The sequence below is a fragment of the Theropithecus gelada genome, chromosome 7b (assembly GCF_003255815.1).
Source record: "Theropithecus gelada isolate Dixy chromosome 7b, Tgel_1.0, whole genome shotgun sequence".
NCBI classification, from domain to species: Eukaryota; Metazoa; Chordata; class Mammalia; order Primates; family Cercopithecidae; genus Theropithecus; species Theropithecus gelada.
The window spans coordinates 94201341-94273429 of NC_037675.1; the positions used below are offsets into that span (position 1 = coordinate 94201341).

Genomic DNA, 72089 nt, shown 5'->3' on the forward strand with positions numbered 1-72089 from the left:
TTGGTGGGGATGTCAAGTGGGACAACCCATTTGGAAACTGGTTTTGCGTTACAAAGAGAAGTTGAAAATGCACCCTTCTTGAGATGCAGAAATTGTACTCCCAGGCATTTACCCAAGAAAACTCATGCATATGTGCCTCAGGATACATGAATAATCATATTCCCATCAGTATTACTCCAAACCTGGAAACAACCCAAATCTCCATCAGTAATAGAAAGATAGGCCAGGCGTGGTGGCTCATGCCTGGAATCCCAGGGCTTTGGGAGACTGAGGTCGGCAGATCACCTGAGGTCAGGAGTTCGAGACCAGCCTGGCCAACGTGGCGAAATGTGGCAAAAGCCTGTCTCCACTAAAAATACAAAAAATTAGCCAGGTGTGGTGGTGTGCACCTGTAGTCCCAGCTACTCAGGAGGCTGAGGCATGAGAATCGCTTGAACCTGGAAGGCAAGGTTGCAGTGAGCAGAGATCATGCCACTGCACTCCAGCCTGGGAGACAGAGTGAGACTCCCTCTAAAAAAAAAAAAAAGACAAAGCTATAGAATATCTAGCACCCATTTACCTAGCACCAACTTTATCAAGTGATGACATTATGCCATATTTGTTTCTTACCCTTAAAAAATTATAAACGTATTTCTAAAGGCATCTGTCCCTGCTTTCTCCATCCAGAAGTAACTACTATAATAAATTAATGTTTATTATTCCTGTAAATTTTTATACCCTTAACATGCATTTCAATATCTATACAAATTATATAGTATTATTTTATAGGTTTGAAAGTTTTAAATAAATGTTATTATATCATACATGTATTTCTGCAACTTGTTTTCTTAGTAATTATGTTCACTTCTAGCTAATTCTGACCAACTAGGCAAGTGTGTATCAGATACTCTATAAGTCCTGGTGAAAATGTGAACTTGGGTTTGGGAATAGCAGTTGCTCCACTCTGGCTGAGCAGGTGAACTCCCACACTATATACATTGTGTTTTTTGTTTTTAACTTTTTATTACAAAAAACCTCAAATATGTAGTAGCATAGGCAGCACAGTGTAAAGGACCATATGTAATGATCAGCCAAACTCAGTGTTGAACAATGATGAGCAGTCTTGTCTGATTTGTACCCTCGCCAAGTTCCCCCAGTTCAGATAATCTTCTAGCAAATCGCAGACATTACTTGTTTCTTATCTGTAATTGTTGGCCCCAAGATGGCCTCTACAGATCCTCACCTCCTGGTACACATGCCCTCCTGTATTGTACTCCCACAGTGAATTGGGGATGGTCTATGAAACTAGTACAATATGGTAGAAACATTGGTTTCTGACTTCCAAGGCTGAATTATAAAAGACATTGTGGTTTCCTCACTGGTCCCTTGGATTGCTCCCTGTAGGAGATAAGGGGTGCAGAGAGTAAATTTCCAGGCAGTGAGAATAGCAAGGCCAATGTTCCTGAGGGCCAGATGGCTGGAGCATGTGGGTAAAGAGGAGAGCAGTTTAAGATGGAGCTGGAGAGAGAGGCCTTATTTGGACATGGTCTGATCTGTTGCCCATCTATAACTGACTGAAGCTCTGCTGCTGTGATTGGCTGAGACTTCTGTTATAAAAGTATATTCCTAAGTTAGGCTTTCAGTTAGTTTATGTGCCAAGTTAGGTTGCAGTTCCTTACGTAAGAACTCAAGTATAGAGGCGTCCTCAGGCCAAATTTAGTTCAATGTAGCCCTTTAAAGAAATAATTTTGACTGGGTGCACTAGCTCACACCTGTAATCCCAGCACTTTGGGAGGCCAAGGCGGGCGGATCACAAGGTCAGGAGTTCGAGACCAGCCTGGCCAATACGGTGAAACCCCGTCTCTACTAAAAATACAAAAATTAGCTGGGCATGGTGGCAGGAGCCTGTAATCCTAGCTACTCAGGAGGCTGAGGCAGGAGAATCGCTTAAACCCGGGAGGGAGAGGTTGCAGTGAACCAAGATCCCACCACTGTACTCCAGCCTGGGCGACAGAGCTAGACTCCGTCTCAAAAAAAAAAAAAAGAAAGAAAGAAAGAAAGAATTTTATGGCATAAGAAACAATCACCCACATATACCTTATAAGCCACTAACTGAGGCCATGAGAGAGTTGTCCATGACACCATAGCAAGGCACAACATAGTTTGTTTACTCCCACGCTTGTGCTATTTCCAGGACAACATAAAGCACTTTCTCCGCTTAGCCCCACTACCAACATGGGGACATATGGGGGTTGGAGGGCTCTTCAAAGGCATGACAGCTGAGGATAGGGAGAGAGGGGGATCTAAGAGGTTCACCAGGGGCTCAGGGGTGAAGGGATTCATCCCTAGGAGCAGTTTAGCAGCCCAGATAACATGGAAAACACCAGAACTGCCCTGTCACATCTGGGGAACTTCCAAAAAGGTGTGGGAATATGAAATCCCTTTGAGTCATCCAAGGTCACTTCATAAAAATACTACACTCTGTGCTCTATAAAAGAAAGGATACATCAATACTCATGTTGCTTATCAACCTAGATATTATACAACATACATACAAACATAAGGTACATATTTTTAAGTGCTAAGTGCCCTCTGCTGCTGGAAGATAAAAATGCACAAAAAGGCTCACAATTTCATTCTCCAGATCTGTGCAAAGTAGAATCACAGCACCAAGGAGCTGAAAGACACAGGAATCTTCTAGTGTGGGTCACAAAGTCCCTAGGGGAAGCTTGCAGGGTCTAGACAGATACTTTAAATGTGGGGTGTAAGGATTCACAGAGGCAGGGCTGTGAAGACATAGAGAGTACGTTCTATCTCCTGGGATATTCAAAGTTTAAAATAATTTTTTAATGTTATTTACTTTCAAAAATAAGATTCTTTTTTTTTTTTTTTTTTTTTTTTTGAGACGGAGTCTCGCTCTGTCGCCAAGGCTGGAGTGCAGTGGCCGGATCTCAGCTCACTGCAAGCTCCGCCTCCCGGGTTCCCGCCATTCTCCTGCCTCAGCCTCCCGGGTAGCTGGGACTACAGGCGCCCGCCACCTCGCCCGGCTAGTTTTTTGTCTTTTTTGGTAGAGACGGGGTTTCACCGTGTTAGCCAGGCTGGTCTTGATCTCCTGACCTCGTGATCCGCCCGTCTCGGCCTCCCAAAGTGCTGGGATTACAGGCTTGAGCCACCGCACCCGGCCCAAAAATAAGATTCTTATGGTACAAAGTTCAAAGGGTACATACAAAAAAGGATACATTAAAAAATAAACGGGCCGGGCATGGTGGCTCACACCTGTAATCCCAGAACTTTGGGAGGCCAAGGCAGGTGGATCATCTGAGGTCAGGAGTTCAAGACCAGCCTGGCCAATATAGCGAAACCTCATCTCTACTAAAAATACAAAAATTAGCCAGTCATGATGGCTCACTCCTATTGTTCCAGCTATTTGGGAGGCTGAGGCAGGAGAATCACTTGAACCCAGAAGGTGGAGGTTGCAGTGAGCTGAGATCATACCACTGCACTCCATCCTGGGCGACAGAGTGAAATGCCCTCTCAAAAATAAATAAATAAATAAACCTTCCTCTCACTCCTGTTACCTAGCCAAGTCCTCCTCTCTGGATGCAAACAAGGTGTCCTTCAAGACATAGACTCTACCTATAAAAAGTATTTTTACACAAATGATAGTGAAACCACATTTGCAAAATTATGACAGTAAGAAACATCTGACATAGATGATTCCATCTTGCTTCTAACTTCCAAGCTATCCTTGTTTATTCTTGAGCATAGGCCAAGCTGGCTCTCGGAGTAATTTAGTTTATAATTTAACCTTAAAGCAAGGATGATAGTATCCCTTCCGCAAACTACCCCCTCCTTTTCTGGACACTAAAACTACCTTTTAAAAACTAATGAAAGGCTGGCCAGGCGCAGTGGCTAACACCTGTAATCCCAGCACTCTGGGAGGCCGAAGCGGGCGTATCACTTGAGGCCAGAGTTGGAGACTAGCCTGGGCAACCTGGCAAAAACCCACCTCCACTAAATTTAGTCAGGTGTGGCAGTGGGCGCCTGTAGTCCCAGGTACTCAGGAGGTTGATGCAGGAGAATTGTTTGAACCCAGGAGGCAGGGGTTGCAGTGAGCTGAGACTGCACCCCTGCATTCACTTGAGCAACAGAGCGAGACCTTTTCTCAAGAAAGCAAAACAAAACAACAACAATTGAAAAAAAAGCAAAAAAAAAAAAAAAAAACCTAATGAAAGGCCACAAGATTAGTATTATGGGAGGGGCCTACATCTGCTAAGATATAAGTGTAGTTAAACTATAGCCATTGTTCTGGAGGTCACAAGATTAGTAACCTCCTCATTTGCTCCTGTAGACAACACCACTATTGTTAAAATCTGAAATGTTGATGGCATTTTTCAGACCCTGAATTCTGATAGACCAGCTGGTGGTGTTGTAGTCTCACCAACGCACCACAGTGTGGCAATCTCTCTTGTGAGGTATCACCTGGAGTTCTTTACCTCACGTCCAAGATGATTAAGAAGCGCAGACACAAGGGTGAGGTGGGAATGAAAGTTTAATAAGCGAAAGACGAAAGCTGTCCGCCCGCAGAGAGGGAAGCCTGAATGGGTTGCCCACTATGAGGCTGGGGTCCAGGGTTTTTATAAACTGGAAAGGGGAAGGAATGTGCTTAGTCTGTGGGCTGTCTTGGAGAAAGTGATTCAGCTTGGCCCGAGGACCTTGGCCTGGGACCAATCAGGGGCTGAAGTGATGATTCACAGAGGCCAGTCTCACAATCTGAAAAGGAAAGGAAAGTGCCCACCAGAACCCACTGGAGCCCACTGTGTTCATGCCCAAAAAAGGAGAACAAACTTTTTCCCAGGAGCCCACTGATTACAAAAAGGACAAAGGCATTTCTATGTCAGGCCTTGTCCCCTTATCTGAGTGAACTGGAGGTTTGTCCAAGTTTTTATCTGAATGGGCTGGAGGTTCTTCTAACTGTGCAGCCTTAGGCGTGTCTCCAGGCACAACTCCCTGTGCTAGTTCCCTTATTGTTTCTTGCAGCTTGATTTTTTTCCCAGGCTGCTTTTTCTGTTATGTGGGGATGAGGCACTAACCTGTGGGTTGGGGGCTCTCTGGGGACCCTTCCCTTGCTATCTACCTAAGGCAAGCTGGCTAACTCCTCTCAGTGCCACCTGGACCTGTAACCCATACCAAGAAACTGGCTCAACTGGTCTTGTGATCCACCCAGGTAATGACTCAGCACAAGAAGATAGTTTTGACCCTCTATTATTTTATCCCCAACCCAACCAGTTAACATCCTTCATTCCCTAGACCCCAGGCCACCAGGCTATCCTTAAGAAACCCTCACCTCCAAATTTTCAGGGAGACTGATTTCAAGTAATAAGCTCCCATCTTCCACTTGGCTAGCCTTGTGTTAATTAAACTCTTTCTCTACTGCAATACTGCTGTCTCAGTAAATCTGTGCAGTGGGCAGGAAGAACCCATCAGGCAATTACAAAATCACACTATATACACCATTATTTTCCTTTTGTGTTTTTCTCTAATTTAACATATATTCTTAAGATCTTAGAGTTTTTTCATATCCTTGCATAAGAGATCCTGTTTCTTTTTAAAAACAGCCATATAATATTCCACTGGATGAATGTACCAAGAGTTTTAAATCAATGAACATTTAACTTGTTATTTGCTATTATAAGCAACACTGTAATTAATAACTTCATATATGTCATTTTGCATAAGTGTGAGTATATCTGTAGGGTAATTTCCTAAAAGTGGAACTACCTTCTTAAAGGTATGTATTTTTTGAAAATTGTTTTAGGTATAACATGATATATGTAAAGAACTGTCAAGTACAGTGTTGGATGGATTTTTACATATAATCAATACCAATGGTAAGATGTAGAATACTATGAGCACCTCCATCTTGACCACTCCCAGTCAATATCTGCCCTCCCAAAAGATAACTGATACTATAACTTCTTCTTCTCTTTTTTTAAATTTTATTTTTTTGACAGAGGGTCTCACTTCATTACCCAGCCTGGAGTGCAGTGTCGCAATCATGGCTCACTGCAACCTCAAACTCCTGGGCTCAAGCAATCCTCCTCCCTCAACCTCCTGAGTAGCTGTACAGGCAGCACACATCACCATGCCTGGTTAATATTTTTTTTTTTTGTAGAGATGGGGTCTTCCTACGTTGCTCAGGCTGTTCTCGAACTCTCAGGCTCAAGTGATCCTCCAGCCTCAGCCTCCCAAAGTGTTGGGATTACAGGCATCAGCTACCATGCCTGGCCTTATTATGACTTCTGTAACCACTAATTCACTTTGCCTGTTCTTGACCTGCAGAGAAATAGAATTATAGTCTTTTTGGACTGGCTTCTTTTAAGTCAAAATTATGCCTGTGAGTTCCATCTATGGTGTTGTGGTTTCTTGTTTTTCATTGGTATGAAGTACCGTGTTGTACAGCTATACTACAATTTTGTAATCCATTCACCAGTTTATTAGCATTTGGGCTGTTTCCAGTTTGCATTATTATGAATAAAGCTGCTTTGAACATCCTTGTAAATAAATGTCTTTGGGTAGATACCTGCATTCATCTCTCCTGAGCAGAATTACTGACTCATGGGGTAAATCTATGCTAGGTCATACAGTAGGCCTCTGTTTAATTTTAGTAGATATAGCTAATGTTTTCCAAAGTGTTCCTATCACTTACACTCCTCTCAGAAATGTATGCCTGTTCCGGTGGCCCTATGTCCTCATCAGTACCTGGAATTTTCCATCTTTTTACATTTTAGCCATTCTGGTGGGTATGCAAATGTATTTCATTATCATTTTAATTCACATTTCTCTGATGACTAATAATGTTGAACACCTTTTCATGTGCTTTTGGATATTTTCTCTTGCGAAGTGTTTATTAGCTCATTCTTATTAGGTGGATTTTTTAAAAAATTTTGATTTGTAAGAGCGCATTATATTCCAGATATAAGTCCTTTGTCAAATGTATGTGTTGTAAATGCCTTCTCCCAACCTGTGGCTTTCATTTCATTCTTTTAATTTTTATGAACAGAAATTCTTAATTTTGGCCAGACACTGGCACACAACTATAGTCCCAGCATTCTGGGAGGCCAAAGTGGGTGGATTGCTTGAGCTCAGTAGTTCAAGACAAGCCTGGTTAATATGGTGAAACCCTGTCTCTGAAAAAAAAATATTAAAATTAGCCAGGCAAGGTAGCATGTGCCTGTAGTCCTAGCTACTTGGGAGGCTGAGGTGGGAGGATCACTTGAGCCCAGGAGGTTGAGGCTGCAGTGAGCCAAGGTTGCACCACTGCACTCCAGCCTGAGCAACAGAGTGAAATTAAACACTGTGCTGTGACCAAAACAAAACAAACAAAATGAAAGCAATTAATTGAGGCTGCAGACTTGTAATCTCTAATTCTAGTTCAGTATCTCCATTTAATAAATGATGCCTGGGAAGAGAAGCGGTTTGCTCAAGTTCCTATAGCTAGAAACTAGAGAATCACAATTAGAACCAAGGTTTTCCTACTTTCTAGACTAGATATATTCCAGTTGAGTACAGTCTTTTTTCCTGATAATAAAATAGAGGGCAAGAAAGATTAAGTAACTTGAGGGTAATTAACAGTCAAATCAAAACCAGTTAATCTGATTTCTGCCTCTTTTCCATGCTATCTCAATTTACTGAACATTGTTATTCATTCATTATTCAATATGTAGGAGTATCTTCTTGTGCCATGTCCTTTGCTGGGTTCTGTTGAAACAGTCATAGACAGGACAGACACCGTCCCTGCCCTCCCTCATATAATTACAATTGTGTAAATGTTATGAAGAAGTATAGGGTAGAAGAAAGAGTATATCAGTTGTGATGCCAGTTAAGTGGGAGACTCAGAAGGGGAGTCACTCCCAAAAAGAAGCTTATGTTTCCACTGCTGGAGGAGGGAAACACTCTGAGATATTAGTTTAATTGTTTATTAGGTAGCCTCAACTCACTGGGGGCACTGACAGGAAATGGTTTAATTTCTTCCAATAATTCTCAAAGATATTTATATCAATTCCCATTTTTTCCTCTGAGCCATAGTTTCCTTGATGATAGCTTGCTTGCTTCCATAATTTTCAGCCCCTTTTAGTATTTAGAACAGACTCGTTTCAGTATTTAACACTCTGCTCTGTTTAATTTCTTTATGCAGATTTGAATTACCACCTGGTGTCATTTCCTTTCAGGTTGAATGATTTTCTTATTATTTCATATACGGCAAGTCTTATAGGACTAGCCACAACTTCTCTCAGTCTCTGTTTATCTGGGAATGTCTCTATCCAGCCCTCATTTTTGAAGAATAGTTTTGCCGGAAATAGAATCCTTGGTTGACAGTTTTTTTTCCCCTTTAGGATTTTACATATGTTATCCTACTGCCTTCTTCCTTCATTGTTTCTGATATGAAGTCAGCTGTTACTCTTGTTCCTCTATCTTTGATGAGTCATTTTCCTCCTACAGTTTCTAAGATTTTCTTTCTTTCAACAGCTTGACTGTTACATGCCAGGTTGAATGTCTTTGTGTTTGTCCTATTTGAAGATCATTGAGCTTCCTAGATGTACAGATTAATGTTTTCATCAAACTTGGAAAGTTTTTGGCCATTTCTTCCTCAAATATCCCCCCTCCTCCCAATCCTTCTCTCCTGAAATTCCCATTGCATACATATTGGTATATTTGATGATGTCACACAGATCTCTGAGAATCACCTCATTTTTTATTCTTTTTTCTTTATATTGATTGGACAAATTCTATTGATCTATCTTCAAGTTTTCTAATTCTCTCGTCAGCCCACTCAAATTTGCATTGAGCTCCTCTAGTGAAATTTTTTTTTTTTTTTTTTTTTACTTATTGTACTTTTCAATTCTAGAATTCCATTGATTTTTAAAAAATAATCCCTATCTCTTTACTGATATTCCCTATTTTATGAAGCATTGTTGTAATTTTTTTGTTTTTGTTTTTGGTTTGTTTGAGCCTGGGTCTCACTATGTTCCCTAGGCTGGTCTCAAACTCCTGAGTCTAAGCAATCCTCCTGCCTTGGCCTCCCAAAGTGCTGGGATTACAGGTGTGAGCTGCCACAGCTGGCTGTCATATTTTCACTTAGTTTTGTGAACATATTTTTTTTCTCTCTTTTTTTTTTTTAAATAGAGTAGATGCGCTGTGTGAGACTTGATTTCATATTTGAGAAACTTCCTTGAAGTCCTTATATGCTAAATCCAACATCTCACAACATTTATATTGATTTTCACCTCTGTGTATGGTCACATTTTTCTGTTCATTTGCATGTCTACTTTTTTTTAATTGGAAACTGGACAATTTAGATAATATAGCAACTCTCGTGTTTTGATGTGCCCCTCAGAGGGTGTTTTTTGTGTTTTTCTTATACGTTTGTTTTGTGACTTGCCTGGACTAATTCTGCAGAGTTTATCTTCCATAGTGTGTTGACAGTGATGTTTCTCCTCAGTTTTTTGGGGTTTTTTTCCCCTCTTTTATGTTTATTTCTAAGGCTCGTTTTCTAAGGTTTTCGCCAAAGTCAAGATGGCTTAGAATTTAGTCAATGATTGATCAGATGTGGTAATTAGACACCTCAAACCAGTGAGACTTCTACCCTTTCTTGATGGAGCTGTGTCATCTAAATAGGTTGAAGAACATTCAAAACTCAGGCAATTTACAAGACTGCTCTGGCTTTTGTTTTGCTGAGTTTTCTTGTGTCTCCTCTGCATCCTCTGCAAGGCTTCCCTGGCTTTTGTTTTCCTGTGTCTCCTCTGCCACTGTGCAAGGCTTCATGTTCCGCCAGGGTCGAGTAGATGACTGGGGCTTTTGCCAGACTCTCCTGAACTGACACAGCCTTCCAGACCATAAGCGCATTGCCAAAGCCCACCATGCCTATCTGATTCCCTGGCTCTCACTGCTGAACTTCCAGCAGGCTTTCTAATCAGTTGTTTGCTCAACCAGTCTTGCAGCCCAGGTAATTGTGATGTTGGCATTCCCAATCAACCTTTCTCCTTGGCCATGGGGTTTTTCTGGCACCACTCCAAGTCAGCCCCCTCTGGCAGCAAAGCTGCTGGTTTTCACATCTACTCAGCCCTGATAGAACTATTCCCATGGAACTGGAGGAGAGGGATTGGGAATTTCCCCATGGTAACGTGTCACAGACTCACTGTTGTTACCCAAGGTTTAATAGTTTTTTCTTGAATAAATGCTCTTTAATTTATGTTATGCCAGTGGTGGATTTCCAGGAATTTGAAATGGTTGTTTTTCACAATTGTGTCCAATTTCATCGTTTTTGGGGAAGATAATTTGCTGAATTCCTTACTCTGCCATTCTAGAAGTCACAATAAAGCCCCATTTGTTTAAAACTTCATCCTTAAGCTCTACTCAAAGTTCCTCTCCCTGATCTCTGGAGCAGACTAGCCTGGTTGCACTATAGCACTAGAGGCTTCCTTCTTCCCCTTTCTTTTCTAGGCGTTAGTTCTGCTGGTGGCATTAGGGTAGTGAGGAGGCGGAAAGAAAAGGGCAAATTTTCTGACCCATTGGGCAAGGTTGTAGCCTCTCTCTGTTGTGCTGTTTCTCTGGCTAATCCACCCCGGCCCCAACAATGTATGCATGGCAGGCATCTATATGCTGACCTCTTAGGGGGTATATGTGGGAATTCTTGAAACACTCTTTTTTGGGGCCTGCCCGTTGCCATTTTTTGGAATATCTGAATTAAGTCTAAAATCCGCATTCAATAATTCAAATACTCAGGACCCACTATGTACACAGGATCAGGCTAATTTGGCCCTAATGACAAGCCTACAACATAGTCCCTAGTCTTCATCTTTAACTTGAGGAAAGTAAGGCTCAAACAGGTTAAGGGCTGAGCACAGTGGCTCATGCCTGTAATCTCAGCACTTTGAGTGGCTGATCAGGCAGATTACTTGAGGTCAGGAGTTTGAGACTAGCCTGGCCAACATGGTGAAACCCTGTCTCTACTAAAAATACAAAAAATTAGCCGGGCATGGTGGCACACGCCTCTAGTCCCAGCTACTCAAGGGGCTGAGGCAGGAGAAACACTTGAACCCGGAAGGTGGAGGTTGCAGTGAGCCGAGATCGCGCCACTGCACTCCAGGATGGGCGACAGAGCAAGGCTCCATTTCAAAAAACCAACCAAACAAACAAAAAAATCCCCCCAAAAAATGGGTTAAGTAATTTGTCTAAGATTATCAGTCCTAATAAGGAGTCCACATTATTCCAAAGCCTGTGCTCTTGGACTCAAAGTTTTGTCTCCAAATTAAATATTGGGAGTAATTACAGCTCCTGCTTTTCTTCCTCTCAGGTCTAGTCCAATACAGTGGAAGATTGGTTCTTCCTCAACTTCTTTCATTCTCATCCCTTTGACAATTAAAACATTGTTTCTAGAGTCACACTGACCCAAGTTTGAATCCCAGTTGTTCTACCTTTGCTTCTATGTGACCACGGGCAAGTAACTAAATCTCATTGAATCTCAGTGTCTTCATCTGTAAAATAGGATAATATATTAATAGTAGTCTGATTTTATTAGGTAGGCCTGTGTAAGAAACAATCCTAAATCTCAGTGGCTTATAACAGCAAAAGTTGGTATTTCACTCATGTGAAATCTCAGATGTGAGCTGCTTCACATCCCCTTCTTCTAGGACCAAGGCTGAAAGAGCAGCCCTTCTGACACAGACTATTCTCATGAAAGGAAACATTTCTCTGGTTGAAATACGTAATAACTCTTAATGCTTCTGCTCAGAAAGACCTCCTGCTCCTATTTCACTGGCCAAAAGAAGATCATACGATCAAGCCTGACATCAGTGAGGATGGAAAGAATGCTCCTTCTACAGGACGCGCTGCAGTTACATGGCAACAGGCGATGATGTATAATCCTTAACTGGAAAAGCAACTTAATAGTTAGGAACAACAATACCACCTACCAGAGAATAATAGTACCTTCCTTATGAATGTGAGATTAAAATGAGGTGAGGCACATGCAATGCTTAACACAGTATTCTACGCTTAATAAAGTTTGATAAATGTTAGATGCCATTATTATGATTATTACCTCCTGGTGCTGAAAAATTTTCTCTTCACTCTACTGGGCTAAACCTCACCTGAGAGGAAGAAAAGCAGCAGCTGTAATTACTTCCAATATTTAATTTGGAGACAATAAAACTTTGAGTCTACGGGGCACAGGCTTTGGAGTAATGTGGACTCCTTATTAGGACAGATGATCTTAGACAAATTACTTAAACTGTTTGAGCCTTACTTTCCTCAACTCAAAGATGTGAGACTTGGAACTGTATTGTAGGCTTGTCATTAGGGCCAAATTAGCCCAATCCTGTACACATAGTGGGTGCTGAGTCTTTGAACTATTGAATGTGGATTTTAGACTTATTTCAGATAGTCAATGAACTGCATGCATAACATAACCACAGTACTACCTTTTCTATCCTTTGGGTCTCAGCTCAAATATCATCTCCTCAGAGAGACCTTCCCTGACCACCTGATTTAAAGTACCTCCCGTGCTTCCAGTCACTTTTCCCCGTTTTCTTGTCGTTACAGCTCTGGTAACGCCCTGAAATTGTCTTGTCCATTCACTGTCATGTAGTATCTGTCTCTGCCACTAGAAAGTAAGCGCCATGCAATCCGGATCATGGTTTCTTATTTCCACCTTCTGCCGTGGGCCTCTGGCATTTCTCTTCTGTAAAACTTCCGGGAGATGGTGAGTAAAGGGAGAACTCACGTGACCCGCAACGAGACCTAGCCCTTTGTGGGTGTGGCCTTTCACGTTGCGCCGGCCGCGTGCGGGCCGTCCACCGCGGGAGGACAGCAACGTCACACGCACGCAGGCCCTGCGCCGCGCCTCGTCTCGCCACGGGCGGAAAGGGGCATGGCCATGCGTAAGGACCCCGTAGCCACCGGCGCCACCGCCTGAATCGCCTGCAGGTGGCTGTTCTCGGCTCCCTGCCGTGCAGGCATCTCGAAAGCCACTCTGTTTTGGGGTCCTCGCGCCCCTTCCACGTCTCCCGGAAGCGGTAGCACGGCCCCGGCAGGTCCGGGAGAAGGTTTAGTCTGCTCGGGCCCCTCCGGGCCAGCTGCCGAGGGGGCGCGGCCCAGGACGGCGACTAGGCCGTGGTGCAATCTCTCCGGAGTCCTCAGGTGAGGCGGAGGCGAGGGCCCACTGGACGAGACGGGAGTGTTAACGGTCCTAGGAGTGGGGGCGCAGTCCTTTCAGCGGAGACCCTGGTCTCTCCGTCTTCTTTCGGGTGGCGCTCGTCTTCCCTGTGTTAGGGGCAGAGGAGGGTAGCTGGAGAGACCCCATGGGCTTCAGCCGACGTTGTTTACTGCCCTCTGTATTCTTTCTTCCTGACTCCTGTCTGACCTGGCAGTTCTTCCCGCACGGAACGAGATGGGTGGGGAGCGGAGTGGGGGGGTCTCTGCTCGCTTACCTGAGATCCATAGACTGAAGACCCCAGGGCACTACCGACTGGGCCTACACGACTGACCTGCAGCCTCCCTCCCTCTGTGCTGACGCCTGTCCTTCGAAGCAGGCCCTGCCACCGCCCTCTGCGGATCCATCCCCATCCCACGCACTCTCTCTGCCCTTGGGCAGTGCCTGGGGAATTGACGGGTGCCTCTGAAGTCCTTTGTGTCTTTGAGATGTTTGTCAATGGAGCAAGTGCCCAGGGCCCATCTAAGTATTTAATTGGGTAATCAACATTAATTGCAACATTAGTAGCAATTTAATGGTATGTTTTAAAGCCCAATTAATTTTAAAATGAGAGGCAAGATAGAAAGAATTGAGTGTGTTTTGATTTTTTTATTACTTTTTTTGTAGAGACAGGGTCTTGCCACGTTGCCCAGGCTGGTCTCAAACTCTTGGCCTCAAGTGGTCCTCCCCGCTTGGCGTCCCAATGTGTTGGGATTACAGGGTGAGCCACAGTGCCTGGCCTGTATGGTGTTCTGTATGTTACAGAGCATTTCGTCTCCATTTTCATTTGGTTTTTTTATAAACTCCGAAAGACATAGGCATGTAATAGTCACATGTGTAAAGAACAGGTTTAAAGGATGAGTTTCTTCTGGAGGTTTTTTTAGGTTTTGAGCTATATGGTATAGGGAGGCAAAGATTAAAAGGTGGGTTTGGCACTAGGGTGACTTAGACTTGAGTATCTGAGCTGCTATCTAAACTCTGGGATCTTTCTCAACCCTTTCCACGTTTGCTTTTAAAAAAGGATATTGCTGTTTACCTCATAATGTGACTGTGAAAGTTACATATGATGAAAGATACATGTGTACCTGTGTACAGCATCTGTCATATAAAAATTCCACTCAGCAGTATTTATGAGTGCCTACTGTGTGCTAGACTCTGAGAATTCATTGGTGAGCAAAACAGACATAATCTGTATCCAACCACTGCCCCCCTTTCCCCAAGAACAAGAGACGTGTTTAAAAAAAAAAAAAAAAAAACGTAATTATAACACATGAAGGGCTATGAGGCAAAAGAATAGGATATGTACAGATAATGATTGACCTAACTTAGATGGAAAGGAGAACTCTGAAGCAGATGACATTTGAGTAAACACCAAGAACAAGAAAGTTAACCATGAAAGAGTTCTTGGCAAAAGGAACAACGTGCACATTCTAGAAATGGTTGTGGACTTTATTATAGAGCCCTTCTATATCTGTATATTCATCATTACTTTGATGTGTTGTGACACACAGTAAGTATTCAAATATATGTATGGAATGAGTGGTTATGCAGTTTTGCTTTTTATTCTGAACTTAATGTGCACGTGGTAGGTATTGAGTATTTGAATTATTGAGCATGTACTTTAGACAAATTATATGCACACCTAAATTATATGTAATAGTGCCGCAGTTTAACATTAAGATGGCTTTTGTATTTAATGGAAAAGTTTTTTCAAGTTTTAGCACTTTAAAACAAACTTCAGTGAATTTTATTTTTATTTGGTTGTACTGGAATTTTGCCATAGTGGTTATTTGCTAATTTGCTGCTGTAGCAAAGTACCACAGACTAATTGGCTGGGGCAACAGAAATTTATTTTCTCTTGGTTCTGAAGGCTTGAAGTCCAAAATGAAGGTATTGACAGAGTTGGGTTTCTTCTGAGGCCTACTTCTTTTGCTTGCAGATGTCTGCCTTCTCCCTGTGTCCTTTCTGTATGTCTGCTGTGTTGAAATTTCCTCCACTTAGAAGGACATGCCAGTTATATTTGATTAGGGCCCACCCTAATGACTCATTTTAATTATCCCTTTAGAGACCCTATCTCCAAAAACAGTCACATTCTGAGGTCTGGGGGTTAGGACTCAAATAAAGGAATTTGGAGGGATGCAGTTCAGCCCATAAGAGATGCTTTTGCTACATTAAGATTTGACCTTCATTGAAATAGTAATAATAAACACAGTAGTGGTAGTTGTAATAAGGATAATAGCAGCCACTAAAATGAGTGCTTATTATGTGCCAAGCATTTTGCAAAGTGTCTTTTATATATTATTTCATCATAACACCATCCTATAAGGTAAGTACACTTTTCCCCCCGTTTTCTACATAGGATTTCTCAGCCTCATTTAAGTAGTTTGCTCAAGGTTACCTAGCTAGTAAAAGGTAGGGTTAGGATTTCAACCCAGGACTACCTGACTCCAGCGTCTGGTGTTAACCATTTTTCATACTCTGCCATTATGCCACAATGATCATTTTATGTCCTTTTTACAGGTTTGCCAATAGGATTATCCTGCTGCCATCATGTCTTGGTTTGTTGATCTTGCTGGAAAGGCAGAAGATCTTTTAAACCGAGTTGATCAAGGGGCTGCAACAGCTCTCAGTAGGAAAGACAATACCAGCAACATATATAGCAAAAATACTGACTATACTGAGTTTCACCAGCAAAATACAGATTTGACATATCAGACTGGACCTAAAGCTACGTATATTTCATCAGCAGCTGATAACATTCGAAATCAAAAAGCCACCATCTTAGCTGGCACTGCAAATGTGAAAGTAGGATCTCGGACACCAGTAGAGGCCTCTCATCCTGTTGAAAATGCATCTGTTCCTAGGCCTTCATCCCAATTTGTGCGAAGAAAAAAGTCAGAACCTGATGATGAGCTGCTGTTTGATTTTCTTAATAGTTCACAGAAGGAGCCTACCGGGAGGGTGGAAATCAAAAAGGAAAAAGGCAAGACACCTGTCTTTCAGAGTTCTCAGACATCAAGTGTCAGTTCTGTGAACCCCAGTATAACCACCATCAAAACCACTGAAGAAAATTCTTTTGGGAGCCAAACCCACGGTAGTTAATCAGTCCTCTGTTTCTTTTAACCAAATTGAATGTGTCATCATATGATCCAATGGTGTTTCTCATTCACTGTTATGGGATCTGTTTCCACTGCTGTAAGGGCAGACTCTCCGCAAATGTGTGGTGTAAACAAGGGGGACATCATTGACTACTATTAGTCAATAGACAGTTGTAGCAGGGACTTAATGTTGTCTGGAAGGCAACTTTACCCACTCAGCATCTAACAAAGTATTTCATATTTGATTCCCTAAGACATTTTAAGATTAAAAAAAGAAAATTTTGAAATCTGAAAGAAAGCATGTCACTTTGGATCAGGCACTATCCCAGTTGATATCTTTTTGTTACTAGGATTGTAAAAATGACAGGAGACTGTACTTCATGTATTTTCTGGGTTGTGTTTTTTGTGTGTTTTTCCCCCTACATCCTCCACACATAAAACTGAGAGACTGAACTTTGATCCAGGTTGAAGAGTTGAAGGCATTGACCTGGTAGTGAAGCAAGAGCTTAGAATTCTTGTTATCAATTGTTTAATTCCCTGTGAGATTACCTCTACAAGTACACCTTCTTTCCTGTGAAATGAGATTAACACTGTAAATGCGGCTAATTCAGGTACCTACTAAGTGTTTTAAAATATCAATAGGCCAGACGTGGTGGCTCACGCCTGCAATCCCAGCACTTTGGGAGGCCGAGGCGGGTGGATCACGAGGTCAGGAGATCGAGACCATCCTGGCTAACACAGCGAAACCCCATCTCTACTAAAAATACAAAAAATTAGCCGAGCGTGGTGGCGGGCGCCTGTAATCCCAGCTACTCAGGAGGCTGAGGCAGGAGAATGGCTTGAACCCAGGAGGCGGAGCTTGCAGTGAGCCCAGATCGTACCACTGCACTCCAGCGTCGGCCACAGAGCAAGACTCCGTCTCAAAAAAATAAATAAATAAATAAAATAGCAATAGGCTGGGCATGGTGGCTCAAGCCTGTAATCCCAGCACTTTGGAACGCCGAGGCGGGCAGATCACTCGCACCCAGGAATTCGATACCAGCCAGAACAACATAGCAAAACCCTGTCCTGGTTAATGCAAAAATTTACCAGGCACAGTGGCACATGCCTGTAGTCTCAGCTACTTGGGAGGCTGAGACGGGAGAATTGCTTGAGCCCAGGAGGTCGAGGTTGCAGTGAGCTGAGATTGCACCACAACACTCCAGCCTGGGCAACAGAATGAGACCCTGTCTCCAAAGATAAAAAAAGAAAAAAGGCAAGAAACTTGATAGTAGGTTCTTGCAGGGATTCTTTTGTTATTTTGAGACGGTCTTGCTCTATCGCCCAGCCTTAAGTGCCGTGGTGCTATCACAGCTTGCGGTACTCTTGACCTCCCAGGCTCAAGTGATCCTCCTGCCTCAGCCTCCCGAGTAGCTGGAACTATAGGTGCATACCACTGTGCCCAGCTGAGTTTTAAAAATTATTTTTAATAGAGACAGTGTCTCACTGTGTGCTCTGGCTGGTCTTGAGCTCAAATGATCCTCCTGCTTTGGCCTCCCACAGCATTGGGATTATGGGCATGAGCTACCATGGCCTGGCCGTAGGGATTTTTTTTTTTTTTTGAGACAGTCTCACTCTGTTGCCCAGGCTGGAGTACAGTGGCCGGATCTTGGCTCACTGCAAGCTCCAGCTCCCGGGTTCACACCATTCTCCTGCCTCAGCCTTCTGAGTAGCTGGGACTACAGGTGCCCGCCACCACATCTGGCTAATTTTTCCTTGTATTTTTAGTAGAGACGGGGCTTCACTGTGTTAGCCAGGATGCTCTTGGTCTCCTGATCTTGTGATCCGCCTGCCTCGGCCTCCCGAAGTGCTGGGATTGTAGGCGTGAGCCACTGTGCCTGGCCTTTTTTTTTGCTTAAACTTGAGACAGGGTCTTATTGTCACCCAGGCTAGAGTACCCTGGCACAGTCTTAGCTCACTGCAACCTCCACCTCCTGAGTTCGAGCGATTTTCCCACCTCAGCCTCCCAAGTAGCTGGGACTATAGGTGTGCACCACCACCCTTGGCTAATTTTTGTATTTTTTGGTAGAGATGGGGTTTCATCATGTTGACCAGGCTGGTCTTGAACTCTGGACCTCAAGCAATCTGCCCACCTTGGCCTCCCAAAGTGCTGAGATTACAGGCGTGAGCCACCACACCCAGCCAGGGATTCTTTATAGAGTTGATTATTGATGGGAGTTTGTCATGTTCTTAGATGTTACAGCTTCTTTCATTGTCTTGGCTGTTAGTGAATAAAATCTTTCTTGTATTTTCAAGACAAAAACTTGTATAGAGGAAGAGGTTTTGGGTTGTCAAAATAGGATCATGCAGTAGCAGTTGATTAATATGTTCACACATTCCGAAATTTATTCTCAGCTATCTTTCAATTAATTATACAAAGAACCTACTAGGTGCAAGTATATGGAAGTGTCCAGTGGGTGAGCTAGACATGTAAACAGATAATTTACATGTGGTCTAGTAAATGTAGCAATTGAAGTATGGTCAGAGTGTTGTGGAAGTATGAAGGAGGAAGCAACTAATTGCCTAAGGTATTCAGAAAGGATTCACAGAGGGTCTGTATTTTTAGCTGGGCCTTAAAGAATGAAGAGGAGTTTGCCAGGTAAAAAAAGAAGTTAGAGACAGCATTCCATGCAGAGAGAACAGACTCTTTAAGGGGCTGGTAGAGTAGAAAATGTAAGAAAGTTGGAAACACTGAGTGTGAGTTGCAGGTTGATGAAAATGTAGCTAGCAAACAAAGTTGGGACCTGTTTGTGAAGGCCCTTGTGTCATACTGTTTATGCGATTAAACCCATTACTCTTGTAGATCATTGTTGAAGATTGATCCCTGAACAACTGGCTTTAGAATCACTTGTGTGTTGTTAATTTAAAAATGAATTATTGAGTGCCTTCCCAGGATTCCTGAATCGTATTTTCTGGGGATGGAGCCAGGGCATCTGATTTTGTTGTTGTTGTTCTGTAGGTGGTTCTTAGCCAATAAAAATTGAAAGTGACTGCCACAGCCAGTGTGATGCTAGTAGAGATCTTTAAGTCAAGAGTTGACATGGCTTATTTTTGTACTTTTAAAGAAAACAACTTGCATATAATTATAAAGAATGGACCTAAAGGGAACCTCGTTGTCAGGGAAATGAATTAGAACTGGTTGTAATACACAGGAGTTATAAAAATTGTTTCTCTTGGGTAGGACCTCTCAACTTTGAGACTTGGCATTTTGGGCCAAATTAATTCAATAGTGTGGGGAGCCCTCCTGTTCTTTGTAGGATGTTTAGCAGCATCTCTGGCCTCTTAACCCATTAGATGGTGGTAGCAACCCCAATTGTGACAACCAACAATGTCTCCATAAATTGCCAAATGTTCCTTGCAGGGCAGAATCATCCCAGTTGAGAACCAATGTCCTGAGATGCCTGGAAATGTGTGGAAATGGGATTGCTGAGCTGTAGGGTTTAACAATGTTCAGCTACACTAGTAATGTCAAAGTGGCTTTCTCCGGAGGTGGTGCCAATTTATACTCTAACGAGCTGTGCTTAAGAACTTCTTTTGCTCCACATTCTCACCAACGTTTTTTATTTTCGATTTAACTTTTACTTTTTGCTGATCAGATTTGTTGTTGATATTCTTTATTTCCTTCATTACTAGTGTGGTTGAAGATCTTTTCAGATACTTGACTATTCAAGTTTCATTTTCTGGAAGTGTCTACTCAAATATTTTTTAATCAATTTTTTTCTGTTAGATTATTTGTCTTTTTCCTTCTTGATGCATGGACATTCTTGATATATTCTAAATTCTAAATTCTTTTCCTCCTCCAGTTTTACCTTGGTTTTTCCCCTCCCCTCTCTGTGGTATCTCAATGAGCAGAAGTTCTTAATGTAGATGCTTGTGGCTTGTGTTTTTTGTGTCTTGGAAAATCTTTCCTTACATTGAGATCATAAAGATATTTTTCTGTATTGTCTTCTATAGTGTGCGATAGGCATTCAATTCCATCTTTTTTTTTTTTTGCCATAGGGAAATCAGCTATTCTAGCATCATTTATTGGACTGAGTCTCTTGTCCCTACCAATTTGCAATACCACCTGTCTTATATATCACGTATTCATTAGTATGTTTCTGGCCACTTAATTCTGTTTTATTGGTTTATTTGTGTATCCTTGTGCCAGTGCCACCCTGTTTTAATTAATGTAGTTTTAAGTGTCTTGATAACTGATAGGGTAGCTTCTTCCAGCTGGTGTGCTTTCATCAGAAATGTTTTGGCTATTCTTGAACTTTTCCACTCCCATATGCATTTTAGGATTTGCTTATCAAGTTTCACAAAAACTCTGTTGGTCTTTTTATTGGGAATTCATTGCTTCTATATAGACAGTTTGGTGAGAATCAGCACTTTTGCTATATTGAGTTTTCTTATCCACTAATCGGGTATAATTTCAACATATTTTGTGCTGTCTTTCATTAAAATTTTTTTGTTTTCTCCATAAAGATCTTACATACTTTGTGTTAGTATTATTCCTAAGTAGTTTATATTTTTTGAAACGATTATATGTGGTATTCCATAAAATTTTTTGTTTTGTTATTGCTGGTGTGTTTTTTGTTGTTTTTTATATGTACATACATAGCAATCTAGATAGCTCTTAATCTTCATGTTTTTCTGAACATAAATTTAGATTTTCAACAACACAGTTGTCTGTGTATAATGAATTTGTTTCTTCTTAGCCCTTTTGTCTCTTAAAAAATCCTTTTTTTCATTGGCTAGGACTCAACAACCAGTTTTGTATCTTGTTCTTTGTCTTAGAGAGAATACTTTGTTTCACTAAGTATGATTTTACATTAGGTTTTTCATAGATATTTTTTATTAGGTTAGAGAAGTTTCCATAAATATCTAGTTTGAGTTTTTATCATGTTGAATTTTAGCAATATTTTTTCCTCTACCCCTGGAGATAATAATATAGTTTTTCTTCTTTAATATTAATATAGTATACAAATCAATTGATTTTTTGAATTGATTTTTATTTATTTATTTTTAATAGAGATGAGATCTTGCTGTGTTACCCAGGCTGGAATGTAGCAGCTATTCACATGTATGGTCATAGTGCACTGCAGCCCCAAACTCCTGGGCTCAAGTAATCCTCCCACTTCAGCCTCCCAACTCACTGGGATACAGGTGCACACCACTGCACCTAGCGCCACCTCCAACTGATACTTTTAGATATAAAACCAAACTTAACTTTCAGTTTGCTAATATTCCCTTTAGGATTTTTGCATTTATTTAGTTAATTTACTTTTTATTTATTATTATTATTTTGAGACAAGATCTCACTCTGTCGCCCAGGTTGGAGTGCAGTGGTAGGATCTCAGCTCACTGCAGCCTCAATCTCCCAGGCTCAAGCAATCCTCCTGCCTCAGCCTCAATAGTAACTGGGACTACAGTCACACACCACCATGCCTGGGTAATTTTGTTCATTTTTTGTAGAGGCAAGGTCTCACTATATTGCCAGGCTGGTCTGGAACTTCTGAGCTCAAGGGATCCTCCTGTGTTGGCCTCCCAAAGTGCTAGGATTACAGGCATGAGCCACCACACCTAACCTTTTGCATTTATTTTATAAGTGAAATCGACCTGCGATATTGTTAGGTTTTAGTATTACAGTTATATTAGCCTTATTAAATGAATTGGAAAGTGTTCCTTCTTTTTCTGTTGTGTTAATTAGTTGGTGTAAGACTAAGATTAGTTATTTCCTGAGTGTTTGCTACAACTCTGTGCTAAAACCATCAGGACCTGGGGTGTTCTTAGTGAAAGGTTTTAACTGTTGATTCAGTCGGCTTTTCATTTGTTAACTCTGTTTTTGGTAAGTTACATTTTTTTCCCCAATAATTTGTCAATGTCATATAGATTTTGAGGGGTTATACTTATTTAATTTGAGGAAAACAGTGAAGGGGTCACAGCTGAAACTTTCAGCGCAACCAGACATTTAGTTATTCTACCAACCTTGCAAAAACCAATGCTTGATCACGCATACTGTGTGAAGAATATCAGTCTCTGCCATATATTGAATCCTTACCCTGTTTCTGGCACTGTGCTAAATGCCTGCTTTTTAAAACAGCTTTAATGGAGTATAATTCACATGCAATAAACTGCACAATAAGTATTGTGTAATTGATAGATTTCAGTATCATGTACATTTTAAAATTTGATGGCCTAATGTTGTTTATATCTGTCCCAGAGGACACTTTTGGTTATGCTGATCCTCTCTAGTATGTTTATTTCCTCTTTTGCTAATTTTTGCTTTCTTTGGGTTTATTCTGCTATTTTTATAGCTGGTTAAGCTGGATATACAACTCATTAGTTTTATTCCTTCCTGCCTTTCATCTTTACTGTAACCAAGGCTATAAATTTCCTTCAGAATACTGCCTTAGATATCATCCCACGTTTGAATATATACTTAATTTATTTTTTGAATTTTATTATTTTATTTTTTACATTATTTAAAAATTTTTTGTAGAGACGAGTTCTCACTGTATTGCCCGGGCTGGTCTCCAACTCCTGGACTCAGGCAACCCTTTCTCCTTGGCCTCCCAAAGTGCTGGGATTACAGGCGTGAGCCACCATGCCTGGCCTACTTCATTTCTTTTTAAAATCTTTATTTTAGAAATTTCAAACATACCAAAATAGAAAGTGATGACCTCCTATTATCCAACTACAATAATCACTCATGGCCATTCATGTTTCATTTATACCCTCCCATGGGAAACATCGCTTTCTTCACCTGCACCCTCCACACAATTAATTTGAAGCAAACCACAGATCTTACATCATTTTTTCTATAAACATTTCATTTTCTTGCTCTAAAAATACTTTAAAAGCAAATGTTCACACCATTATCACCTTAAAAATGTAATAATTTATTTCCTTTTTTTTTGGAGACAGAGTCTCGCCTTTCGCCCAGGCTGGAGTGCAGTGACACAATCTCAGCTCACTGCAACCTCCACCTCCCAGGTTCAAGTGATTCTCCTGCCTCAGCCTCCCAAGTAGCTGAGATTACAGGCACCTGCCACCATGCCCAGCTAACTTTTTGTATTTTTAGTAGAAACAGGGTTTCACTATGTTGGCCAGGCTGGTGTCAAACTCCAGACCTTGTGATCCACCCACCTTGGCTTCCCAAAGTGCTGGGATTACAGGCATGAGCCACCGTGCCCAGCCAACACTCCCATTTTTAAGTCATGCCTTAGGTACCCATTTCCTACTCCACGTGATTATTAGATTTTTGTGGTTATTTTTTCTTTGAGGTAAAATGTTCATATATTAAGATGCACACAAATCTTAGCTATATGACGAATGGCAATACCTGTGTAATCCACACCTTTACTGTGATATAGATTTCCTTTGCCCCAGAAAGTTCCTCATGTTCCTTTCCAGTTAATCTCCCCACCCCATCCCTGAAAGCACCCTGTGCTCTGATTTTTCTCTCAGTTTTGCTTGTTCTAAAACTTCATATGAATTGAATCATATAGTATAGATACTTTCTGATCTGGCTTCTTTTACTGAACTGTTAGTGAGATTCATCCATGTTACCGTTCTTTTTTTATTCTGTTTTATTGTTATGTAGTATTCTATTCTATGGTTGTCCCACAGATTATCTCTTCTCTTTTATGGACATTGGATTTGTTTCCAGTTTTGGATTATTGTGAATAAAACTGCTATAAACATTTTTGTACTTGCTTTTTTGTGGGCAAATGTTTTCATTTGTCTTGTATAAATACCTAGGAGTGGAATTGCTGGGTGAAACAGTAGCTGCATGTTTTATTTCATAAGAAATTATAAAACCTTTTCCCACAATGATTGTACCATTTTATAGTCCCACCAGCAGTGACAGGTCTAGTTGCTCTGCAGTGTCACCAACATTTGGTGTTTTTAATTTTAGCCATTCTAGGGGATGTCTGTTGGTTCTCATTATAATTTTAATTTGCATTTCCTTGATGACTAAAGATGTTTAGAACTTTTTCATTTGATTATTGATATTTGTTTATATAACCTTATACAGTATCGTCTTTTACCCATATATTGATTGTTTTAGTCAGTTTTATTATTTAGATACATAGTTCATTTTCATCACATAATTTTTAGAGTAATTTAAAAGTATACTTGCATTATATTTAGTAAGAAAAACAAGATTAATCTGAATTCATGAGTCTCCATCTCTTTGGGTAAGACATTTTAGATTCCAGTTTGATTTAAAAAAAAAAAATTTGCAGTGACCTGTTATTACTCTTCTTGCCTTGAAACCTGCAGCTGCTATATTGTGCCTTCCCAATTTTTCAGTGTTTGAGACTTCTGGTTTTTTTTCCAAAAACATTTGGAGACAAAAGGAAATCCAAACCCATTTTACCTGAACCCAACCACTCAAATGATCTCTGATGTTCTCCCCAGAACGGTGTTGTACTCTGTGTTGCTGTTCATTCAGTGTATCCAGACTTGAGGATCCTTAGAGGTCCATATGACCCATTTATGAGAATGAAATTTCATCAGAGGGAAGACTATTGAAAATTTGTTTACTTTTTTTTTTTTTTTTTTTTTTTTGAGATGGAGTCTCGCTCTGTCGCCCAGGCTGGAGTGCAGTGGTGTAATCTTGGCCCACTGCAACACTTTTGGCCTCCCAGGCTCAAGTGATTCTCCTGCCTCAGCCTCCTGAGTAGCTGTCACTACAGGTGCACACCACCATGCCTGGCTAATTTTTGTGTTTTTGGTAGAGATGGGGTTTCACCATGTTGGCCAGGCTGGTCTCAAACTCCTAACCTCAGGTGATCTGCCTGCCTCGGCCTCCCAAAGTGCTGGGATTACAGGCATGAACCACTGCGCCTAACTGAGAATTTGTTTACTTTTTATGGTGTTTTAGCTATAGCTAAACTTGAGCATCCTACCAAGTCCTAAAAGTCAACTCGAGCATCCTACCAAAGCAAGTTATTAACACATACGTGATGAACACGCCAGTGTAACAAAAATGTATTCTTTTTTTACAGAAGCTGCCAATAACTCAGATTCTAGCCGTGTAGATCAAGAGGAATCTTCAAAGGAAAATGCATCATCAGATGCTGCCTGCCCTGACCACACTCCAACACCTAATGATGATAGCAAATCACATGAACTGTCTAACCTTCGACTGGAGAATCAGCTGCTGAGGAATGAAGTTCAGTCTTTAAATCAAGAAATGGCCTCGTTACTTCAAAGATCCAAACAGACTCAAGAAGGTAGAGGCTTATTTAAATTGTTCAGGATTAGGAATTTAACTTTTAAAAATAAAATTAAGGCCGGACGCAGTGGCTCGTGCCTGTAATCCCAGCACTTTGGGAGGCCTAGGTAGGTGGATTGCCTAAGGTCAGGAGTTCAAGACTAGTTTGGCCAACATGGTGAAACCCTGTCTCTACTAAAAATACAAAAAAATTAGTTGGGCGTGGTGGCAGGTGCCTATAATCCCAGCCACTCAGGTGGCTGAGACAGGGGAATTACTTGAACCAGGGAGGTGGAGGTTGCAGTGAGCCGAGATCACGCTGCTGCACTCTAGCCTGGGCAGCAGAGTGAGACTTCGTCTCAAAAATAAATAAATAAATAAATAAAAATAAAATAATAATAAAAACTTTGAACTGTTAGAAATATTTACATTTAAACTGTGAGAAATTTGATGAGACTCGTAAAATGATAGTTTCATAGAAAAATAGTGCCTAGATTTGGAAGTGGGACCAGTTATCCTCCCACCAACCCAAAACATAAGAGTATTCACTTCTTTGGTCATCCTTTTAAGAACCATGAAATTGAAGAACTGAGAGTAGTAGTCTAGTTCATTTCTTTATTCTGAACTTTCAAGGGAAGCTATTCCATTAAACAAAGTAGTAGACACTAATAGGGTTGCAGTATTGCTGCTCTAGGGCACATAAAAGTACATGGAATTCAGTTCAGTGCCCTTGGGAATTGTGCAGTGAGATGGCCCTGGAGTAGGAAACCTCAAGTTCCTCAGAAATAGGTAATTAAAAAGGAAATAATCTCATTACTGAGATAGTCACTGAGGAAGGTGTGAATGTTATTGTAAGTGTGGCTGAGAAGAAAATAGGACAAAATTGCTGCCTTGGTTCCTGGGGCTAACTAGAAAGGAGTGAGGGGTTGGTGGGAAGAGTTTTGCCAAGCCTTGAATAGAGCCCAGAAGAGAGGAATGGGAAGATAGTTTAAGACTCACTAGGCCAGGCGTGGTGGCTCATGCCTGTAATCCCAGCACTTTGGGAGGCTGAGGCAGGTGGATCACAAGGTCAGGAGTTCAAGACCAGTCTGGCCAACATGGTGAAACCCCATCTCTACTAAAAATACAAAACAAATTAACTGGACATGGTGGCACATGCCTGTAATCCCAGCTACTCGGGAGGCCGAGGGAGGAGAATTGCTTGAACCAGGACTCGGGATCCAGGAGGCAGAGGTTGCGGTGAACCGAGATCGCGCCACTGCATTCCAGCCTGGGCTACGGAGCAAGACTCTGTCTCAACAACAAAAATAAATAAATAAATAATCACTGGTCAGGCTGACTTTAGAAATAAAGTTTCAGTTTACACAGACTAATTTAGACACAGAAATAGAGCTGTTTGGCCAGGCACAGTGACTCACGCTTGTAATAGCACTTTGTAAGGCAGAGATTGGAAAATTGCTTAGGACAGGAGTTCAGTAACAGCATGGGCAACAGAGTGAGACCCCTGGGCTACAAAAAACAAAATATTTTTTGTTTTAAATTAGCTGAGTGTGGTGATGTGTACCTGTAGTCTGAGCTACTTTGGAGACTGAGTTGGGAGGATCGCTTGAGCCCAGGAGTTGGAGGTTGCAGTGAGTCATGGGCCATGATCATGCCGCTGCACTCCAGCTGAGGCAACAGAGTGAGGCTCTGTCTCATGTTTTTGTTTTTTGTTTTTTGTTTCTTTAAAAAGGTCTGTCTCACTGAAAGAAAAAAAAAAAGCTTTGACACCCTATAAAGTTTGATTCAGTATTCTAAAAAATGTTTTGGTGGCTAACTGCAATTACATATGGTATATGAGGATATGGAAATGCCAGTGTATTCTGAAATAGAGCACTACTTTGCTCTTTTTGCATTGATTTCCTAAGTCAAAAGAATAACATCTTTTTGCAACAGTAACTGAAAGAAATAGATTCTTTTCTGTGTTTAGATTTTGTTTTGTTTGTTTTCTTACTGGGGTGTACCTTTGATTTGGATTTGCATTCCTTCCCCTCTGTGTTGATCTTTAGGTTTTGTTTTGTTCTTACTAGGGTGTACCTTTGATTTGGATTTGCATTCCTTCCCCTGTCACTAGCAGAACTTTACAAAATATACTCTGCTATGTATTAATACTAGTTTTGGCTCCCAGATGCTTAATAATATACAAACAGCATTGTAGAAGAGCAGCTAGCTTCATGCCCTTTTCTAATCTGTTAACTATAATCTAGCCGTGAATATTGCCCTTGAAAAGTGGATGACCCACTGGGGCATAGAAAAATTGAAGATATGTGTAAGCTCCTAATTTTGTCAATAAGGAAAGTACTAAAGGCACTCAAAGTAGAAACTATATGTGCTCTGAGAAAAATGTGTTTGATTTTGCTAGTATAGAGAAATTTAAAATTTTTTATAGAATTAAACAGAGCAAGAGCAAGAGTTGAAAAGTGGAATGCTGACCATTCAAAGAGTGACCGAATGACTCGAGAACTCCGAGCCCGAGTAGATGACCTGACTGAAGCTGTGGCTGCAAAGGATTCCCAGCTGGCTGTACTGAAAGTGAGACTCCAGGAAGCTGACCAGCTACTGAGTACTCGCACAGAAGCATTAGAAGCCTTACAGAGTGAAAAATCACGGTAGGTGATTCTATGAATAATGAAAAAAATGAGCAAGTAATGGTAAACATTGTAGTGTATCCTCTTATCAAATTTAGCTTTCTTGGAAATTTACAAGAGGGAATATTTCTTTTGGTAGTGTTAGAAATGTGTATGTTTAAAATGGATTCATTGGCTGGGTGTGGTGGCTCAAGCCTGTAATCCCAGCACTTTGGGAGGCTGCGGCAGGTGGATCACCTGAGATTGGGAGTTCAAGACCAGCCTGACCAACATGGAGAAACCCCCTCTCCACTAAAAATACAGAAAAAAATTAGCCGGGGGTGGTGGCGCATGCCTGTAATCCCAGCTGCTCAGGAGGCTGAGGCAGGAGAATCACTTGGAGGCAGGAGAATCACTTGAACCCAGGAGGCGGAGGTTGCAGTGAGCCGAGATTGTGCCATTGCACTCCAGGCTGGGCAACAAGAGCGAAACTCCGTCTCAACAACAACATAAAATGTATTCGTTGTTTGAACCTTGAGATGCGTTGTTTGCAAATTCTGAATTTAAAAGCACTTGTAGTGTCATTAATCTTTCATTATACGGTGTGTGCTTATATTTGGATGCCTAAAAACACAGATTATATTCCATTAGACAGGAAAGATTTATCTAAAAATATTTCAGTCAAATTATCTTTTTTTGTGCTTGACTGACAAGCTGATGCTCTAAAAATTACTCTGCCTTATCACTGGTACACTGTGGACATGAGTTATTTCACATGATGCATTTTCCTTTAGAATAATACAGGATCAAAGTGAAGGTAATAGCCTGCAGAACCAAGCTCTGCAGACTCTTCAGGAGAGACTGCATGAAGCCGATGCCACTCTGAAGAGAGAGCAGGAGAGCTATAAACAGATGCAGGTTAGAATGGGAGACAACAGATTCCTATTGTTACTTGGACACGGGAAAAATGACTTTATGCTGTTTCATAGCACGTTAACTCTTTAATACAATTCTGCAATGCATTTCAGAAAATTCTGTTTCTGTGACAAAAATCACATATTTGAAAATTTAGCTTGATCCTTGCTAAATTTAATTTTATGTGTTGAGAAACAATTAAAATAGTTAATGTGCATTAGAGATATACATTTTTACTTACTTTTTGCAACAGTCATTGTCATTATTTGATTAAATGCTAATGGTTGGGGGGTCGTATTTGTTTTTTATTAATTTAAGCTTTTTCTGATTCCAGATTAATCTGGCTCATTTATTTCAGGAGAAAATTGTATGTAATATGTAAAGAGTTTCACTCTTAGATGAATTTTTGCATCTAGTTCAGTCCCAGCCCTGTCTACACATGGGAATCACCTGTGTGATACTTTGTGCTGCCTGATCTCCATATGCAGTCACATTCCATTGTATGAGGTAGGGCCTAGGTATTGGCACTTTGGTTTTACAAGATTCACAGGTGTATCTAATGAGCAGTCAGAGTTGCAAACCACTGTTCTGGGCTAGCTTTTCAACAGGTGAAAGTAGTTTAGTCCTGAAAGTAAATATCAGGTAGTGTGTGTTTCTTAATTTTAATGATGTATTTAACACAGTATATCCAAAGTATTAATCATTTCAACATGTAGTCAATATTAAAAGTTATTGATGAGATATTTTATGTTATTTTTTGAATACTGATTCTTTAAAATAAAGTGTAATTTACACTTATTTATTTACTTATTAAATTGGAAGCAGTTGATCAGCTAATATCAGACCAGACCTAGTATCCAAGTGACCAGGTTCACCTGAGAAATTTCTTAAAAAACAGATTCCCAGGCGCATCTTGAAAATTCCAGTTTAGTAAGCTTGGGAAAGGCCTTGGATGGCTGTATTTTTAACAAACTTCCTAGTTGATTTTAATGCATTGCCATGTTTGGGAGCCACAACCTTAGATTTCCTGTACTTTAGCTCCTAACAAATTAAGAATTTTTTCCCCATCCGTGTTATGTTGTTTGGCTGAGCTAATAAATCCCATAAGATATCCGAATGGATGGTTGTAAAATATGTTTCAAAGCTAAATGACATCATAATTATGATATAAAAATTTGTCACAGAATGAGTTTGCTGCACGCCTTAATAAAGTGGAAATGGAACGTCAGAATTTAGCAGAAGCAATTACACTGGCAGAAAGAAAATATTCAGATGAGAAGAAGAGGGTTGATGAACTGCAGCAGCAAGTCAAGCTATATAAGTTGAACTTGGAGTCCTCTAAGCAGGAATTAATTGACTACAAGCAAAAAGCTACTAGAATACTCCAAGTAAGCATGAAATGTACACTTTTGGATGTTAAGATGTGCGAGTTAACTGAAAGACACTTTGAGACTCTGTATAGATACTGTGTGAGGTGCTTTGTTCGTGTTCGGCTGATTGGCTAGCTTTAGGTGCCTTACTCTACTTTAGAAATTTTATTAAAAGGATGCAGTGTCTCTTGTTCCTACCACTTCTTTTAAAAAAACAAATTCCTTCTGTCACTGCCTAGTTCAGGTCTTCAACCTGTCACCTTACTCACTGTGATGATATTAATGCTTGTTGTTGAGCAGCTGTTCATTCTTCCTTGTTGATCTCCTATTGAATTTTTGCAGCAACTGCTCTAGGACTCATCCAGTTCTCAGAATTGCCTCACCCAGCTTTTTTTCCCCTCCTTCAGATCTAAGGTGACCTTACCCTCTACTTTATTAAGAAAGACTGCAGTCATCTAATGTCGTTTTTGAGTTCTTTGCCCCTCATTTCAGAGGGAAAACATGTCCTTTCATTTTTTTCTAGGATCATTTTCCTGCCTGTGCATTGATTCCATCTCCCATCTCATGTGTAAGCCCTTTCCCCGTAAATCTATGCCCTTCCTTCCTGTGTGTGCCTCTCTGCGGCTGCCGCCTTCTGGCTCAGCTTACTTAAGAGCACGTGGTTACTTAGTGGAAAAATGAAGACTACATCTTGGACTCCTGCCTACAAGAAAAACAGTCTCTTTTAGCTTTGTGACCACTTTGCACTATTTCCCTGTCTTCCTTTCTTTCAACGTCATAGTTACCAGAATTATTGTATGCATCCTGTCTTCTTTTCCATAGAACTTGTTAACTCTTATCTCCTTATTTTCCTACTACATGTCTGAAATTTCTTCTCAAAAGTATTTGATGACCTAAATAAATACTCTCTGTCCTTTTCTTAGTTTCCATACCTTGTATTTTGGTAGAACATTTGGCTCTGTTAACCCTCCCACTTTCTTGAAACTCCTGCCTTCTATGCTGTTCACATCTCCTTGGCTCTCTTTTTATCCTCTTCAGCTGTTTCTGTCTCTCTCAGGCTCTCTTCCCAATCTCTGAAGAGTAAGAGTCCTCCTAAACTCTGCCTGAACCCTCTTTCATCGTCCTTTCTTACCTTGCATTGCCATATGCTCACTCTGCCTCTAATAGCGGCCTGCATATGACTTCAAGCATGTTTCCAAGCCTGACCTCCTGACCTCATTGTCCAGCTGCCTGCTTTGCAGGCATGGGGTGTTCAGCTCCCAGACCAGGTTCTCCCTCATTTCCCTCTTTTGGTCAATGTTACTGCCATGTGGCAGTAAAGCTTGAAACCTCAGGGTCATTTTTGACTTTACCTTTTTCCTTTAGTGTCAAACTCCTAATGGCTATGAATACCTTTTTCTAATGCTGCTTCTATGAAGTATCATATTCATCTCCTCCCCAAACCCTTCTTCCTAAGTACTTTTTTGTATCACCCTAATTTGTTAATTCATTGAAAAGTTACTTATTGAGCACCTAACTACTCAATAGGCACAGAGGATACAAAGCTCAAAAGATGTGTCCTCTTCCTTTAAGAAAACATTCATTTTAGTGGAAAGAAACTGAGATAATTGATGTAATAAAGTTATTGATGCAGTACGGTGGAAGCTTGAGAGAAGAATCCATTAAAACTTGCCTGGGGCTGTCAGAGATCAGTGCACTGAGGTGTGGTATAAAGAGAAACTTGAAAGATGAATCGGAAGACCCACGATAGGGAAGAGATTTCCGAGAGAACAACCTGTGCCAGAGCAAGGGAGCCAGAGAGAACATGGCATATTTAAGGGACTGCAACTAGTTCCATACTGCTAGAACTTAATGTCTTCAGAGAAGAGAGGCAAAAGACTCATAAAGCTCAACGACAGGCAGAAGCCATGGTCAGGTTTGAGTGTGAGAACTGTGGCAGCCTGATGAAGAGGTTAGGGGCGATCTGGGCCTCTGTCATGTTCATCGTTGTATCCCCAGCACTGTGCCTGGTACTTGGTAAATTATTGAAAACATGAAAGTGATAAGGGGTGGCATGGTGACATCAGTGGCATGTCGATGGTGAAGAGGTGAGCATAAGAAATAATGCGGACCTTATCAAAGTTTGTGGCAGTGAGGATGGCAGGCCAGGGACAGCTAATAGATATGTGGGCGATAGAGTATTTGATATGTGGAGATTTAATTGGAAGGATAGGGAAAAAGACAAATGGAATCTAGGATGACTCCAGGTTTTTGGTTTGAGTGTATGAATGACGTTTCCTTGTGTTAATAAAACGGGAAACAGGAAAGAGCAGGTTAGGGTTAAAGGAGAGTATGACAAATTATGGTAAGTATGCAAAATTGATGCAGCATTGAGGTGACAATGTTAGAAAGGTAATTAGAAGTAAGTTGGGAGAGTAGGTAAGATTAGCCAAGAGTGATGTGTAACCTAATGGGGAGAAAGGCTGAGGTCTAAAGACACAGTCTTAAACATCAGCATTTACAGACTGGGCGAAGGGAGATAGCCTGCAAAAGAAAAATACTGAGAAGATGAGTGGTCAGAGATTGGAGAGAACCGGGAGGAGACTGATGCCATCCAATGAAGCCAAGCAGGGGGAGAGTTTCAAGTGGGGCATGATCACCAACCACAGCAGGCGGCTCTGATGTGACGAGTACCGAGCAGAGTTCCTGGACTTGGCAACAAGGAGGTCCCTGGGGACCTCTCAACAGAGAGTTCCGGGGTGGACTGGGAGCTGAAGACACAGAGGCAGGGTGCTTGACCGTGGATACTAGGACAGTAGCTAGATGGGGGAATGAGGTTGGGAGGTTTCTGGTTTTTTGTTAAAAAGATCTTAAAATGTTATAAATGATCGTGTTTATTATAGAAAATTTGAAGAACACAAAAAAAGTTTGAAGAAGGAAATGGAAATAACCCATAATCCTGCCACCCAGAAAAGGAAAAATTATTTTTGATGGAGGAGAATGACTTTAAAATATTTTAATTTAACATGAAAGCTGCTGGTCCTTATTGTTCCTAGACTAGAATTAGGACTTTGTAAACTGGTCTTTGCATGTCAAATCTCTTCTTCAAACTCATTTTTTATCTCAGGGGTCAGAAAACGTTGAGAGGGTCAAATAGTAAATATTGTAGGCTATGTGGGCTACCTGTAGTCTCCCATCACATATTCTTTGTTTTTATTTTTTATGACCCTTTTAAAATGTAAAAAGAAATTTTAGCTTTCAGGCTGTACAAAAACAGGCCCACAGACCATCGTTTGTGAGCACCTTCTTCATAGCACCACCAGGTTAGCCTCTTAAAATATATCTCTAGTCATGTCACTCCTCTCTCTACTTTTTGGTAATTTGTTTTAGCCTGCCAAATAATATTAAAACATTTTAGCCTGAGATCTGGAACCTCTCCAAATTTGTCCTAAAATACTGTCTGAGCTGCATCTCACAATATTTTCTTACAGACTTTCTGTGCTTTTGCATTTTTATGCTTTGCTGTCTGTTTTTCTCTGCACTTTTCTACCCATATTTTAAGGCCAACATTTATGCTCTTTTAGAGTTAAAGCCTCCTCTTACCCAGAAGTGGTTTTTCCTCTCAGAACTCTGCAAGTAATCCAACCATATCCCTCTCTCTACTTCTCCTTGTGTTGATTGCCTTCTGCTGGATACTTGTAACTTCTCTTTTAGGTTGTAAGGCAGAGAGTACTATCTATAGAGAGAGACATTATCTTTGTTGCATATTGCACAGAACACAGCACCATGCCAAATAAATGCTTGTTGAGTAGAATGTGATGGAAAATAAAAAGCATGAGAAGAAAATGTGAGAAAAGTCTTATTTGCCAGGTGTGGTGGCTCACTCCTGCAATCTCAGCACTTTGGGAGGCTGAGGCAGGAGAATTCCTGGAGGCCAGGAGTTCAGGACCAGCCTGGGCAACATAGCAAGACCATGTCTCAAATAAATAAATAATTTGTTTTTAATCTCTTATTTTATTTTATTTTGAGATGAAGTCTGGCTCCGTCACCCAGGCTGGAGTGCAGTGGTGCGATCTTGGCTCACTGCAAGCTCCGCCTCCTGGGTTCACGCCATTCTCTTGCCTCAGCCTCCCAAGTAGCTGGGACTACAGGAGCCCACCACCATGCCCGGCTAATTCTTTTGTATTGTTAGTAGAGGGGATTTCACCATATTAGCCAGGATGGTCTCGATCTCCTGACCTCGTGATCCACCCGCCTCAGCCTCCCAAAGTGCTGGGATTACAGGCATGAGCCACCACACCCAGCTGGAAAAAAAAAAAAATCTTATTCATAACATATTCGTAACAAGTTTTCAACTTTACCATGATTGTGAGGCTAAAGTCCAAGGACATCATACAGCAAGGCTCTGTTGTGTTTTTTATCCTTAGGGATTTAAGAAAATCTGTGGACTTTCTTTGATGGAGATAATGGAATTTTTTTTAGTGAGTTATTTTCTGTATAGTAGATGATATTCAATATACAGACTAATCTCTGCTTTGCTTAAACATATTTCTTTTTTTATAACAGTCTAAGGAAAAATTGATTAACAGCTTGAAGGAAGGCTCTGGTTTTGAAGGCCTAGATAGCAGCACTGCCAATAGCATGGAGCTGGAAGAACTTCGGCATGAGAAAGAGATGCAGAGGGAGGAAATACAGAAGCTGATGGGTCAGATACATCAGCTCAGATCCGAATTACAGGTAAGATTCATGGTGGTTCAGCTTAGCAGACACCATATACCCTCAGGTGTTAACAGTTTGAGACGTGATAGATTCTGTATTCTGGGAAAGCAGCATTACTAAAGCGATAGGTTTCTTTGTTTTTTGTTTGTTTGTTTGTTTTTGAGAGGGAATCTCACTCTGTCACCCAGGCTGGAGTGCAGGGGCACAATCTCGGCTCACTGCAAGCTCCGCCTCCCAGGTTCACGCCATTCTTCTGCCTCAGCCTCCCGAGTAGCTGGAACTACAGATGCCTGCCACCACACCCGGCTAATTTTTTGTATTTTTAGTAGAGATGGGGTTTCACCGTGTTAGCTAGGATGCTCTGTCTCCCACCCTGGAGTGGTGTGATTGTATCTCACTGCAGCCTCAAACTCGTGGGCTCAAGCAGTCTTCTCGCCTCAGGCTCCCGAGTAGCTGGAACTACAGGCACACGCCATCACGCCCAGCTAATTTTTGTATTTTGTAGAGACGGGGTATCCCTATGTTGTACAAGCTGGTCCCAAACTCCTGGCCTCAAGTGATCCTCCCTCCTCAGCCTCCCAGAGTGCTGGGATTGCAGGGCTGTTGCAGCCCATGCTGGGCTAAAGCAGTAGGTCTCTTTCTTTCTTTTTCTTTCTTTCTTTCTGTCTGTCTGTCTGTCTGTCTTTCTTTCTTGAGATGGAATCTTGCTCTGTTGCCCAGGCTGGAGTGCAGTGGCATGATCTCAGCTCACTGCAACCTCTATTCTAACTCCCAGGTTCCAGGGATTCTCCTGCCTCAGCCTCCTGAGTAGCTGGGATTACAGGCATGTGCCACCATACCCGGCTAATTTTTGTATTCTTAGTAGAGATGGGGTACCTACATGTTGGCAACCTGGTCTTTAACTCCTGACCTCAAGTGATCCGCCCACCTCGGCCTCCCAAAGTGCTGAGATTAGAGACGTGAGCCACCGTGCCCGACCAGGTTTCTAGTCCATAAGTTGACCATAAAGTTATGGGGATAAAAAATAGATTCATTCATTCAACAAATAGTTACCAAGTGCCTGCCGTGTGCCTAGGTTTGGAGTTAGAACAGAATCTTCGTAATTATAGAGCTTATATTCTAGTGATGAAAAGCAAATCAGGCCGGGCGCGGTGGCTCAAGCCTGTAATCCCAGCACTTTGGGAGGCCGAGACGGGCGGATCACGAGGTCAAGAGATCAAGACCAACCCGGTGAAACCTCGTCTCTACTAAAAAAATACAAAAAACTAGCCGGGCGAGATGGCGGGCGCCTGTAGTCCCAGCTACTCGGGAGGCTGAGGCAGGAGAATGGCGTAAACCCAGGAGGCGGAGCTTGCAGTGAGCTGAGATCCGGCCACTGCACTCCAGCCTGGGTCACAGAGCCAGACTCCATCTCAAAAAAAAAAAAAAAAAAAAAAAGAAAAGCAAATCAGATTTGAGCTTGTATGTGAAGCTGAGATGTTTTCTGATATTAGTATGGGCTCAGGGATTGTCTTCTAATTACAGTTTTATCCTTACTCTTATAATTTATAGTTTATGTATAATTACTGTATTTAATCTAAAAGTAAAGTTGGGCCATTTATTTTGCTTAAACTTGGGGGTGTTTAACATCAATATTGTAGGAAGGAGTCTCTGAAGGTGAGAGAAGTTAAAGTGTAGCATAACGAGCTTCCTTTTCTGAAAAGAAAGGAACTTCTTGTAAAGACTGTTCATCCATGCATTACCTCTGCACATTGTGAGACTTGTGAACTACAAAAGAAAGCATGAAAGTTGTGAGAATAGGATGCCTTCTCTAGAGCATAGACTTGAATAGCAGACAGACCTGGATAGAGTCCGTCTTTGGTACTTAACAGATGCTGCTTGCACAAGGCACTTCATCTTGCAGAGCTTTAATTTTCTCATCTACAGAATGCAGTAAACCAAAGGTTCTCTTGACAATAAGGGATTATATATAAAGAGCCTAGCATTGTTTCTGACATGTAATAGACCCTCAGTTAAATAATAGCTGCCATTATTTCTGGGTTTATTGTTATTAAAGTAGGATTTTTTTTTAAATCTGTGAATTTGAATTCCAAAGAATTTGGTCCTGCAAACTTAGAAATTGGGTAGATGCTAAACTTACTCTGTTCACCTCTTTTTGGTGAGATTATGAAAAATATTTGTTTTATTTAGTATCTCAGCATCATTAATGACATTGACCCATTTTCTTACCCTTCTCAAAATTTATGCAGTGTGTAATAACTATTAGGTCTAACAAAATGGGAGAATTGTAAATAATTACAATAGCTGCTGCTTACTGAGCACGTATGTTCCAGATACTGCACAGAACTCTTAACATATATTCTTACATTTATTCCTTACCGTAACCTTTTGAGGGAGATAATGATATTCTCATTTTATAGTTGAAGAAATTTAGGCGTGGAGAAGGAAAGTAACTTGCCCCAAGACTAGTCAAGTGGCAGGGCCATGATTAGAACCTAGTCTAACTCCAGGACGTGTTTTTGGCCACTGTGCATAGTGCCTGCCTCTCAAGAGTTTGCCCGATGTAGTCAAATTGATGACAAAGATTAATCTGCCTTCTGCTAACCCTGAAAACTCAAAGGTAGGGAAAAATAGTTGTCATTATTGCTTTTTCCTCTAAATCTGCAAAGTTGTGTGAAATCAGAGGATTGCACTGTGATTATCTGGGCGTCTTGTTAGTTCTTTCAAACAGCGTGTGAAGTTCCAAGGTTTATGGTGATGAATATGAAAAAGAATGTACCAAAAGATGAAAAAGCAAAAATAAGATGCTGATTTTCATCTCCTGTTGTGCCATATGAATGGACTCATGCTTAACCCATTTGGGGAAAATATAGAAACCTAGAGCCATGTTTTTGCTACTAGGAGATTTGACAGGAAATCCAGAAGGTGAGTTCAAAGAAATAAGAGTAAGAAACACGGGAACATGTAAAAACCAGTAATAGTAATAAAGAAATAAAGCTAGAAGAAGAAAATTATATGCCAACTTCTGGTGGTATGCGAGACAAGTTATATTCTTATCATATGTTGATCACTGGGGCACAGATGCACACCAAAACTAATTACAACCTGCAATTTCAGGGGACTAATGCAGTGAAGTCCTTTGTGGTATTATGTTTCTGATTTTTTTTTGAAACCGTTAGCTTTTGAGTAAAGATATAAGCCTCCCAGTGAGCCTCTGCTGATACTCATGAAACCACATGGCTTATGTGCTGCAGCAGCTGCAGCGCCCCATTCATTCTGCTAGCCGTTAGCCATAGTAGACAATGAAGGTGTCAGGTTATATGCTGCCTATAGGCTGAAACCATGTCTCACTGACCTTTATTCCTCAGTGCCTCCTGAGCCCAGCACATAGTAATTGCATGGTAGTCACGTTGTGTGGCTCACACCTGTAATCCCAGTGCTATGGGAGGATTGTTTGAGGCCAGGAGTTTGCAACCAGCCCACGCAATAAAGCCATACCCCATCTCTAAAAAAAAAAAAAAAAAAAAAAATTAAGCCAGGCCTGGTGGCATGTGCCTATAGTCCCGCCACTCAGGAGGCTGATGTAGGAGGATCTCCTTGAGCCCAGGAGTTTGAGGCTGCCATGAACTATGATTGTGCCACTGCACTCCAGCCTGGGTGACCATGAGACTCCGATTCTTAAAAAAAAAAAAAACAATTGCTCAATAAATGTTGAACTGAATGTTATTTATTGCTTTTACATGTAAGCTTTTTCTCTTTAGGATATGGAGGCACAGCAAGTTAATGAAGCAGAATCAGCAAGAGAACAGTTACAGGATCTGCACGACCAAATAGCTGGGCAGAAAGCATCTAAACAAGAACTAGAGACAGAACTGGAGCGACTGAAGCAGGTCAGGATTTGAGATTGATGACTACTGAGACTCTGTTACCCCACAAGTTCCTCCTGCCTTCCCATCCCATCTGAAGGGGTGGCCTGCCCCTCCACACCTGTGGGTATATCTCGTCAGGTGGGACAAGAGACTGAGAAAAGAAATAAGACACAGAGACAAAGTATAGAGAAAGAACAGTGGGCCCAGGAGACCAGTGCTCAGCATGCAGAGGACCTGCACCGGCACCAGTCTCTGAGTTCCCTCAGTATTTATTGATTACTATTTTCACTATTGCAGCAAGAGGAATGCAGTAGGAGAGCAGGGTGATAGTGGGGAGAAGGTCAGCAAGAAAACATGTGAAAAAAGGAATCTGTGTCACAAATAAGTTCAAGGGAGGGTACTCTGCCTGGATGTGCATGTAGGCCAGATTTATGCTTCTCTCACCCAAACATCAGTGGAGTAATGACTAACAGAGCAGCACTGCTGCCAACATGTCTCACCTCCTGCCACAGGGCGGTTTTTCTCCTATCTCAGAATAGAACAGATGTACAATCGGGTTTTATACCGAGACATTCAGTTCCCAGGGGCAGGCAGGAGAAAGAGGCCTTTCTCTTATCTCAACTGCAAGAGGCCTTCCTCTTTTACCAATCATCCTCAGCACAGACCCTTCACGGGTGTTGGTCTGGGGGACGCTCAGGTCTTTCCCATCCCACAAGGCCATATCTCAGGCTATCACATGGGGAGAAACCTTGGCCAATACCCAGCTTTCCAGGGCAGAGGTCCCTGTGGCTTTCCGCAGTGCATCATGCCCCTGATTTATCAAGAATGGAGAATGTCGATGACTTTTACCAAGCATACTGCCTATAAACATTTTGTTAACAAGGCACATCCTGCACAGCCCTAGATCCCTTAAACCTTGATTCCATACAACACATGTTTTTGTGAGCTCAAAGTTGCGGCAGAGTTACAGATTAGCTGCATCTCAGGGCAAAGCAATTGTTCAGGGTACAGGTCAAAATGGAGTTTCTTATGTCTTCCTTTTCTACATAGACACAGTAACAGTCTGATCTCTCTTTCTTTTCCCTACACCATCCTCCTTGATTTTTGTTTCTTAACAGATGAGAAATGGAGGCACAGAATGGTGATGGCACTTGCCTGGTACAACTAATTAAAGATGGAATAGAACCAAGGTTTCCTGTTTCTGAGCCCAGAATGCTTTCTGTTACCCTGTCTGTATTTTGTTATATCTCCTAGTATAGAAAACTTCAAAACATATTATATTCATCAGTTGGTTTTCATAGTTTATTGCATTTGTGCTTTCTAGGAACAATAGTAAATATTATTTAATAAAAATACAGATACAATGTTAGTACCATGTTAACTGTTCTTTCTGCTTGAGAAAAAAGTCTTATACAGACTCTTCTAACAAATCATGTTTAAAATTATATTTCATTGTTCAGGTAGCAGTTGTATGCTCCCAAGCCAAATTATTTTACTTTAATGTACTCATATAATAGTTTCAATATTAACACAGTTTAACATAGCCACATTTTCAGAATAAAGTTCTATATCTAATGTTAATAGCATCACTAATTTAGTAAGTGACAACATTGTTATAGGCATTTAGTACATATTATCTTACTTCCTACTCACAAGTAAATCACTACTCTTCTCTTTATTTTACAGACAAGAAAACTATTCTTATCTCAGTGCTTTACTGTTAATGTTTCCATCTTTCTGTATTTAAATTCTTTAAAGACATTTTTCATTAGGATTTATTACTTCTGAAACTGGTTCTCTTCTCAGAGAAATGTTTTTTATTATGAAAGTTGTACTTCAGATTTGTTTCCTGAGTACTCAGTGAAAAACTCACCAAGTAACAACCTGCAGGGTATGTCATAGGTAGTTTTAGATAATTTAGTTATGACATCAGCTGTCCTTTCAGAAATTGCATTTTAATTTATTCAAGGGACTATTATATATTAAAAGGCAACAATTTAATGTTCTTGATGCTTAATGAGATAATTTTCATTTTATTGTGGTAGATGGTTTTTACTGTACTTCTTCCCAGTGCCTTTTTAAAATGAGGGAGTTAAGTGGAAGAAAATGGAGCTTAATGTAGCTATGGGCTATTTATTTAGTAATCAGATGTTCCAGATGGAAAGTGTTTAATCTTGCAATTGAAGAGTCCTTTAGTGCTTCTTATTAATTTAAGTAATATCAACCTTAAGTTTCGTACTTGCCTAGAACTTAAAAGAAAGCAGACAAACCTTGTAAAGTGTGATTCTCCTACCCTAGTTACCTTTCTCATAATCTCTTTTCTCACCTCTCTTGATTTTTTTCCATTTGTGAGATGAACAACTTGAGCTAAATGTTTAATGGAGTCTCTAGCAGTGTGCTGCCATATCACCTTTGCTTGTTCAGACAGCTCCCAAACTGCTGCTTTACTCTTCACTGTCTTCACAGTTAAGCGGTTAAGCATAAAGCTTTTGAAAGTACTTAGTAACTCTAGTTACTCCTTCTTCTCTGTTCTACATTGTATTTCAGTGATTTGGACACATTTTTGGATTGGCATGCACTTTACTGTTAGATTCTGAGCTGACTCTGAGTGATCCATTCTACAAACAAACAGTGCATTAGTGCAGTTGTTAATAAGTTTAGAGGTATTAGCCTTTTTGGGGATGATCCTTCTGTCTGTAATATGAATTGCAAATAATTTTTCCCAGCTTGTCATTTGTGTTTTAGTTTGCATAGGGTTTTTATTTTGTTGTCATGCATAAGTTGATTTTTTTTTTTTTTTTGAGACAGTGTGTCGCTCTGTCACCCAGGCCGGAGTGCACTGGCGCGATCTCAGCTCACTGCAACCTGCGCCTCCTGAGTTCAAGCAATTCTCCTGCCTCAGCCTCCTGAGTAGCAGGGATTACAGACGTTCACCACTATGCCTGGCTAATTTTTGTATTTTTAATAGAGACGGGGTTTCACCATGTTGGCCAAGGGCTGGTCTTGAACTCCTGACCTCAAGTGATCCACCTGCCTCAGCCTCCCAAAGTGCTGGGATTACAGGTGTGAGCCACCACACCTGGCCAGAAGTTAATTTTTGTGTAGTCAACTTTATCATTCTTTTCTACCAAGGCTTCTGGATTTTCAGTCACAGTGTTCCTCTTTCTGAAATTATGAAGAAATTTGCCCCTGTAGTTTTCTTCTAGTACTTTTTTGGTTTCATTTTTGCATATAAATCTTTGATTTATTAGGAATTTACTCTGATGTGTGAGGTGAGCTACAGATCCAACCTAATTTTCTTCCATATGGCTGTTTTCCTAGTATCATTTTTTAAAATATTTATTGATTTGAGATGTCACCTTTATCATGTCCTAAAATTCTCAAGGTATCTAGATCTGCTTCTGGACTTTTATTCTCTCCCATTAGTCAGTTTTTCTGTTTATGCATCAGTACCACATTGCTTTTAATTTTTGAGATTTTATATGTTTTAATGTCTTTATGACCTGTTCTCCTTTTCAGAGATTCTGGCTTTTCTTTTTCCTTTTTTTTTTTTTTTTTTTTTTTTTAAAGCCAGGATCTCACTCTGTCACCCAGGCTGGAGTGCAGTGGTGCAGTCACAGCTCACTGCAGCCTCAACCTCCTCAGGCTCAGGTAATCCTCCCACTTCAACCTCCTGAGTAGCTGGGATTACAGGCACGCACCACCAAGCCCAGCTAATTTTTTTATACTCTGTAGAGATGAGGTCTCACTATGTTGCTCAGGCTGGTCTTGAACTCCTGGGCTCAAGCAATTCACCCACTTCAGCTTCCCCAAGTGCTAGAATTACAGGTGTGAGCTCCCATGCCCAACCTGGCTTTTCCTTCTTACAGTTTTCCATGTGAATTCTGGAATAACTTTACGTAGTTAAAAAATAATAATAATAACAGCTTTTGTTTTTGTAGAGATGATGTCAAACTTATGAATTAATTAGAGGAGAATTGACATCTTTATGATGTTGTGTTCCTAAGAATATGGTACGACTTTTTATATGTTCCGGTATTTTTTGTACCCTTTAAAAATGTTTTAAAGTATTCTTTATATGTGTTTTACACATCTGTTGTTAAATTTATTTTTGTTACTATTATTTATTGGGGCCTTTTTCTCATATCTTCTAACTGCTTTATATAAAACTATTGATTTTTATATATTATTTTATATTCTGCCACCTTACTGAATTATTGTTTTTCTTTGTATCACATACTTTCCCTATTTTTAAAATGTTCCTGGTTTGTGTTTTTAATCAATTTTATGAACAGTATGTTGATCTTTATCATACATTTTATGAATATTTTTCCAGTTTGTGACTGTCATATTAATGCTATATACCTGAGATTCTTGAAGAGATTATCCATTCTTCCTCATTACTACAAGATAAACATTTTTTTTGTTTTCTGATTATTTACAGTTAATAATTATTTATTACAAGCCTTTGTTTACAATACATACTGAAGTGCTAACTTTTCATCAGACCCATCCAAGTCTGTTATTCACTCAGTTACATACTCATTGTATAATACACTCAGTTACACGCTCAGTTATATACTGAGTTATATGCTCAGCACATACCGATTGTCTACCATGTGCCAGGCACTGATTTAGGTACTGAGGATGGAATAGGGTACACTTATTTCGCTTCTGTTTTGTTTGTGCCTCACTTTGTAGGAGTTCCACTATATAGAAGAAGATCTTTATCGAACCAAGAACACATTACAAAGCAGAATTAAAGATCGAGAAGAAGAAATTCAAAAACTCAGGAATCAGGTATGAATCACCATTCACAACTTGTGAAAAGTTGCCACTGGAAAAACTACATTTTTTACAAAAGGACACAGTAAAACCTTTCCCGATGTTTTCACCTGAGTTCTGTTGTAACAGTGGTGGCATAAGTTCTTTTCAACCTGGTATAGAAATTTCATCTAATGCCATTTGAGTCTACATTTGCTCTGTTCTATGATTTGCTTCTTATGGAAGTATCTTGTAGCCAGAGTCACCAAGTAGATGAGAATTACCCCGGAATTTCAGACCTTTGGACTTCAGTGTGGTTACACTGATTGCCAGTTTCATAATTGTGATTTCATTTTCCTAAGAAAAATGTAATGATAAATCTTCCTATTAATGGTCAATCAGTGTTCCATAAAGTCACCAAGATCTTTTTTTAACCCTGAAAATGTAAAACATACAGAAAATAATGACACTCATGTGCCTACCACCCAGACTTACCAAAGCCTTTATCATTAGTTGATAGACTCATGCATTCACGTTCCCTGTAATTGTAGTTGTCCTTTCCTTCTTTAGGTTTAGATGATTGATTTAATGGACTTAATAATAATTTGAATAATTTACATAAAGATTTATTCTTTATTTTTTAGTTAATGGCTTAGTTTGAACTATGAAAAGTCAAATAATTTTGGTGTTTTAAGTTTCCAGACTTGATAGTAGTCCATAATTTGAAATGTTTTGAAATATTTTGTCTTAATTTTTCTTTTTCTTTTTTTTTTGAGATGGAGTCTGACTGTGTCGCCCAGGCTGGAGCACAGTGGCACGATCTCGGCTCACTGCAAGCTCCGCCTCCTGGGTTCACACCATTCTCCTGTCTCAGCCTCCTGAGTAGCTGGGACTACAGGTGCTGCCACCACGCCCGGCTAAGTTTTTGTATTTTTAGTAGAGACAGAGTTTCACCGTGTTAGCCAGGACTTATTTTTTATAAGAGTTGAGAACAGCTCACTGATTTGAGCATTCCCTTCTTCCCTTGCCTATTTTGTGAAATACTTATAAATGGTAACATCATGTGCTAGCAGAAAGTCAAAGAAAAGAAGGAGCAAAAACTACCAACTGGTTTAATCCTTAAACATTTCTATATTTGCTAAATATTTATTGAGTACCTACTGTATCTGAAGTATTGCACCATTTTTGTTAATCAAGAATTAGGCCAGGTGAAGTAGTTCATGCTTGAAATCCCAGCACTTTGGGAGACCAAGTCAGGAGGACTGCTTAAGCTCAGCAGTTTGAGACCAGCCTGGGCAATATAGTGAGACCTTGTCGCTACAAAAAATAAAAAAAGTAGGTGTGGTGGCACACACCTGTAGTCCCAGCTACTCAGAGGCTGATATGAGAGGATCATTTGAGCCTGGGAGGTCAAGGCTGCAGTGAGCTCTCAGTGCACCACTACACTCCACCTTGAGTGACAGAGCGAGACCCTGTCTCAAAAAAAAAAAAAATTAACCATAGCGTGGCTTATGCCTGTAGTCCTAACTACTTGGGAGGCTGAGGCAGGGAGATCACTTGAGGTCAGGAGTTCAAGATCAGCCTGGGCAACATAGTGAGACCCTCATCTCTAAAAAATATTTTTAATTAGGTACATGGTGGCATGTACCTGTAAGTCCCAGCTACTTGGGAGGCTAAGACATGAGGGTCACATGAGCCCAGGAGTTCAAGGCTGCAGTGAGCTGTGATCACCCCACTGTACTCTAGCATGGGCAGCAGAGAGAGACTTCGTTTCTTAAAAAGAAAGAACGAACCATAGGAAGATTTCTCTTAAAGGTTTTTCATCAAATTAGAAGAGAGAAAAACCTTTCTCCCATAGAATTAAGTTAACTTGTACAATTTGAAAAGAGATCAGCATCTTAATACATTGTCAAAAAAAAAAAATCACACATTGGAGTGAGTTAAGATTTATTCTGAATGCACAATAAAGAATTATGCTTATCATATTACTTTTGGGCTTTCTGCATGTAAGTTGAAAAAAAAATAGGCTGCCAGTTTAAATATTTTTTCATTTTTCGCGCCTGTAATCCCAGCACTTTGGGAGGCCAAGGTGGGCAGATCACTTGAGGCCAGGAGTTCAAGACCAGCCAGGCCAACATAGCAAAAGCCTGTCTCTACTGAAAATACAAAAAAATTAACTGGGCATGTGGTGCGGACCTGTAATCCCAGCTATTTGGGAGGCTGAGACAGGAGAATCACTTGAACCCAGAAGGCAGAGTTTGCAGTAAGCCAAGATTGTGCCACTACTCTCCAGTCTAGGTGACAGAGCCAGACTCTATCTCAAAAAAAAGAAAATATTGCATGGGAGTAGATGAAAACGTACAGAGAAAAACATGAACCTTTATTTTTATCCCCTAATTAGACGTAAAGTTACCAAAAATTAACTTGAGATGATGCTAAGCTCTAAGCTATAAAGCGTCTAGGAGAAAGTATAGGAGAATCGTGCAATTTTCAGGCTGACAGATTTCTTAGAGAAGATACAAAAAGCACTAACTGTAGAAGAAAATGATAAATTGCTATTCATAAAAATTAAAATTTTCTTCTCTTCAAAAGACATCATTATAAAAATGAAAACAGGTAAGCCACAGACTGGGAGATAATATTTACTCTCTCTATACCTATACATATATCTGGTAAAGGATTTATAACCAGGATAAGAACTCTTAATAATAAGGTACGCAGCCATTTCTTTTAAATAGGTAAAAGACTTGAATAGACCCAAAAAGAAGAAAAAAGCACACTTTGTTTTATTGCATTTCTCTTTATTGCAGTTTGCAGATACTGCATTTTTACCAAATTGAAAATTTATGGCAACCCTGCATCAAGCAAGTCTATCCACACCATTTTTCCAACAGCATATGATCACTTCATGTCTGTGTCACATTTTGGTAATTGTCACAATATTTCTGATTTTTTAATTATATCTGTTGTGGTGATCTGTGATCAGTGACCTTTCATGTAACTATTATAATTGTATTTGGGGCACTACAAATTGCACCCACATAAGACAGTGAACTTAATCTATAAATGTGTGTGTTCTGACAGCTCCATCAACTGGCCATTCCCACATCTCTTTCCCTGTCCTCAGGCCTTTCTAGTCTTTGAGACACAGCAATATTGAAATTAGGCCAATTAATAAATCTACAATGGCCTCTAGGTGTTCAAGTGAAAGGAAGAGTCACATGTTTCTCACATTAAGTGAAAAGCTGGAAGTGATTAAGCTTAGTGAGGAAGGTATGTCAAAAGGCAAGATAGGCCAAAGACTAGGCCTATTGCACAAGTTAGCCAAGTTTTAAATGCAAAGGAAAAGTTCTTGAAGGAAATTAAAAGTGCTGCTCTAGTGAACACACGAATGATAAGAAAGCCAAACAGCCTTATTGCTGACAAGGAGAAAGTTTGAGTGGCCTGGATAGATCAAACCAGCCACAATGTTCCTTTAAGCCAAAACCTAATCCAGAGCAAGGCCCTAACTTTCTTCAATTCTATGAAGGCTAAGAGAGGTGAGGAAGCTGCAGAAGAGAAGTTTGAAGCTAGCAGAGGTTTGGTTTATATGGCATAAGGAAAGAAGCCATCTCCTAAATGTAAAAATGCAAAGTGAAGCAGCAAGTGCTAATGGAGAAATTGGTTATCTGGGAAAGAAAGAACCATAGAAAGATTTCTCTTAAAGGTTTTTCATCAAATTAGAAGAGAGGAAAACCTTTCTCCCATAGAATTAAGTTAACTTATACAATTTGAAAAGAGATCAGCATCTTAATACATTGCCAAAAAAAAAAAAAAAAAATTACACATTGGAGTGAGTTAAGATTTATTCTGAATGTACAATAAAGAAGTTATCTGGGAGATCTAGCTAAGATCATTGATGAAAATGGCTGCACTAAACAATAGATTTTCAGTGTAGATGAAACAGCCTTCTATTGGAAGAAAATGCTATCTAGGACTTTCATAGCTGGAGAGGAGAAATCAATGCCTGGATTCAAAGCTTCAGAGGACAGGCTGACTGTCTTGTTAGGGGCTCCTGCTGCTGGTGACTTTGAGTTAAAGCCAGTGCTCATTTACAATTCTGCAAATCCTAAGACTCTTAAGAATGATGCTCAATCTGTGCTGCCTGTGCTCTGTACAGGGAACAACAAAGCCTGGGTGACAGCACATCTGTTCACAGCATGGTTTATTGAGTATTTTAAGCTCACTGTTGAGACCTACTGCTCAGAATAAAAGATTCCTTTTAAAATATTACTGCTTATTGACAACACTCCTGGTCACCCAAGAACTCTAATAGAGTACAAGGAGATTAGTGTTGTTTTCATACCTGCTAATACAGTATCCATTTGGCAGCCCAAGGTATAATTTTGACTTTCAGGTCTCATTATTTAATTAAATTAATTAACTTTCTTATTTTTATTTCTCGAGACAGAGCCTGATTCTGTTGCCCAGACTGGAGTACAGTGGCCTGATCTCAGCTCACTGCAACCTCTGCCTCTTGGGTTTAAGCAGTTCTTGTGCCTGAGTCTCCCAAGTAACTGGGATTACTGGTGTGTGCCACCACAGCGGGCTAATTTTTGTATTTTTGGTAGAGATGGGGTTTTGCCATGTTGGCCAGGTTGGTCTCGAACTCCAGGCCTCAAGCAATCCACCTGCCTCATCCTCCCAAAGTTCTGGGATTACAGGCATGAGCCACTGCACCTGACCAGTTAATTTGAGACAAGGTCCCACTCTGTCACCCAGGCTGGAATGCAGTGATGTGATTTTGGCTCACTGTAACCTCCACCTCCTGGGCTCACGTGATCCTTCAACCTCAGTTTCCCGAGTGGCTGGGATTACAAGTGTAAGCTACCACACCTGGCTAATTTTGTTTATTGTTTGTAGAAATTAGGTCTCACTATGTTCCCCAGGCTGGTCTCAAACTCCTAGGCTCAAGTAATCCTCCCCACTCAGCCTCCCAGAGTGCCTAGATTACAGGAGTGAGCCACCGTGCCTGGTGAGTCTTATCGCTTAAGACATACTTTTTATAAGGCTATTACTGCCATAGATTCCTCAATTGGATCTTGAGGCACAGTCAATTGAGAACCTTCTGGAAAGGATTCACTACACTAGATGCCATTAAGAACATTTGTGATTCATGGGAGGAGGCCAAAATATCAACATTAACAGGAGTGTGGAAGAAACTGATTCCAACCCTCAAGGATGGCTTTGAGGAGTTCAAGACTTCATTGAAGGAAGTAATTGCACATGTGGTAGAAATAGCCAGAGAACTAGAATTAGAAATGTAGCCTGAAGATGTGGCTAAATTGCTGCAATCTCATTATACAATTTGAACAGATGACGAGTTGCTTCTTACTGATGAGCTAAGAAAGTGGTTTCTTAAGATGGAATACACTTTTGGTGAAGATCCTGTGAACATTGTTGAAATGACAGCAAAGAATTTAGAATACTACATTAACTTAGTTGATGAAGCAGTGGCAGGGTGTAAAAGGATTGACTCCAGTTTTGAAAGATGTTCTACTGTGAGTAAAATGCTATCAAGCATCATTACATGCTACTGGGAAATCTTTCGTGAAAGGAAGAATCCATCAATGTGACAAACTTTGTTGTTATCTTATTTTAAGAAATTACCACATCCACCCCAGCCTTCAGCAGCCACCATTCTGATCAGTCAGCAGCCATCAACATCAAGGCAAGACTCTCCATCAACAAAAAGATTAGGACTCACTGAAGGCTCAAATGATGGTTAGCGTGTTTATTTAAAGCAAGCTTGGTCCGGGCGTGGTGGTTCACACCTGTAATCCCAGCACTTTGGGAGGCTGAGGCGGGTGGATCATCTGAGGTCAGGAGTTCAAGACCAGCCTGACCAGCATGGTGAAACCCCGTCTCTACTAAAAATACAAAATTAGCCAGGCATGGTGGCAGGCACCTGTAATCCCAGCTACTCAGGAGGCTGAGGCAGGAGAATCGCTTGAACGCAAGAGGCAGAGGTTTCAGTGAGCCAAGATCATACCATCGCACTCCAGCCTGGGCGGCAGAGTGAAACTCCGTCTCAAAAAAAAAAAAAGCAAACTTGTCCGACCCATAGTCAGCCCAACACAAATTCGTAAACTTAAATCATTATGAGATTTTTTTGTGATTTTTTTTTTTTAGCTCATCAGCTATCATTAGTGTTAGTGTATTTTATGTGTGGCCCAAGATAATTCTTCCACTGTGGCCCAGGAAAGCCAAAAGATTGGACATCCCTGATTTAAAATATGCACATTGTTATTTTAGACATAATGCTACTGCTTTCTTAATACACTAGAGTATATTGTAAATACAGCTTTTTGTTGTTGTTTTTTGGAGACAGGATACTACTCTGTCACCTGGGCTGGAGTGCAGTGGTGCGATGGCAGCTCACTGCAGCCTCGACCTCCCAGGCTCTAGTGGTCCTCCCACCTCAGCCCCCCGAGGAGCTGGGACTATAGGCATGCGCCACCACACTCGGATAATTTGTAAAATTTTTGTAGAGGTGGGGTCTTAATATGTTGCCCAAGCTGGTTTTGAATTCCTGGACTCAAGCAGTCCTACCTTGACCTCCCAAAGTGCTGGAATTACACACATGAGTCACCACACCTGGCCTAAATATAACTTTTATATGCACTGAGAAACCAAAAAATTCATGTGACTGACTTTATTGCAATATTCACTTTATTCCAGTGGACCAAACCCATATTATCTCTGAGGTGTGCCTGTATATGAATGATGAAATAAGCATGTGAATAGGTGCTCAGAGTCATCACTAAGGTATACTACCACACACCCACTAGAATGGCTGAAATGGAAAAGATTGGCAGTAGCACGTGTTGGTGAGGATGTGGTGCAGCTGGAACTCTCACCCACTGCTGGTAGAAGTGCACAGCAGCACAACCACTTTGGAAAACTGGCTATTTCTGATAAGGCTAACATACATCTAACCTGTGACCTCAGGTACTTACCCAGTGTAAATGAAGACGTATGACCACAAGAAGACTTGTACATGAATATTTATAACATGCTTGTTCATAAATAGCCCAAATTGGAAACAACCCAAATGTCTATCAGCCCCTAATGGATAAACAAATTGCAAACCATTCGGCACACTAACACAACTCAGATGAATTTTTTTTTTTTAAGCCATATGCAAAAGGATTCATACTGTGTGATTCCACTCATAAGAAATTCAAGAACAGGCAAAACTAAATTCTGGTAATAGAAATCAGAATAGTGGTTGTCTAGGGTAATGGAAATATTCTTTGTTTTGATCTGGATGTTGGCTATACTGTCAAACATTTGTCACAATTCATTTTATGCTTAATACCTGGGTATTTCACTATATAGATTTTACCTTGATTAAAAAATCTTGAAGTATATTGATTAGGGGATCATAGTACAATCCTAAAATTGAGCATTCTTTTAAAAATAGTAAACTTTAGTTTATACTGAAATTCCATCTGGTTATTTGTTATGGTGTGCTTAATTTGTGGGGAGTGCTGTAAAGAATTCGTAAGAAAGGAAGCTAATTTTTTAAGTGCCTGCCATATGACAGGTAGCATGTTAGGTGTTTTATATGTTAATTTAAGTAAGCATCGTATCTATGAACAAGGAAACAGGCTCAGATTTAATAGCTTTCCCAAGATATTGTAGCTAGGAAATGTCAGAGCTGGGGTTTTAAACTTAGATCAAACTTTTTTCAAACCTGTATTGATGTAGACAATGATTCTTACCCACATGAAGCTGACTTACAGTTTCATTGAGAAAGCAAAATTGACTCCCATAAAACAGCGTTATCGGAGTGACTGATAAATACCAAGACACTTACCAAGAAGGCTAAGATTAACCTGGGCTAGAGTGATTGGAGAGGACTTCAATAAAGAGTATGAAGTATGTTGATTAGGGGATCACAGTGCAATATTAAAATGGAGCATTCTTTTTTAAGTAGTAAATCTTAGTTTATATTCAATATAATTCCTTCTGGTAGTTATTTGTTGTGGTGTGCTGAATTTGTGGGGAGTGCTGTAAGGGATTTATAAGAAAGAAAGGCAGGTGGAGCCTAGGTAAGAGAAGAGGACTGTTTCCAAATAGAGGAAACGTGGCCGGCAAAGCAGAGGCTGGATGAGAGTAGAGGGAGATGGTGACAGACACAGACACTACCAGATAGAACATGGAACGAAGGAAGTCGTTAAGTACCAACTTTCAACCAGAGCCTCCTAGGACAACTATCATTTACTGTCCCTAAATACCATGTGCAACAGGTGCTGTCATCTTCATGTACAGATGAGGAAACAGATTCAGAGAAGTACAGCAATTTACCCAAAGTCAAATAGCTTGAAAATTGCAGAGCAGAGATGAAAACCTCAGAGTGTGATCTTTGCACTGCACCATAACTGTTGAATGATGGAGGCTTTTGAATCCCCATTGAAAAGTATGGATTTTGTCCTGTAAACCCATGCTTTGAAATATTTTGACCGTGATGCCTCAGTAAGAAATACAGTTGACATCCTGTCTCAATACTCACATGCACTTACATGTACAAAACCGAAACAGGAGTTTCACAAAATTATACTTTTATATACTATGTGTTACATAAATATCAGAATATGTCCCATTCTATTCTATTGCATTTTTTTAGATGCTGATTTTGACCCACCAAATTGATTTCATGACCCCACTGTTTTTGAAAATCACTTCTGTAGACACTGAGTCAGTATAGAGTTTAGAGAAATCCATGAATGCCACAGTTTACCTATGAAAATGTAGTAGTGTGATTTCTGTATTGTAGGACTTTCATTTTATGTAACAATTTTGTGAACACTTTCTCTTTCAGCTTACCAATAAAACTTTAAGCAATAGCAGTCAGTCTGAATTAGAAAATCGACTCCACCAGCTAACAGAGACTCTCATCCAGAAACAGACCATGCTGGAGAGTCTCAGCACAGAAAAGAACTCGCTGGTCTTTCAACTGGAGCGCCTCGAACAGCAGATGAACTCCACCTCTGGAAGTAGTAGTAATGGGTCCTCGATTAATATGTCTGGAATTGACAATGGTGAAGGTAACCAAAAAAGGAATCTCAAAAGAACATTTCATTCAAACATGGTTTTGAAAAATTACAGAAAGACCATTTTTATTTGAAAGAAAGTTCATCCAATGAAGGATTCAATTTTCTGATACGAGACCTGGGCCATGCACTATTTAGTATTGTTGTTAGTGAACCAGATAATGGACTAGTTAATATTCCTCACTGGTATTAGACTTGGGGAAAATAGTCTGAGGATTGATAATTATATTGAAATGTCTGAGACACTTAAGAAGATGATGCTGATAAGGCGAGGAGTTCAGTAGAGAGGAGCTTTCAGGACACTTGAAACAAGATTTGCTTTAATAATCTTCCAGTAAATAGTTACGAGGATTAGAGCTAATACCTGGTGTACGTAACCATATCTGTGCCCTATAATTTTAATAAATCTATAGATTCCCAACATATGTAATAAAAAATAATGTGTAAGATAGTATAAGCATCAACAGATCAGATTTTTAATCTTGGAACTTCATAAAGTCTACAAATTGTCATTCAGCAAATTTCTCAGTTCTTTGGCTTTATTTCTTTTAACAAAAAAAAAATTGTTTAAGAGATACTGGGTGCCAGGTATGGGGATGGCATTGTAATTTAAATAGGGTGGGCAGGGAAGACCTCACTGAAAAGTTTCACTGCTTTAAAGTCCCAAAGGAGGTAAGATAGTGAACAATGAGGAGGCATAGGAAAAAAACTGTTCCAGGCAGAAAGAGCAGGCACAAAGGCCCTGAGGCAGGCATGTTCCTGGCATGTTTCAGGAACAACAAGGAGGCTAGGGCCTCTGGAGTAGACTGAGTGGAGAAGACAGTTGTGTAAGATGAATCCAGAGAGCTTGGAGTAGGCTGTTGAGGCCCATATGGGGACGTTTACTCTGAATGAGGTAGGAAGCCATTGAAGGATCTTGAGAGGGGGGACTGATCTGACTTGCACTTTAATAGGCTGCCTCTGACTACTGTGTCAAGAATAGACTGCAAAGGGCTAAAAGTGGAATCAGGGAGACAGGGTGAGAGGAGGCCAGAGGTGGGTGGATAGCCATTGCAGTAATCCATGTGAGAGATGGTAGTCTAGAACTGAGTGGGATTGTGAGGGTGGACTGAGAATTTATTTTAAAGGTGAGCTGACAGAATATGCTGGCAGATCAGATACGGAGTTTGAGAGAAAGGAGTCCAGGGTTTTGGCCTGAGCAGATGGAAGGATTGGAATTGTGATGTCGTGAGACAGGGAAGTGGCAGCTGAGGCAGGTTGACAGCTAAGGCAAGAACTCCAAATTGTAGTGTTAGGCAGGCTTTGGGGTGCTTGTTAGACATCCAGATGGAAGTGAATAGGCAGTGGGATGAGTCTGGCAGGGGGTGAAGCCTCTGGGCTGGAGTACACATTTGGGAGTCCTCTGCTTCATGGAGAGACCACCCGGCCTCACTCCTCCTCGCACAGGAACAGAGGGCCCATTAACACTTAGTATTTGTAAATTTCTTAATTTTTGCTAAAATCATTTTCTTATTTAAAAAAATTTTCTTGCTGTGGATACGGACGTTTAAACATTTATGTCATCAGATTTACCTGTCCTTTCTTTATAGTTTCATCTACTTTGGGGTGGTGCTTAGAAAGTTGCCCTTGAAAATTTCTTCCACATGTAATCCAGTGTATTTCCTATTATAATTGTCTTAGTTAATTTTTATGTCAGTACACTAATTTGTTTTTTTATTTAAACAGGCACTCGTCTGCGAAATGTTCCTGTTCTTTTTAATGACACAGAAACTAATCTGGCAGGAATGTACGGAAAAGTTCGCAAAGCTGCTAGTTCAATCGATCAGTTTAGGTAAGCACAGCCAGTAGGGATGAGTGATGGACCATCAGCTGTTTTTATGTTTTTCAGGGCTTCAATCACAGTGACTCCCATCAGGCAGAGTCTATATTTAAAGTGACTTACTCCTTTCATGAGATTTTACACTTAAATACGTTTTTATTTATTTTACAGTTATATTACACTTTCACAAAGTGACTTACTCCTTTCATGAGATTTCAGTGTCAAGAAATTATGTCAAGGGGCTGCCAATGCCTACATTTTATTGAAGATGATTAACCCTGACTGTATCTCTTCTTTCTATAATAAGTTCTATTTTGAAAAACTTCATTAGATTTTATTGAGAAAGCCTCTGCTTCATGTAAAAGTATCCATTTGAACGGTTTATCCCAGAATTTTGTCATGATTAGAATAAAAGATGCTACTATATATAACTGAACAGTATTCATTGTATTATATGTTTTATATAGATAACAAAATTTATGTTTATATGTAAGTTTTTATATTAGCAGACATCTGCCTTATCAAAAAAAGTACTTTAATAGTTTACATATAGCCTTGATAAGGTTCTTGTCTAAGTAACCTACTGTGCCTTTTTTCTTTGTAGTGTTTATAATGAAAAGTTTTAATGAATTGTGGCATAATCTTTTTATACCTTTTTGTGTCAGAATTGAGCTGTTGTATTAAAAATAAGAAGAATGATATACCAAGATGACTGAAGCCTCAGAAATAGGGTGCCACAGCCATTATCTCCAAATCAAGCACATCTAGTTCAACTATTCATTTGTTCAACATACATAGTTGTTTGAGAACCTATGTGCAAGACATTGTGCTAGTGGCAATGAAAGAAGCAGAAAAAGGGGTATTTGCTTCTACATGTACCTGTTTTGATAGGGAAAAAATGTTGCAGAGGCGTAATAGGTCTGGACAGTATATTGCTTCCACACTATTTATTCAAATGCATGAGTTTTTATAGTTTTGTACCTTTTAGAAGCATGTGTCTGTGCAAAAGCTTCTCGATTAGCTATTTACAGGTTAATGCCAACCAGACTCTTTCTTTCCCCAGTCACATAGTTGACACCCACCTTATCTTTTGTAACTTCTTTAATTCCACTAAAAAAGATTTAGACTGGGTGCGGTGGCTCACGTCTGTAATCCCACCACTTTGGGAGGCTGAGGCAGGCGGATCACCTGAGGTCAGGAGTTTGAGAGCAGCCTGGCCAACATGGTGAAACCTTGTCTCTACTAAAATACAAAAAAATTAGCCAGGTGTGGTAATAGCGGCATGCCTGTAATCCCAGCTACTCGGGAGGCTGAGGCTGGAGAATTGCTTGAACCCAGGAAGCGGAGGTTGCAGTGGGCAGAGATCGTGCCATTGCACTCCAGCCTGGGCGACAAGAGTGAAACTCTGTCTCAAAAAAAAAAAAAACAAAGATTTAGAGAGGGATCAAGTTTGCCTCCTACAATTGTGGCCCTAGAATTAAGAGAAATACCTGTGCTGAAGTTTTAACAGCCAAGCCCCAAATAATGATAAAGGCATTTTATCATTTCTATATTACTATTTCTATATTACTATTTCTGTGACATTTCTATATTACTATTTCAAGTAATCATTTAACAGTCTGCTATAAAAATTCTTCTTCTGTGGTAGCCACATAGTTTAAATGAGTGAAATTTATCAACATCATTAGATATTACCACAGGAAGATTTGTTTTGAGTGTGACTCTCTTCTCCTCTCTCCTCTCTCCCCCATACCTGTGTCTGCACAGTATTCGCCTGGGAATTTTTCTCCGAAGATACCCCATAGTGCGAGTTTTTGTAATTATATATATGGTAAGTAAACTTGTTTGAATAAACAATGCTGCATTTGATTTTTAACTAGTTTTTTGTTTTTGGTTTTTTTTTTTGGCTGCTGATCTTATTGATGTTTTAGCAATCAATTTTTTTTTTTTTTTTTTGAAACAGGGTCTGGCTCTTGTGCCAAAGCTGGAGTGCAGTGGTGCGATCTTGGCTTACTGCTGCCTCTACCTCCCAGGCTCAAGCCATCCTCCCACCTTTGCCTCCTAAGTAGCTGGGACTACAGGCGTGCACCACCACGTCCAGCTAATTTTTGTATTTTTTGTAGAGATAGGGTTTCACCATGTTGCCCAGGATGGTCTCAAACTTCTGGGCTCAAGTGATCCTCCACCTTGGCCTTCCAAAGTGCTGGGACTACAGGCATGCGCCACTGCACCCAGCCAGCAGACAGTTTGGAAAGAGAGAACTCAGTTTTAGTAATTAAGATTTCTTTTGGTAGAGTATAAATTGACAGTTCATTATGTCTAGAATGTAAATTCCTCAAAGACTTTTCCTACAAATGAAATTAACTTAAATGCAGTCTAATAGTTACCTCCATTTTAAAGCCCTTCTAATGATAAAAATAATTTGAATACAAAACAGTTTTTTATCTTGATGTTGTACAGTTGCTTTAATTGTTTTCATGGGTTTTGCTTTATTTTCTAAAAGAGCCTCAAGGTTGATTTACTTTCTCCCAGATTTCTTGCCTCTAGTAAAATGGTTATGGTAGTTTGGATGCCATTTCACGTGTACTGTGTGCCTAAGAAGGCTACTATTTGGAGTGGGTATGTCTAAAAGTAGTTGGGTTGAATTAAGATGGGCTGTTTTCTTGAAAAGAAACTTCTTTAAAACGAAATGAAATTTCTTTTCTTTAAAAAGAAATTTCTCTGTGATCCACTAGAGGGAAGAGTTATTCCTTTAAATAACAGGTTTTGTATTTTTGTTTTGTTTTGTTTTGTGTTCTGAGACTGAGTCTTGCTGTCACCCAGGCTGGAGTGCAGTGGCATGATCTTGGCTCACTGTAATCTCCGCCTCCCGGGTTCAAGCAATTCTCCTGCCTCAGCTTCCTGAGTAGCTGGGGCTACAGGCACACGCCGCTGCACCCAGAGAATTTTTGTATGTTTAGGAGATGAGTTTTCACTATGTTGGCAATTTTTGTGTATTTAGGAGATGGGTTTTCACTCTGTTGGCCAAGCTGATCTCAAACTCCTGACCTCAAGTGATCTGCCCGCCGCAGCCTCCCAAAGTGCTGAGATTACAGGCATGAGCCACTGCACCTAGCATAATAACAAGTTTTTAAGAAGAAAAGCGTGGGGAGTACAAAAAAAATTGAATGCCATCAGAAAGCATTCAGAATATGCCCCAGAGGGGTTGATTTCCCAGGTGTTAGTGATTATGAGTAACACAGGCACTGTCATGAGGTAGTGCCCAGGAGATGTGATTTCTGGCACACTACAAAGTGGTGAGGCTTTGTAGTCCAGCCTGGGCGACAAGAACGAATGGAATCTTGTATCATTTCAGTACTGCCATGAGGGAATTAAATTTGTCACTGTGGATCGTGTTCTGGGCCCTATGTCGGCCTCTGAAACCTGACACATTATTCCTGTCTAGAATATTTTCCCCTCTCTTCTTCACCAAACATTGGTTAAACTCTCTTTCAAAATACCGACTATAACTGTTCTAAAAATGTTTTCTAACCAACTTCACGTGTATCTAGCAGTTTTAATCACTCTGCATTATGATCACCTGATTGATTATTTTGCATACACATGCATATTGTGAATGTGTTAAAGCTCAGGGCTTACTCCTCTCAACTGAATTCTGTAGGAGTAGCAAGTCTTTATTACCCTCCATTGCACTGAGCTCATTTAGTTGTTTCTTTCATTCATTCCTTCATGTGTCCCATAGGGGATACTGAGGCAGGTAAGACATAATGCCTGCCCTTGGTGTACAGTGGGCCTTTGGTAAAGATTGGTTTATTGGCTAATCCACAAATTGCTTTTTCTTTCTCTAGGCTTTGCTCCACCTCTGGGTCATGATTGTTCTGTTGACTTATACACCAGAAATGCACCACGACCAACCATATGGCAAATGAACCAAGCCCAGTTGTTGCAGTGATTGGTTGTCTTTTTGTAGACTTGGGATCTGCAAGAAGGCCAGTTGCCTAAAATTTCTGAGAACAGTGCACAAGATTATTTTATCACTATAAGCTTTTAACTTTTTAAGTTATTATACAAGTATTCTACCTAAATCTTCCTATTTCCTTTAAATGGTAAGAGTTTCTAAAACAGACAATAATTTAACAAGCTCAGCTCTGCTTTTTCTGAGTTCAGTGGTCCTAATATATATGTAGAGAAAGTTGCTGGGGTTGTTTATCTCTGTACAGACCATCTGTATGTTAGGTGACATTGATTATGGGTTATAATCAGGGAAACTAATTGTATTTAGTGACAAAAATAAAAAGTTTTCTTTTTTGATAATTCAGTCTGCTTTTGGATTTTCATATATTTAACTTTGCAAAGAGAGATTTACTTTTTACATGTTATAGGCCTGATTGGTGTAAATCTTTTTATAAATACATAAATAAAAGAAAAATGTGCATTTTTCTTTTCTAAAATAATGGTTTTTCATCCCCATTAAACAAGACCTTACCAGGTGGACTTTAGTGTATAGAACCAGAAAGAAAGTAACTGAAGTCACTTGTTTTTTTTTTGTTTTGTTTTATTATTATACTTTAAGTTCTAGGGTACATGTGCATAATGTGCAGGTTTGTTACATATGTATACTTGTGCCATGTTGCTGTGCTGCACCCATCAACTCGTCAGCACCCATCAACTCGTCATTTACATCAGGTGTAACTCCCAATGCCATCCCTCCCCCCTCCCCCCTCCCCATGATAGGCCCTGGTGTGTGATGTTCCCCTTCCCAAGTCCAAGTGATCTCATTGTTCAGTTCCCACCTATGAGTGAGAACATGCCGTGTTTGGTTTTCTGTTCTTGTGATAGTTTCCAGCTGCATCCATGTCCCTACAAAGGACACAAACTCATCCTTTTTTATGGCTGCATAGTATTCCATGGTGTATATGTGCCACATTTTCTTAATCCAGTCTGTCACTGATGGACATTTGGGTTGATTCCAAGTCTTTGCTATTGTGAATAGTGCCGCAATAAACATACGTGTGCATGTGTCTTTATAGCAGCATGATTTATAATCCTTTGGGTATATACCCAGTAATGGGATGGCTGGGTCATATGGTACATCTAGTTCTAGATCCTTGAGGAATCGCCGTACTGTTTTCCATAATGGTTGAACTAGTTTACAATCCCACCAACAGTGTAAAAGTGTTCCTATTTCTCCACATCCTCTCCAGCACCTGTTGTTTCCTGACTTTTTAATGATCGCCATTCTAACTGGTGTGAGATGGTATCTCATTGTGGTTTTGATTTGCATTTCTCTGATGGCCAGTGATGATGAGCATTTTTTCATGTGTTTGTTGGCTGTATGAATGTCTTCTTTTGAGAAATGTCTATTCATATCCTTTGCCCACTTTTTGATGGGGTTGTTTGTTTTTTTCTTGTAAATTTGTTTGAGTTCTTTGTAGGTTCTGGATATTAGCCCTTTGTCAGATGAGTAGATTGCAAAAATTGTCTCCCATTCTGTAGGTTGCCTGTTCACTCTGATGGTAGTTTCTTTTGCTATGCAGAAGCTCTTTAGTTTAATGAGATCCCATTTGTCAATTTTGGCTTTTGCTGCCATTGCTTTTGGTGTTTTAGACATGAAGTCTTTGCCCATGCCTATGTCCTGAATGGTACTACCTAGGTTTTCCTCTAGGGTTTTTATGGTATTAGGTCTAACATTTAAGTCTCTAATCCATCTTGAATTAATTTTCGTATAAGGAGTAAGGAAAGGATCCAGTTTCAGCTTTCTACTTATGGCTAGCCAATTTTCCCAGCACCATTTATTAAATAGGGAATCCTTTCCCCATTTCTTGTTTCTCTCAGGTTTGTCAAAGATCAGATGGCTGTAGATGTGTGGCATTATTTCAGAGGACTCTGTTCTGTTCCATTGGTCTATATCTCTGTTTTGGTACCAGTACCATGCTGTTTTGGTTACTGTAGCCTTGTAGTATAGTTTGAAGTCAGGTAGCATGAGTTTGAAGTCAGGTAGCGTGATGCCTCCAGCTTTGTTCTTTTGACTTAGGATTGTCTTGGAGATGCGGGCTCTTTTTTGGTTCCATATGAACTTTAAAGCAGTTTTTTCCAATTCTGTGAAGAAACTCATTGGTAGCCTGATGGGGATGGCATTGAATCTATAAATAACTTTGGGCAGTATGGCCATTTTCACGATATTGATTCTTCCTATCCATGAGCATGGCATGTTCTTCCATTTGTTTGTGTCCTCTTTTATTTCACTGAGCAGTGGTTTGTAGTTCTCCTTGAAGAGGTCCTTTACATCCCTTGTAAGTTGGATTCCTAGGTATTTTATTCTCTTTGAAGCAATTGTGAATGGAAGTTCATTCATGATTTGGCTCTCTGTTTGTCTGTTACTGGTGTATACGAATGCTTGTGATTTTTGCACATTAATTTTGTATCCTGAGACTTTGCTGAAGTTTCTTATCAGCTTAAGGAGATTTTGGGCTGAGACAATGGGGTTTTCTAAATATACAATCATGTCATCTGCAAAGAGGGACAATTTGACTTCTTCTTTTCCTAACTGAATACCCTTGATTTCTTTCTCTTGCCTGATTGCCCTAGCCAGAACTTCCAACACTATGTTGAATAGGAGTGGTGAGAGAGGGCATCCCTGTCTTGTGCCAGTTTTCAAAGGGAATTTTTCTAGTTTTTGCCCATTCAGTATGATATTGGCTGTGGGTTTGTCATAAATAGCTCTTATTATTTTGAGGTACATTCCATCAATACCGAATTTATTGAGCGTTTTTAGCATGAAGGGCTGTTGAATTTTGTCAAAAGCCTTTTCTGCATCTATTGAGATAATCATGTGGTTCTTATCTTTGGTTCTGTTTATATGCTGGATTATGTTTATTGATTTGCGAATGTTGAACCAGCCTTGCATCCCAGGGATGAAGCCCACTTGATCATGGTGGATAAGCTTTTTGATGTGCTGCTGAATCCAGTTTGCCAGTATTTTATTGAGGATTTTTGCATCGATGTTCATGAGGCCAACATCATCCTGATACCAAAGCCTGGCAGAGACACAACAAAAAAAGAGAATTTTAGGTCACTTGTAAGTAATTCTTAGTGTTTGCCACTTCTTTCCAGTGGATGCTCCTTTCCATCTCCTTGTGCTGTCTTTCTTGGATTCTTATTCACTCACTTATTGACTTCCTCCTCCCTTTTTCCTTTTCTCCAGCCTATACATTGGGTTAGCTCATGATACTCATAACCCCTGCTTGTAGCATTTAGGTATCAAATCTGCCTTAGCAACCTGTGCTTTTTTAAGGTACTCTAGTGCAGAGATATTCTTCAAAATGAGACATTTTGTTTGAAAATGTCCATTATGTTGTCTCTTTTACATTGGGTCCAATGTATTATCTGTTTTGACTTTCATCTACATGTCTGAATTCTTTTTTTTTTATTTTTTAAAGAGACAGAGTCTTACTCTGTCACCAAGGCTGGAGTTCAGTGGCACAATCATAGCTAGCTGCAGCCTCGAACTCTTGGACTCAAGTGATCCTCCGGCCTTAGGCTTCTGAGTAGCTGGGATTACAGGCTTGAGCTACCACACCCAGCAAAGAGCAGTTATAAATTTTGAGGTGTCCAATTTGTCAGTTTCATAATTTTCTTGTTCATACTTTGTCTTCCTATCACAGAAACCTTTGCCTAACCCAAGGTTACGAAGATTTTCTCCTATCATTTCATCTAGAAATTTTATGCTTTTAGGTTTTCCATTTAAGTTTATGATCCATGTTGAATTAATTTTTATATCTATACATCCTCCAACTTGATTTAAACTTTCTCTTTTTTTTTTTTAATTTTTAGAAATGGGGTCTTACTATGGCACCCAGGGGAGACTGCAGGGGCACCATCATAGCTCACTGCAGCCGCAAACTCCTAGGCTTAGGCAGTCCTCCCACCTCAGCCTCAAAAGGAATTGTGACTACAGGCATGCACCACCACGCTTGGCTCATTTTTTTTTTTCTTTCTTTCTTTCTTTTTTTTTTTTTGTAGAGACAGGGTCTCACTATGTTACCCAGATTGGTCTCAAACTCCTGGCCTCAAGCAGTCCTCCCACCTCGGCCTCCTAAGGTGTGGGAATTACAAGCGTAAGCCACTGTACATGTCTGAATTCTTAAGTCGTTCTGTCACCCGGCTACTCTCTTCATAAGTAATTAATATATGTGGATCTTGGGCTGTGCAAGGGCTGTCCTTCCTATCAGGGGGAACATCTTGGGAGCAGTCTGCTTGGTGCCTCACTGAAAGCCTGACTGAAGTTTCTACTCTTTAAATGTGTCTCCATCATGACTTTAATTGACATAGGAGCCCTATAAATTCTTCAGAAGTTCTGGTACACTATTAGATGTGTATGTTTCTTATTTTTCATCGGAAAATGAAGTTTTAAAGGTCATCTTAAGTATGTTTGGGCCTTTTTTTCCAACTTGGCATGGGTGAAAAATGCAGCAAGTTTCCCATCATATGAAAGCAGATGTTGGGATTGGAGGTACAGGCACATGACTAAGTCTGTCTAGGACTTACGGCACAGTCTTACTCAGGTGTGGTAGCCCATTACTGTCTAAGCTGTTAAGTCAGGGCTGCTCTCAAACAGAATAGAGTAACAGTTTAGTCTTGTGAATGTATTTTATTTTATTTTATTTTATTCTATTCTATTCTATTCCTATTTATTTTATTTATTTTATATTTTATTTTATTTTATTTTGTTTTATTTTATTTTTTATTATTTTTGAGACAGAGTCCCACATTATCTAGGCTGGAGTGCAGTGTTGCGATCTTGGCTCACTGCACCTTCCGCCTCCTGGGTTCAAGCAATTCTCCTGCCTCATTCTCGCGAGTAGCTGGGATTATAGGCATGTGCCACCATGCCCGGCTAATTTTTGTATTTTTAGTAGAGCTGGGGTTTTACCATGTTGGCCAGGTTGGTCTCCAACTCCTGACCTCAGGTGATCTGCCCACCTCGACCTCCAAAAGTGCTGGGATTACAGTGAGCCACCATGCCTGGCCTTGTTAATATATTTTAAAGGTTTGGTATTTTTTCCCCTCTCTTCTGATTTGGAAATACTTCTGGAAAATGATTAAAACCAGGTTACAAACTTCAAACAGAAAACAGCACATGCTTCATCATCAGGTATTGCCAGACTTTCCATCTCCGTGGATGTCCTCCTGGCTTTTGTTGAGATGTCTCTGAGTCCTTTGTTCAGTCTTTAAACATTCTTGGCTTTGAAAATAGTTTGACAGCGTGCTTCCGGGATTGTTTTCTGCAGTTACTTAAATATTTAATTGGGTTTCAGTTTCAGGAATCTTGACTACTAACAAACTAGGCAGTTTTTTAAAGTGCTACCATTCACTTATCCTCAGATGACACAAAACTTTCTTGACCTAATTAAAGGGGTTGCATGAGAGCAGAGTTTTTTCCTTCTCAAATTGATGTATTTATTTAAAGACAAGACACTGTCAATTGTATGCATATATTTACACATACATATATATTATCAGAGCTCTTCTGCTTTTTATTTATAGTTGTCAATTGGAAAATAAGATTATTCTAAAATTTCCCTTTCTCTAGACTTTCTGCTTACTGAAAAATACCATTTTGGGCCAGGCGTGCTGGCTAACACTTGTAATCCTAGCACTTTGGGAGACCAAGGTGGGAGGATCGCTTGAGCTCAGGAATTTGAAACCAGCCTGGGTAACGTATTTTAAAAAAATAGAAAGAAAATGCCATATTTATTTCTATGGAACAAAAACTTCGAAGAAAAAGCATGGATTTTATTAAAATATGGTGGAAATAGGCTTTCCCTGTTAACTCTGTAAATGAGGGAAGAGAATGTCTGGTCAGGGCAGTTCAGCTTTACCTTAAAACTAAGACCCATCTCACCCTGTGGGGCAGGGAGGTGGAAGCTGCTTAAATGTGTCTTGCTGGACTCCAGCTCCCTGGTGTAAGAGGCCAGCTGAGTGTTGGAAAAGGCTGGTATGGGTGTCTTGGTCTGGTCGGAAGTAGAAGGAAAGGACTGGTAAAGCCTCAGGGGTAGTTAAGGACTAAAGACCTAAGGGACTTCAGGCTCTAATTGGCCAGAAAAAAGAAATACCTGAGAAAGGTGTCTTTGTGGCTGTTCTGCACACATTGAGACTGATACTATATTCCTATTCTTTCCCGAATGAGAAGAACATGAGTTAAATGATTCTGAACTTAATACTTCTTTTTTTGGTGGGCGGGGGACAGAGTCTTGTTCTGTCGCCCAGTCTGGAGTGCAGTGGCGCGATCTCAGCTCACCACAACCTCCGCCTCCCGGGTTTAAGCAATTCTCCCTGCCTCAGCCTCCTAAGTAGCTGGGATTACAGGTCTCTGCCACCATGCCCAGCTGATTTTTGTATTTTTTTAGTAGAGACGGGGTTTTGCCATGTTGTCCAGGTTGGTCTCAAACTCCTGACCTCTGGTGATCCACTCTCCTCAGCTTCCCAAAGTCCTGGTCTTAAACAGGCATGAGCCAATGAGCCCGGCCCCAAACTTCCGTACTTCTAATCGGCGATCTGCTTTCGAGACATGATAAAAACACACAAACACCTCAAAATAAGTGAAACTCTTTCATAAGCACACTTGAGCGACAAGCATGCTATATATGGAAGGCTTATTTATAGAAGATGTCTCAAGGAGAAAAGTGGGTAGTGAAATAATTTTGTTTTAAACCATGATAAGACTGCAAAGTAATTTGAATTATGAGGACCCTTTGTACTAGCCACTGGAACTGGGGATAGAGTGGTCAGCAACCACAGAGTCCCTGCCCCTGTGGAGCTTTCACTGAAGTGGGAAAGACAAGACTGCAAACATACACATCACGTCACTCAGCATTAAGTGTATGAAGAAAAATAGTGGGGTGAAGGTAGAGAGTAGGTTGGAGGGTAACCAGCAAAGTTCTCTCTGCAGGCAGAGCATGAAGATGGTGGGCCATGTGAAATACAGGGTGGGATCTCTACGCAGTAGGTTCAGCAAGAAGCACAAAGCCTCTGGGCATGTGCTTAGTGTGTTGGAGAACTAGACTGGCAGGAAGGCCAGAGTGGCTGGAGGGGGACAAGAGGAGGAGAGAAGGAGGGTGGAGCCAACCCTGTAGGGACCAGTAGGCCAGCGTTATTTTGTATTTTGTATTAAAAATCGCTTTTTGTTTCTGCTTGGTAACCCCCTCTGCCCCTGAACCACTACCTTCTTTAAACAGAGAAAACCTTTAAAAATCTATGTTTGGGCATCTACAGACTGCAGTTGTTCCACATGCAAATGCTGAATAGTAATAATTCATTTTGTGGAGAACAGGCTATACTTGAGGAGGTACTTTGCTATGTATTAAGAACACCAAATTAGTGAATTTGTAGATTCCCCAAAAACTTTTGGTCTCCACATTCACAGTCAACTCATCTTTATTGAAGTCAGGGACGAACCAAAAAATGTAATCAAGAGTAGAGCCCTTCGTGTCTGAAGGCAAACATCTTCCATCCTTTGACCAACCTTAGTGTGACTCACCACCGCTCTCATGCTGCCAGAACTCATAATCTGAAATGGCTTCAGACCTTTCTGATCTCCTGAGGGGAATGACATTGCTTTTTTAGCCACTATCGTACCCCCAGTGCCTAGAACAGTGTCTGGCACGTAACTGGCCTGCACTTGATGTTCAATGAACTTCACTGAATCGGGCAAAGCACTCAGCTCATGCACGAGTCTTTAGAGCTTCCTAGACCTTCACTCAGCATCTATCCTATTTATACAGCTCATCTGGTTTCTAAAACCATAGTAAAGAAGAGAAATTGCAACTGGCCAGGTACGTTGACAATAGTGTGGATTTAGATCGAGCAGCTTGGCAGGGCTTCCCTCAAAATGGGAAAAGCCATACGAATTTAAAAGCAAAAGATGGCCTGAAGATATTGCTGGCCATAGATGTTCATAGTTTTGTTAGTCTGTTTTGGCTGCTATAACAAAAGAACATAGACTGGCTTATCAACAACACAGGTTTACTTCTCACAGTTCTGGAGACTGGGAAGTCCAAGATGAAGGCATCAGCAGATGTGGTGTCTAGTGAGGGTCCTCTGCCTCTCAGACAGTCTTCTTACTGTAACCTCACATGGCAGAAGGGGCGAGGGATCTCTCTGGGGCTTCTTTTTTGTTGTTTGGTTTTGTTTTTTTGAGATGGAGTCTCGCTCTGTCGCCTAGGCTGAAGTGCAGTGGCGCGATCTCGGCTCACTGCAACCTCCACCTCCCAGGTTCACACCATTCTCCTGTCTGGGGACTCTTTTATGGGCACTTATCCCATTCTTAATCCATCCTTGGGAGCTAATCACTTCCAAAGACAACACCTGCAAATAAACTTAGCTACTAGCAATTTGCTTTAATTCATAAACATGGCACAAGTCACTTGAATCAAAGAATTAAAACTTAATTAGGACTAGAACACATATTCTCAACATAGGTGATGTCACCCCCAAGGGGGTTAAATTTCCTAGGAGGGTAAAGATACCTTACTGTTTTCATCACTACATACTGCATGCATAAAGAGCCCAGATATGCATGCAGTATGTAACAGTATATCTGTGGTATTAGGATTGTACGTGTGGGCTGGGCATGGTGGCTCATGCCTATAATCTCAGTACTTTGGGAAGCCGGGATAAGCAGATTGCTTGAGCTCAGGAGTTCACAACCAGCCTGGGAAGCATGGTGAAACCCCATCTCTACCAAAAAAAAAAAAAAAAAAAAAAAGCTGGTTGTGGTGGCATGCATCTATAGTCCCAGCTACTCAGTAGGCTGAGGTGGGAGGTTTACTTGAGCCTGGGAAGTTGAGGCTGTAGTGAGCTGTGATCATGCCACTGCACTCCAGCCTGGACAGCAGAGCAAAACCTTGTCTCAAAAAAATAAAAAAGACATACAGTAGTCATATAGGTAGTAATGTAAAAAAGACATACAAGTAGTAATAATGAAAAAAAATTGAGAAACACTGGGCTAGAATGATAAGGCAGAGACCTGTTTCCTGCCCTCATGGAGCCTACATTCTAACAAATGAAACTGATTTTATTTTATTAAAATTTTACATCAATACATACATATTATTGGGGTACATGTGATAATTTAATACATTCACATAATTTGTAAAGATTAGTGTCATCGGGACATTCATCACCTTAATTATTTTTCTTTATGCTGGAAATATTCTAAATATCCTAGCCATTTAAAAATGTAAAATAGATTATTGTGAACTATAGTCACCCTATGGATTTATCAAACAGTGGGTCTTATTCCATCAACTATTTGTATCCATTAATTGGCCTCTCTTCATTCCCTCCTCCCCGCTACCTTTCCTGGTCTCTGGTAACTGCCAGTCCACTCCATGAGATCCAACTTTTTACCTCCCACATATGAGTCAGTACATGCAATATTTGTTTTTCTGTGCCCGGTTTATTTTACTGAACATAATGACCTCCAGTTCCATCCATGTTGCTACAAATGACAGGATTTCATTCTTTTTATGGCTGAGTAATATTCCATTGTGTGTATATGCCACATTTTCTTTATCCATTCATCCATAAATAGGCACTTAGGTTGATTCTATGTTTTGGCTATTGTGAAAAGGAAACTGGTTTTTAAAGTCATGCATGACCTGACCCTCACTACCCCATGACTTTCAAGCCACTCCCCACATCTCATTCTACCCTTGTCTCTTGACCACTATGCTAGCCTATTACTGTTCTGATTATTACTGCCTGTCCCACTTCCTGCCCCACTGATATCAGCCTTGGCCACATGACCTGACTTTCTTTGACTCACCAGCCAAATATTAGTGGTGAAATATTAGTGGAACAGTTCCCTTCCTCAGCAGAAGCTTTAAGAGTCATCTGTGGCTCTGATACCTAACTCGTTCCCCCTCCATGAGTTTAGCATGTCCCAGATAGGGGCTGTCCTTCAGCCTAGGCCCTGGAATGAAGCATGTCCACAGTGGACATGTGGCTGGAATGAAAAGTAAATCTTTGCTTTTGTGGATTCCTGAAATTAGGAGGAATAGCTAACAATAGCTGACTAGTGTGTCCACCAGTGCACTAACCAAGCTTTCTTCCTGCTTCCAGACCGTTCCTTCTTGACTTTTGTCCCCTCCTAATGTCAGCATAGATGCCACTTAGTGAAATCAGAACTCCATCTTTCCCTGCAAAAAGAAAAAAAAATAGTAGCCTAGGTGTTTGTAGGCAGAATGATGCTCCCCCACAAAGATGCCTGTGCCCTTCTTTGCCCTCGTCACTGCAACCTGTAAATATGTCATCTTACAAAGCAAAGGGGGTGTTGCCAATATGGTTAAGGATCACAAAATATGGAGATTTTCCTGAATTACCCCACAGGGATCCTTAAAAGATGGAAAAGGAAGCAGAAGAATCAGAGACGATGTGACAAGGGAAGCAGGGGTTGCAGCAATGCTGTTCTTGGCTTTGAAGGTGGAGGAAGGAAGGGGTTCTGAGCCACAGACTGCAGGAGGCCACTAGAAGCTGAAAAAGATGAGGAAACAGATTCTCCCCTAAAGCCTTTACAAAGAAATGTAGCCCTGCTGACACCTTGATTTTAGCCCAGTGAAACCTACTCCAGACTTATGCTCTCTAGAACTGCAAGATAATAAATTTGTGTTGTTTTAAGCCACAAAGTTTGTGGAAATTTGTTACAGCAGCTGTAGAATATGGGCATGGCATCCCTCCCTGGTGAGGAGCTCCCACAACACCCTCATCACAGTCCTTGTGCTTCACAGGGCTGCCTCTTCACTTTCCACCCCACCAGCTGGACTCCAGGCTTGACATTTCAACTCTATCACGGTTGTCTCTTCAGAGCTCAGAATAGTGCAAGGAACTTAGTAAGTGCTCGGTGCAGATTTGTCGGATGAACAATTTTCAAAACCAGGACTAACTTAGAGCTGAATGCTACTATTTTTCTGACTTGATGACTTAAGTAGCTGTGGTCCTTAGAAGCCACTTACCATCTCTGACCCTCAATTTCCTTGTTAAAAATGGAGAAAATGCCACCATCACAAAGAAGTCCCCCATAGGGAAACAGAGCATTTTCTATGTTGTAAAGTGCATTCCAATTTGAGTTTTATTGGATGGCATGTTTATAAAGTCGAATGAAGCTGAGATAGTGAAAAGCGGCCCTGCTAGACAATCAACCATGTGTCCAGCAGAATATAAACAATACTCAGAACGTCATTGACAAGGCCAGTCTTGGGAGCACAAAAATTACTAAACATTCCCTTCTTCTAATAAGCATTGCCCCTTTCTGAACAACTGCTGCTGCTTTGCCAATAACAACTCGAGCCCCATTTTAACCCTCTTAGATAACAATGACTGAGCTACTCAGTCACCAAATTGTCCCTGCTTCTCAACAACATCCATCCCAGAACTGTCCCCCATTACTTATTCTCCCTCATAATGTTCCAACACAAGCCAAAACCCTTTAAGAAGTCCATCAGCTGGGCTCAGCAGCTCACACCTATAATCCCAGCTCTTTGGGAGACAGAGATGGGAGGATCATTTGAGTCCAGGAATCCCAGACCAGCCTAGGCAATATAGCAAGATCATGTCTCCACAAAAAATTTAAAAATTAGCCTACCATGGTGGTGCACACCTGTAGTCTTAGCTGCTTGGGAGGCTGAGGTGGGAAGTTCACTTGAGCCCAGGAGTTCGAGGTTACAGTGACCTATGGTCACACCACTGCACTCCAACCTGGGCAACAGAGGGAGACCCTATCTCTTAAAAAAAAAAAAAAAAAAAAGGCCCCATCATCTCCCGTTACTGAGATGTTCTTGAGTACACAGTCTCCCTTGCTCCAGCGAGTCTAATAAACCTCATAGTTTTGTTTTGTTTATTTGACTACAAGTGTGGTTTTCAGTCAGCTCTGATAGAAGCTCCTCATATTCAGTTCTATAATTTTACAGACAAGCAGACGGACCATCAAGGTCCTCCAATTAGCAGTAGAAATGAGATCAAGCATATGTTTTGTTTGTTTTCACATGGCCATGGGTTTGGCCTATTTGGTTACTAAACATGTCAGTGTATCAAATCCGTCTGGCACAGAATCATCTATTTCTCATCTTGACTAGGACCTTCCAGTAGCTTTTAGGCAGGGAGAAAACCTGCCATATTTTTTCAAATAATGCTTAGTTCTGGGACAAAGCCAGATACATTCTAATGAGAGTTAATTGTTCTTTATCAGTGTGAGAGGAAGCAGGTGTGGGTTCCCCGCTGACATCTGATTTATTTCTTTGAGATCTTGGAACAGACACTTCATCAGCCACCCAGGCAGGAAATTGCTTTTCTACAGAAGGTAAACAAGAGGGTTTTCTTTATTTTTGGCCATAAAATTGGACCCAAAAATCATTTCAAATCACTTGGAGTTTTTTTTTTCTTCTCATTATTTGAATTATATTCCTTAATTGTGGGAAATACAGAAAAGAAGAAAATATTCACCCATAGACCCAACACTCCAGGCTAATAAGTTGTCCCATTTGGCCTGTTTCCTTCCAGTCTTTTTTTTTTTTTCCCCCAATCGTGAATGTGTATGTATGTAGGAAGGTCTGGAAGTGGAGAGAGAGCAGATTTTAGTTGAAGCCATACTGTATATATGATTTTCATTTGCATTTTTAAATTACATAACACATGATTACATGCTCACTGTAAAGATCCCAAACAATACCATATGCAGAGCAGAAAGTTCTAGTGCTCTTCAGCACTGCACCTTCTTCCCGTTTTCCAGTGATAGCTACTGTTAGGAAGAACGGGGATAAATACCAGGGTACGTTACTTAGTACTCACAAGTACTCAGTAAGTAAGTGCTTAGCAGTGGGAAAGGGCAGGTATAGCAGTTGGTAAGTGGATTCTTCCCATCCCATCAGTGGTGAACAGACCCTTACCTGACCTCCAGTAGTCTCCTGCCTCCTGGTCATGCCTTCATGTAATTCTCTCCTTATGAGTGCACATAGGATCTGTGACTTGCTGCTAACCAATAGAATATGGCAAATGTGAAGAGATGTCACTCCTAAGACTGGGTTACATTCCATGGCAAAGGTAATAGGCTGTCAGGCTCATGGTTATATTATGTTGTAGAGGATTACACCTTCGCTGGCTGGACCTTTCCTGTTAGCTTGACAAAGTGAGCAGCCGTGTGGGGGAGCCCATGTGGCAAAAGACTATGGGCAGCGTCTAGGGCCTTAGGCAGCCTCCAGCTGACAGCCAGCAAAAATCTGGGCCCTCAATAATACAAGGGCAAGGAAAAGAAGTCTACCAGCAACCTGAATGAACTTGGAAGCAGATTCTTCCCCAGTTGAGCCTCCGGATGAGACCA

The 72089-nt window shown here is 40.6% G+C and overlaps 1 protein-coding gene across 2 annotated transcripts; it reads left to right on the plus strand.

Moving 5' to 3' along the window:
* Nucleotides 1-12919: 12919 nt before the first annotated feature.
* Nucleotides 12920-59166, plus strand: GOLGA5 (golgin A5). 2 transcript variants are annotated; one of them, XM_025392637.1, is made up of 13 exons: nt 12920-13179; nt 15752-16325; nt 25368-25595; nt 28005-28224; nt 28977-29100; nt 30282-30485; nt 35013-35183; nt 38927-39055; nt 43736-43834; nt 52665-52890; nt 54622-54727; nt 56483-56546; nt 58564-59166. In XM_025392637.1, the coding sequence occupies exons 2-13, from the start codon at nt 15782-15784 to the stop codon at nt 58642-58644; spliced, it is 2196 nt and encodes a 731-aa protein (XP_025248422.1). In that variant the 5' UTR covers nt 12920-13179; nt 15752-15781; the 3' UTR covers nt 58645-59166. The 2 variants fall into 2 exon arrangements, with proteins under 2 accessions (XP_025248422.1, XP_025248423.1); XM_025392638.1 differs by having other exon boundaries at nt 25371-25595.
* The last annotated feature ends 12923 nt before the right edge of the window (nt 59167-72089 follow it).

Bases quoted from the DNA above. Each gene is read 5' to 3' on its own strand.
- GOLGA5 (XM_025392637.1), top strand. From the start codon at position 15,782: ATGTCTTGGTTTGTTGATCTTGCTGGAAAGGCAGAAGATCTTTTAAAC. The intron at 28,225-28,976 runs GTAGGTGATTCT...ATTTTCCTTTAG, and splicing joins TTACAGAGTGAAAAATCACG to AATAATACAGGATCAAAGTG. The intron at 29,101-30,281 runs GTTAGAATGGGA...AATTTGTCACAG, and splicing joins AGAGCTATAAACAGATGCAG to AATGAGTTTGCTGCACGCCT.